Here is a 72,079-nt window from a genome sequence, read left to right as displayed (position 1 = left end):
TATGGAAAGATCGGGTTCCAAAGGCCGGATCCCTTGTGAATCAAGTCACGAAAAATTCAAGAATCGTCAACAGGCCATGGGCCTATTTCTTCAGTTCCGACACTTCTATTCTATTCTGTGTGAAAGCTGCTTCAGACAGGATGCGCTCCATCCGGCTCCAGCTCAATGAATCAAAAACCGACTTTATTTGGTTTGCGACTGCTCGGCGCCAGCATCATTTTCTGGCCAACCCTGTTCGCGTGGGCAACGAGTTCGTCATGCTTGCGTATACAGTTCGCAACCTGGGCTTTCTGCTGGACTCGGAACTTTCAATGAACAGTCACATTGCCAGAGTCACCACCGCTTGCTTTGACGCTCTGTGACGAATACGTTAGCCGCTGTCTCTCGAGGCCGGTCCTTGTTGCTCTTATATGGTTGCGCTCGTTCTGACCAGATAGGACCATGATGATGCCGCACTTTACGGACTTCCGACAACGGCCCATAATAAACTGCAATCCGTAATAAACGCTGCTGCTCGACTCGTGTGCAAAAAGCGAAAATACGACCATTTGACGCCAATATTGCGCGATCTTCTCTTGGTGCGCATTCAGCAGTGCACGCATTTCAAGGTCGCTCTTCAAACGTTCCGATGCCTTAACGGTCTGGCACCTCCTTATCTCACGGAAGTGTCGGATCTGCCTTCTAGAAGACGATTACGCTCGCCATCAACAGCGGACCTCGTCGTACCACATGGTTGAACCATATAAGGTTGACTAGCGAGAAGTTCCGTCTTACAGTTCAGCTTTCTTGTAACGTCACGTAGATCGAGAAACGTAAGCAAATCCGTCATTCTCATGACGGATTGGTTGACTGGTTTGATCGCATTTCGGTGATTGGGGTCAACCTTATACTAGTTCAACCATGGTCGTACCACCTACACGTCTGTCTACCGTCGGCCACAGCGTTCCCGCCGGAACCTGGAACAGTCTGCCGGCTTCCGTAACTTCGGCTCCTTCGTTGCAGGTGTTACGTCGAGTCGTCGACGCCTAAGCCCATGAATGTAGTGCTTAGTTATTTTACCCGTTCCCATCCTTTCTCGTGTTTATTTATTTTTTCGCTTGCTATTAATCTTATGTGTGACGTGCCCTCGAAGTTCGTTTGAACCAGACGCCACTATGAATGCTTCGTAGAATAATTATACTCCCATCAATTTGAACGTCCACTAAGACCTAAGTTAATTCAGCTAAGAAACTAAGCAATATACTACATAGGAGAATAGACCAAAGAAACTAAGTATTCGCATGGTTTCTTCTAAGGACAATGTTAAAAATGTTTATTTTTACATTACTAATTATGCTTTAGATTGGGATTTTAATATACAGACTTTTACAAATTTACAGTAATCGTGAACAAACACTTGACACTATTCACACTAAGACTGTTTTCGATACCGATCAGCGTCTGACACAAAAGAAGCACCAATCAAATGGCTTGTAGTTCAAAGCACCCTAAAATTTGTCCAATTATACCTACATGATTAATGCAGGGTGACAATATTCATCAATCTCAAAAACTATTAACTATATTCTATAAGTATAACTATATTAAACTATATAACTATAAACTATTAGATATGAAATTTTAGCATCCTGTTGTATCTGTCGATTGTTGAAACTACTATCTATCTAATCATTTAACTTCATCATAATAAACAATGAATATGCTATTATCATTTCAGGGATGTTGCCAAATGCCGATTGATTTGAAAAATTATTTTCACAGATATCTTTGTGGAAAATTGTGGCTCAAACACGCAATTAGCTGGTGCAATTTTAGGTTTCAACCATTTTGTTGCACTTGCCCCCACCACTTCTGTTCAGAATTTCTACAGCCAGGAGCAAGTTTTGAACCCACACTTAAGAATGAAGAGCAAAGAGCTGCAATAATAGGGCTGACCCGGCTGAGACCACCATTGATGGTCTGATTGGTCTCATCTCAAGCTTGCCCTCTGCGCTTTGCCTTCCTCAGACCTCAATGAGGACAGAGGACTTGCCACCAGCCTTCCCTCCCATGGTCCCAGCCTCCCAGGGTGCAGAGGGTGTAAGCAGCATTGCCAACATATGGATTTTGAGCCCAAAGCATTGCCAGCCATTTTCAAGATCTGTTGCTGGGTAGTTTCTAATGAGAAAATGCTGCCACTGTGCTATCAGCTACCTATCTGTTATGTGACTTTCAATGTTTAGATTAGAAGATCTGCATTCCTTAAGTGTTTTTCTATATTGAAGCCAGTTAAATGGTCAATATTTAGCTCATTAGGTACCTTGCCCCATACAAACTTTACAAAGCTAACGAATAGACTTATCAATAATTGTTTACCCAAAAATCCCTAAGTGGTAAACACCACCTTGGCCTGTTTGCCCTGTTGGCCATTATTGAAGGCAATAAGTGCCCTTCTTAGCCATCCATTATGATCCATATACTGTTATTGTTAGTAGGCTAATTGCAACATAAAAAAATAACACTTCAAAAAAGACAAAAAAGCTGAAAAAATAAAAAATCAAATAAATAAAAAAAAATTGTGAAAAAGTAAAAAAAAAATATTTATTTTTGATTTTTCTGATTTAAAAAAAAAAATAAAAAAAATCACTCACCCTGCTGCTAACAACTTTGATAGTATATCCCTTACTCTCCACGCACTGCAACATTGCAACTGATTTCAGGACAAGCTTCACTCTCACTGCATCCTGATCAATCCGACATACCGGAAACCTTACTGTGTGCGCTTGCAGTCTTCAGGATTTGTAATAAATTCAAAGTAATTTCTAAAATGCAATATTTTCAATCCGAAGGTGTCTGCAAGATTTGGGCGTAACACAAGGCGTAAATTTTGCTGCTGATGCATAGCCAATAATATTTCAATATTCACCCCCTTTCTGCGCCCTGGCTATGGTCCGCCCTCCTCACAAGATCTTGCCATCACTAGCAAACATCTGCTGCTTAACACATCATGGGCTCCTAAAGTTTCCCTGAACTCTGATCATTTACCCATTCTGATCCATCTACCTCCCTTTACTAATTCTCTGGCTCCCTGGTTTGCCCCCTCTTATATCAACTTTAAGGAAGCTGACTGGCCTGCCTTTATGGCATTGGTCAAGGCAGCGCATGAGGTGGTCTCTCCCCCCACCTTGTGTGGAGGTGAGTTGTAACAGAGAGGCATCCTGGCTATTGCTGCCAAGCTGCACTTACCTGCCTGCTTTTGGCAGGAATTCTCCTACTCAGTTAACCCTGGCAACTGGTTGCTTATAGATCAACAGGATTACATCATGATCAGGATGTGCCACCCAAATAACCCCCAGATCCCAGAACTCGACCAGGAAATTTCTACTTCTATACAGGCCCATGCCAGGAACACCTAGCGGTCACTTTTCACATTGTGAAATGTCAGTCAAAGTGCTGGAATCTCCTTTGCTCCCTAGCCAGTAAGCCCAATCACCCTCCCCCACCATCAGCCAATCCATTTCAGACCTCCCTCTTCTCCCAGCGCAAGATTTACACCCCCTTCTGCAAACTTTTCTCTTCCATCACCCATTACTTTTAAAGCTCCTTCACCCAAAGCCTTGTGCATCAAATCGGCTGAACATCCCTTTGATAGGGACTTCTCCCCCTTCACTCCCGACATGGTGAAGCTCACCATGGGAGCTGACAACAATTCCTTCACTTGGAGTCCAGAGGGCCTCACGGTCCTTCACCGCAAGCATCTTGGCCCACATGGCCTCCAGTTCCTTACCATCCATCTTTAATATCTCTGTTTCCACAGCCTCTATACCATCAATATGGAAAAACTTAATAATTATTCTTATCCTCAAGCCTGATAAACAGGCTTCTTCCTACTGCCCCATCTCCCTCCTTTGTCCAGTAGTCAACATTCTGGAAAGATTTTTTTTCACTCAGATCTTTTTTTTAGCCTCCCCTGGGTTTACGTCTTGGACAAATTAACGGCCAGACTTGCGGCCGGTCTCACGGCCAATTTCCAAAATCAATGAACGATCAAGGAATATCTCTCAAACTAATGAACGTAACTCGATGAAACTTGGTACACGTATTCATTAGGACCTAATGGTAATGTGTAGCGCGTGAAATTATTTTCAATTTTGAGTTCATTTGTGATGGCGATACGAGTCGAAATTCACAGCGATCAAGGAGTTTCTTCTAAACTACTGAACAGATTCGAAAGAAATTTTAAATTTACAGTCCTAACTACCGAACAGTAATGTTTAGCTCCTGAAAACTTTTTTCGATTATGCCTTCGTTTGCAAGTTTTTTTCAATTTCACCTATATTCGTGATTTAAACAGCAATACGTGCTTAAATTCGCAGTAATCAAGAAATTTATTCCAAACTACTGAACAGATTTGAACGAAACTTAGTATTTAAATACCTAACCTCAGCAACGGTGATGTTTAGCTCGTTACAATTTTTTCGATTATGCCTTCGTTTGCAAGTTTTTTTCAATTTCACCTATATTCGTATTTAAACAGCAATACGTGCTTAAATTCGCAGTAATCAAGAAATTTATTCCAAACTACTGAACAGATTTGAACGAAACTTAGTATTTCAAAACCTAATATTTAGCTTGTTAAAATTTTTTCCGATTTTGTCTCCGTTTGCGAGTTATATGGCTATACGTATACGGCTATTTACGCAAACGGCTCTTGGTTAAACCGGCCGGTAGAAAAGCCGGTCATTTCTCCTATATCTGTATAACTCGAAAACGAAAGCAAATTATAAAAATTGTCATGAGCTAAACATCACCGTTGGGAAGTAAGGTATTGTTAGGCTTAATACAAAAGGCAATTCACACGAACGATTTTATTTCGAAAACGTCGCTGCTCGAAGCAGTTTGGCACTGGTCACAGACGACATTCTCATAGGAAACAACAGCTTGAGCTTTAGAAACATCTGTCCCAACGGACGAAAACGAAGCCCAACATAACTGTGAAAGAAATGAACGAAACAGTAGAACGCAAGCTATGTAACAGTGATTAATATTCGAATAAAGGTTTAATCAATGTCGCAAAGGTAAAATAAGAATGCTTCAAATAGAATCAAACACACCTTAATAAACAGGTAAATGAATAAATATAGATGAGATTCCCCAGTGTAGCAGAAGTCGGACCGGCCCCTCGGGAGTTGCAGTTATTCTAAAAAATAGAATGCTACCGCTTTAAATCCAGTAAATATGAAATTTTATAATTAGAGCTCAATCATTCCTCAATATTACATTTATATCAATCCCCAAACCCACCTTAAAATCTTTGGCTTCAAGCTGAAATTTTAAGAGGCATTTTAAATGGCCATATAAAGGGAAATTCATTAGTAGTAGGAGAAAGGCAGACTCCGACGCAAACGCAATTACAGTAAAGATTAAGGAAGAACTTCGCCCTTCCTCTCAGTTAAGGAATATTTATTNCATGATGTTGGCGCAACACAAGCATGATGTTGGCGCAAGAAAAAAACAAAATTTGTGGCAACCAGAGCTTTCATGCCATTTTTAGAGCTGCAAGATTTCTGCTTTGCTAAATTATTATGTCACTAAGTAATTATAATGGTGTTTGGTTCAGGCAAAATTTAAGGGCATGTTATAAATAAGTTTGTAAGCAAAAAATGAAAAGGCACAAGAGAAGATGATAATGGATTAAAATGACTGAGCACAAGATTCATAGGCTCTACAAAATAGTTCTGTCTTAAGGCCTTAACTAAACACTGACAAGGACATAGCAGATGTTGCAGAAGCCAGCAGACTGTTCCAGATTCTGGCAACATAAACCAGGCATAGTGACAAATCAGAGACAGAACCCCAACCACTACCCAACATCAAAATCATCTATGCCAACAATTTCACAATCTACAGTACTGGTTCTGATGCCAACCTTCTCGCCCAAGAACTCAACACACCACCCTCAACTCTGCCACTTTTTCACTCACTGAAACTTGAAAATCTCTGCTTTCAAATCACCAGTCACCCTCATTACACCGCACATGGCCCTGTACAACCACCACTCACAAGTCAAGATCAACAATCAACTCCTCCCATTAGAACACAACCCAAAAATCCTTGGCTTAACCTTTGATACCATGCTCAACTTAACCACCCACCACATAACAATAGTAGCAAAAGCCTCAAAAAGCAACAACATACTGAAAGAACATTCAGGCATCTCCTTTGGACAAGATAAGGAAACTACTGCAAACATACAAAAGCATCGGTTGCCCAATAATTGAGTACCCCAGCCCAGCCTGGTCTACTGTTACCTCTTCCACCAACTTCACCTGCCTCCAAACAGTTCAAAACTCAGCTCCTATAACCAGTTGCCACAACACAACTGCCAAACAACATCTCCACTCTGAATGTCAGATGCTCACTGTTCAGCAACAAAAGGGCCTCCTTTCAGCCCAGTACCTTCTGCAGAGCCACCTCCCACAACAAGCCTCTTGCCAAATCACAAGACCGCACCCCAACCCTGCTACATTAGAGATGCTCATTTCACCAAATACATCAATGCCATTCAACCTTCACTCCCAACCAATATTAACACTGCCACTCTTAAAGCAGCTAGCAGCACTCTCCACTCCAACGCTGACTGAGCTGCCACGACTCGTACCACCTACCAGTGCTGCTCAGCGGCTGGCCTCCTCAGCTCCCAGCTATGGATAAATCTGAACAAACACTCCAAAGATTTTCAAAATGAACACTGGCACAACTTTGCTCCAGCCACTGTATACTCCTGAAGGGCTACAAAAGCAGAATCTATAGTAACACCAATAACCTGTGAAACTAGTACTGCCATCTCTTGTTGGATGATGTGCCACACCTCTTTGACTGCCCTAACAACCCATAACCCCTCAGCACCATAGACCTTTGGAGGGACCCAGCTGCAGTTGTTTTTTGGCTCCAGCCATGGCTGGACCAGTGACACCAGGATCGAATGCGGGGTAACAACAACAAACCAGAAATTTTTGTATTCATTTCATTTTTAATTTATTTAAGATTTAAACAAATATCTTATGTGTTGCAATGCTGAAACTTGAGAGGAGTCTAAAAACCTCAGGTTTGCCACCATACAACCAGGAATGTTCTGGTGCCCATGGCTGTAAAGCAAGGCTTTTTAGATCAAGATATTCCAGGCTGTTAAGCATGCACAACATTGGTCAAAGATGCTGATTCTATTGCACAAGAGGTACCAATGTATAAAAGAGGTGGATGCCACTGGACGTTATTGTCAATTATGCTTCTCCATAAATTGCAATCATCATGACCAATGTGCCATAATGATCTACATGCTATGTTTGTAACTACATGACATAGCACATAGTTCCAATGGTTCTGGGTTGAGATGGGGGTTCAGAGCCAGACAGACTAAATCATTAGTCTATAAACCTGAATTATGTGCTGTAGCAAGTACCCAACCCCAACCCAATTAACACGTTGACTCCAAAGTGGTACATATGCGTACCACAAAATGTATTTCTCCAGGAGGTAGTGGTACATGATTCAGGATGGCTAAAATCGGCCAAATCCGAGAACAAAAAAGGCTGATAACTCAATATATCTAGTTTATTTGTAGATTCGGCTATAAAAATTTCATTTATTTTCTTTTTGCAGTATTTAAAATTTAATTAGGAAGTACTCCTATCATAAATTTTAGCTGGCCAACGCAATTGAGAAAAACTCAATCACGGAATTTGTCCGGAAAAAGTGACCGTGTGGCAACCCTGCTTAAAAAAGTACAAAAAATGAAATAATAGTATACAAGATGAAGCAATCGTAGTCAGCGTGTTAAACCAAACCCAGCCCAGTGCAATCACTGTCCAACCCAAACAAGCCAACCCAACCCAGTTCAACTCAAATGAATTCAACTCAACCCAAAATCAGCCAAACCCAACCTGATTCAACCCAACCCAATTCAACCAAATCTAACTCAATTTAATAATACCAACTCAATTCAAACCAACCTGATTCAACCAAATTCAATTCATCCAAATCCAATTCAATTCAATCCAACCAGATTCAATGCAACAAAATTCAACTCAATCCAGTCCAGTTCAAGCCAACCTAATTTAGTAAAATTAAATACCTAGATTGCATTAGAATGTATTAAATTGCATTGAAACTCCTTAGAATGAATAAGATTGCATTAGAACACCTCAGAATATACTACATTGCATAGAATGCACGATAGAGTATTAAAATGCATTAGATCACAGTAAAATGCATTTTATCGCATTGGAATGCATTAGATTGCATTAAAATGCAATAAATAACATTAGAATGCATGAGATTGCATTAGAATGCAATAAATAACACTAGAATGCATAAGATTGCAATATTAGAATTTAGAATGCACTATAATGCATTAGAATCTAGTAGAACCATCATTTGCTTTCACAAGATTATGGTTTGAGCTAAAACAAATATTAGCAGTGGGTGCCCCAGACTTCTGCGCATTACTATCTGGTGACAGATACAAGCAATCATACAAGCTGAAGATACGCACAATGACGGCATGGCAGTGCTGATCAATGGATCCTTAGTTTATGCTCAATCATAGGCAATCAATCCATAGTTTATGATCAGTCATGGACAACACATTAAGGTCCAGGTGACTGATAGAGAGCTTGAAAAGACACCAATATATTGAGCTAAGAAATCCTACCCTTGAAGCCTGGGATAGTGGTGTCTTTTCAAGCTCTCCATCAGCCATCTCAACTCTAATCCATGATCAATCACAACTGTAACTGAAGCAATCAACAATGCTGCCATCACAATGTTGATTTCTTGTATGTTGCTTGCAATTGGGTCACCTCTGCCAAATGATTGTAATGCCCGTATGTTCATGCCAATCATCACACATTGGCTGCAATGATCACAATGTGCTTTTGTCCCCGCTAGTCATCATTCTTCAGCTGTAATAATTATAATGCCTTTATGTGTCCATGTCAATTTTTGTGCATTGGCTGTAATGATCATAATAAGTGTTTGTTTTTGCCAAACATGGGCATATATGCCAAATTAGTCATAAAACCTGAACCATGGAGAAGCATAATTGGCAACCACCATCCGCCTCAATCATACCTCGCAATCTTTGGGGCAATGGAGTTGGGGATACTTGACCTATGTTGTGCCATACTTAGTCAGGCTGTCATCAATGGTAGATGGATGTGTAGATGGTACAACAAAGTCTGCTGTTGATGACAATGCAGTTGGCTGAATGATGATGAATTACCTCATATCAGATTGTTAACAGACGTGCTTGATCAGGCCACAAGGTTCCAAATGCATCAATAATTTGTCACATTGGAGCCACAAGATTTTATTCATAAGTGGAAAAATTCCAATCCTGTTTGTAATCTTTTAGCATGATCATGCACTTTGATTAACAGTCAGACAGGAAGTAATTCATTTAGCAGCATTGCATAGCTCCAAAAATGGCACTAAAATTAAGTAAAAATATATTTATTCTCAAGATATAGTTTAAACATTTGATATCTATGCCTAATAATATTTGTAGGTACCTCGGATGTTTCACTGGTCAATCCATAAGATTCTGAAAGAAATATTCTAATAAATTTTTTTTGCTACAAATTTTGGAATATAAGTTAGAATTTCGAAAAAATTGCAGGTGCAAATGATTGTTTGCTAAGCAATTTTAAAAAATTTCAGGATGTAATGTATCATAATTTTTAACCCTCTACGCCCTGGCGCAGGGTTGGCAATGATTAAATCAAAATGATTAAATCATGTGATTAAATCACTTGATTTTTTTTATAAAAAAATCATGATTTTTTTTATTTTTTCTGTCGTGAACGCATAAATCAACGTACAGAGATGGTTTTGGTACCGTTGGATAGATCAGAATGTCAGCTTTAAGATGAGACTAAAAACCGGAAAAGCTGAAATCCAAAATTTTACCCTAGACGCTTCCCTTAAGCATGCACAACATAGGTCAAGGATGCTGATTCTATTGCACAAGAGATACCAAGGTATGATAGAGGTGGATGCCACTGGACGTTGGAATTCAATTTTGCTTCTCCATAAATTGCAATCATCATGACCAATGTGCCATAATGATCTACATGCTATGATCGTAACTACATGACATAGCACATAGTTCCAATGGTTCTGGGTTGAGATGGGGATTCAGAGCCAGACAGACTACATCATTAGTCTATACACCTGAATTATGTGCTGTAGCTAGTACCCAACCCCAACCCAATTAAACCAAACCCAGCCCAGTGCAATCACTGTCCAACCCAAACAAGCCAATCTATGATTTTTGAGCTACAACATCGAGACGCATATCATTCGATGCGTAAGGAGCATATCTATCGATTGGTCCTTGCTGTTTTTCAAAATTCTGCTTTTTGTGGGTGTGGTGGGCATTTTTTGAAAAAATTGGTTTCTCCCCCCCCCTTTTGAATTTCCCCTCCTTTTTTTTCCAAATTTTTTCAAAACTATAACAAAAATGAAAAAAAGCTTCAACCAATCTCTAGATCTTTTATTTGCAAATCGAACGGTATGTTACTCATTGCTGTAGCTTAAAAACTCTGGGAGGAGATAGGTTTGCAGTGACAATAAGTGTGAATGTTCAGTAGGGTGCGACAAAGTCCCGAGCCCCTCAAAATAGGCATTCAAGGTGACATAGATGCAAGACTAGACATTACTGGAGCCTAAATTCAGTCAAGGATGGTGGGAACGACTGCATGAGCACCATCCCACAAGACAGCAGCCGGGTAACTAAAGAGCAGTGTCTTCAGGTTGTCTATTTATGTGCCCGACCAGTAATTTTTGCTCATATTAAATGTTAAAGAACTCCCCCACCCCTAACCCTTTCACGAACTGTCGTCAAGGCATAAATCAACGTACAGAGACGATTTTGGTACCGTTGGATAGGTCAGAATGTCAGCTTTGAAGTGAGACTTAAAACCGAAAAAGTGAATTTTACAATTTTCATCCCAGAAATTCAGGGCGTAAAGGGTTAAATAAGTTCATTCAGACTTTAAATTTATTTTATTTTTATATTCCTAAATTATTCATATTTTATCTTTATTCTAGCATTTATTTATATGTGATTGTTTTTTGTAGTATGTTTCCCTTTTTTGGTTTTAATTTGATACACTTCTAATTGCAGGGTTTAACTCTAACCTCAACCTCAATTGACAGTGGGTTAGAACAGAAGAAATGGCATCAAATTCCAACCACAGACATACATTGCTATCATTGATTGGATCTATTTAAATAAATAATTGTTAATAACTGCTTATTAATTGATACATAGCTCAAAAGTTGCCTCTTCTATAACCTATATCTTATCTCTTGAATTATTTTCCAGAAATACTGTCTACCAATTTTTTAACAAGTCTTTAATTTATGCCCTGAGCAAAAAGTATCACAGATATTGCATAGAAATAGTTTAATTTCTCAAGAAAATCATCAACTAGGTTTGAACTCATGGCAAACCGTAAAAGAGGCCAAAAAGGCCAACCTAGCAGAAGGAGAGGATCAAGAGGTAGGCGTGGAAGGTCTCCTGCAAAAGCTTGCACATCAAATACCGAAGACCTTGATCCCCCATCATCACCATCCAACAATGAGGCAGCTACTGATGCTTTCTCTCTTTCTGAGGTATTAGTGCTAATAAATTTAAGGAGCTTTTGTAGTATCAAATTATATGCTTAGGATTTTCATTGTTTTTCTCAACTAAACTTGATAGTAGTACAGTCTAAAATGATGTGATATACAAATGATTATTGTTGGTCAGAGAAATTGTGCATCCATTGTTCTTAACAGTTCTGCAGGTACACTGAAACAAATAGTTCAATTTTATAAACACCATTTGTATGATATGGCCTAGCAACGATATTTACCTTCATGACACAAAGGTTGAAGAAGAGGATACATATATTTGTTAGAATTGTGTGTTATGATGTTGAGGTATTTATTTATTATGGCCTAGTAGGTATCACTTCTAATTCCTGTAATTTTAAGTCTAATTAGTTTGTGTAATAGTTTTTTTTTTTTTTTAAATTCTGTTCATAAGCTGTTAACCCATTTGCAGGCAAGCATATATGTAAATATAGAGAAATTTAAATTTGGCTCCAATAAGTATGAAACATTTAAAGCACATTTACTTCTGGATATTCTCTAAAAATTTTGGTATTGAAGGTAAAATTTGCAGGTTAATAATAAACATAGTTGTGGTGCTAAAACTTTTTTTATACAATTCACATTTTATTATTCAAATATAAAAGAAAATTATTTATCTTTAATTTAATTGCATCAAGTTGCTTACCTTAATTGAGTAGATATTGCTACTTATCTTTTAAAAAGTGTGCAGCAAGAGTATAAATTTCATTGTCTGACTAAAAACATTGATTTAAATGATAATATCTAATTATTGGGCATGTTAGGAGGTAATGCAATGTACAGAACTATGAAAAAATCTGATGATAATGCAGCCTCAGCCTTCAAACAAACCAGGGTCTTCTGGGTCTTTTTGGAAGGAGATTTGTGAAGTGTCCATAAATGGTCACTTACTATTAAATTGAAAGGGTTAGGCAAGACTATGAAAAATGCATTTATTGTGAATTTTATTGCACATTATGCAAACAAAGCCAAGAACATCAGCACAATTAGTCTTATTGCTACTAAATTGCATTGCTAACTTGATGTATGAGTGGAGAAATCAGGAACTGCTTGTCTTGTACTGAATACCGTACTCATTATGTTTCTTCTCCACAAATGCATCTCATGCATCAATCCCATAATATTTTGTATTTTTTTTTAATTTTGTAGATATCAGTTGAGTGAGTTCATCAGCAAAGCCTGAACTAAGTAACCCTATGAGCAGGAGCTGCAAGACATCTCTCTAAAATGAGGCTCAGTGTGGATATTTGTCCTTATCCTATAATACAACAAACACATTTCAGTTGCTGTGGCGGATTAATGAAAGGAGAGATCTCCAGGTGGCTGAAATATACCATGTACTGAAATACCATGTATACCATAAATATATCATGTACTGAAGATAAAAGAAGAATAATGTCCAGCAGTCAGATTGAGCTTTTGGCTCTGGCCAACCATCAGTCCTATATTGCTTTCCACTAGCTTCTCTGTAAGCTTTGATTCACTTCATGAATCAGTCTATGGTCAACAGTGTAGTGTTCTAGAATGGTCTTCTACACATGCCTTGATAGCAGGCCTTTCAAAGAACAACAATCTCACAAGTCTTTCACCTATCCCCACAAGTCAGATTCAGACATGCACACTATTCTGAGCAGTGAAGAAGTACTAAAGCATGTGCACATCTTTAAATACCCCATAAAAGTTATATGCTTTATGAACATTAGTGAGCTAAATTTTTTCCCACTGGAACTGTGTCAGGGCAGGCCCTCCAAGACTGTTGCAGGAAGGAAGGATAAGGCTAACAAGCTTCAATAATTTACTAAGTAAAGGAATGAATTCCTAAAGAACTGAAAGTTGCAGGTACAGAGAATGGCACAGTACATGCTTACCCATCACATTACTTTAAACTAAATCCACACTCAGACAGGTACAGAATTAATGGAACTAAGTTAGGACTTCAAGTCGGCTCATTCTCAGGTCATCCACAGACTGAATGCACACACGCAGCGCCCCACTCAACTTGAGGTTTGCCAGCTCAACAGAGTGTCCACAGATGCTGATGTGACGAAGCTGGCCTGCATAGAACTAGATAGCTCTAGGGGACCCCAAGAGAAATAACAAGGGTTCTGGAGGTAATGTTATCAGTGCCACCAAGCAGGCCCACCGGCATACCTCAAACAAAAGGGACATGGTCGATGTCAGGCTGGAGGTGCTGCAGCGCCAGGGCATGTAAGCAAGCAGACCGTTGGGGCATGGACATAATTAGCAAAAAAAAAAAAACATGAAACATGGCAACTAGCAATCAACATATTGCTCCCGCAAATACATTTCATAAACTGTAATATAATGAAGCTTACATATTTATTTGGTATCAACAGTCAGGAAATAAATGTCTGAATTAACTTATAACTTTTTTACTGTTATATCATATATCAGGTGAGTTTGAACAAAAGAACTCAGTAGTCTCATAGAAAATAACTCCAAAGTTTCAAATAGTCTAAAAAATATGATTCTCTAAAACTTGTCTCAAAAAATAGTAGTCACAATAACTTTTCAATAGCTTGAAAAATTGCCAAATAATCAGAAATAAAATAGAAAAATGAAATGCTCATAGCGGTCCCATGTTGGGATGAGAACTTATGACAAAAACATCAACAAGGGAAGGAATGTGATACATAACTGGACTGACTCATAACTGGACCCATAATGAAATTGAATGGACAGAAAAATAGATGACCAGCAAGAAATACTGATTATATTGATGCATTATGAATGGACAAAAACAAATATATATATCATTAGTAATGGACAGTGATTGGCTTTAGCTTCTTCTGGCTCTAGTTTAATAAAGTAAGGCATGAAATAAGTGCAGCTGTGCAGTCAACTTGAATATCAGCATAAAAGAATGTCACCTTAGATTTGCTGCTCTGCTTGTGTGATTATACTTGAATTAATTGGTGCTAATGCCAGCAATTTGGAAACTGGACAATTCTGTAAAAATTACTCATATCATAAATAATAATTACTCATACTCATAAATATTAGTAAATTTAGACTGGTAAGTTGAAGAACCATGGCAAAAAAGCTCTGATGGTCAACAGTCAATTTGCTGGCTTCAATTTGCCCTTGCTACCAAACCACCTGCAGCAGCATATAAAGAAAAAGCACACAGGACAACAGGAAATGTGTGGAAGTGTGTATCCAAACTGATAATTTGAAGTAACTGTCATTTGAATTTTATTTAACGAGATTTTTGAGGATATTTGAAAACGATCAGGACACACAGAAAAACAAAAGGTTTTTTTCTTGTCCTATAGGTACATAGAAAGCAAAAGTGTTTCTTGAGAAAGTGTTTCTATCGTGATTAAGATGAAAACAAATCCAATTTTTGTGAATAGACTTGGCAAAAGTATCATCATCATTATGATAATTGGATAACAAGTGAGCGTATCATGCATTCAGAATTATCAAAATGAGAAATATTTATGCATCAAAAAACAACAAATAAATATGATGGAAACATTCAATTTGCACATCATTCAGTGGGTAGGCAAAACTTTATCCAGTAATAAAAAAGTTCCTCATTTTCTCAAAATAACAGTTAAATTAGCCCAATCAGAACTCAATTTTATGATTCAGTTACAATATTGTTAATTTTTCATAGCCAATTAAGTTTTCAATGTTGATATTTTTTTAGTTTTAATTAAAATATTTGAATTTTAAGAATAAATTTGTTGAGACATTGTAAAAAAAATGTCCATTTTAACACACAAGAAAGATGAACACAACTATGATTTATGGCTCTTATCTATAAACTGTGATATAGATAATTATTAATTTGTGTTTGATAACTTCATTAAATGTGAAAATTGAGGGTAATGGGTGAAATTTGCAAAAAATTTTTCAAATTAATCAGAATAATCAGTTCACAGCACCAAATAGGAATCATGGAAAAATCATTCTTAAGGTTTTTTTCACACAAAGAACATCTACAAAGCTTTGTTAATTGGTCATATGTGGTCTCTATTTTGGAGGTAAAAACTACATTACCTATTTTTACATTTGACTTGACAAGAAAAAGCTATTTCTTGGAAGCATTCACAGTTGTCTCTGCTTGACAAAAGTTGCAGCAGCTGCCATTTCACCTGGAAAATGCATCTGAGCCTGAATTCACAGACAACTTGCATTTGTGGGGAGAGCTGCTTCTCTACATCTGCTCATCAGTCTTCTCAGCAACAAAAATTTTATGATACTTGTAAATTCTCAGACTTACTCAGCAATTTAAGAAATGCTGATTTTCACATACCCAATGAAAAAAAAGGAAAGAGAGATTAATAAATAAAAGTTTTACTCTGCTTTTCTCAAATAGTTGTTAGCAAAGAGACAGGTTGAAAATTGAAAATTCCATCTCTAGGAATGATCCTTACATATAAACATGATTCCTGTCAGAAGAACATGTGAATGATGTACAAAGATTGTGTAAAGTATGACTCAACAAATAATCTTCTACATGAAAAAACATCATAAATGTATGAAGACTTGTGAGTAGTAGAATAGGTATGTAAAATTAATGAAGAACAAAGGTTTGCTTTTAATGAGTCTGTCTTTTTTAGGAGCAGACAAAATATGAAAGAGGTATCCTTGAAGCCAAGCAGGCTTCAAGCAATCACACACTCTAGAATGAAATTTTGTACTGACAACTGGTATTATTTTAGCCATGGATAATAAGCTACAAGTTCACTGAACAAGAAATCAAGAGAGATTGAAAGTCTTGCTGTTTCATAATCACTTGCATCAATAGAGAAAAGTAAAACTACAATTGTTCATTAGTGAAAGCTGTGCAAAAATTAAAGAATGTACCTATCTAAGAATAGTGGCTGTGAGTAGCAGGACCTATACTTTCAAAAAAAGTTAAGAGATCATAAGTTCATCAGCCAATCATTGATGGCCTTTCAAGCAAAATCCACAAATCATAGACAAGAAAATAGAGCGTAAGTACTTACATTCACTTAGCAAGATTTGAAAGTATGGCCTGAGAACTGCACATGGATAACTTTAAGCTGAAGTCTTGATTTTGTTATATATATATGGCATACATAAGAAGCCTATTGCACAAGAATGACGAGACATGACAATTATTGAAAAGTTTACAAACAAATCTCTGCCCAATGTGTGAAGACTCCAATTTTTCCCCAAATTAAAAAACAATTAGATGCATGAACTGTGGAAATAGACATCATCTAAATAAATACATATCCTAAAGCAAGACATAAATCAGCAGGTATTGCCAATAAAAGAAAAATAGCTATTTCTATGAACATATGCATGTCAAGATTATGTGTGCACACTATTAATGTTGAATATTGGCTCTAAGGCTTCATATATGACAAGATAATTTAATCCATCCTACATTTGGCTCTTAACTTGCAATTGATGAGTCATAATTCATGAGGTGATTAACATTGGCAACAGTAAACCCTAAAGAACTGATATTTCAGTACATTTGATTGTTTTCTCAGGTGCCTTATTAGGAACATGAGCAGAAGGAAAGCAGCAGAACCCAAAACTACAAATTTATTGAAAACAGCATGCACACTGATCTCCACATATCACATCTAGCAGTTTATTTAATTTTCTTGAATGCTAGTTGTTGTTCTTATCTTATCCATTTAGTATACAAAAATTTGAAAAGAATATATTTATACATATTTTACACTCCACTTAAGTTTCCATGCCTCACATTTAGGAAATCATTGATCTATCTGAATTTTTAGTAATCAACATCAGGGAAATCTTGATGCAAATAAATCGATCTTAATGAAAAGAAAATTAACTTATTCATGTTCTCAGAATTTGGCATTAGTGCTATTTAGAAGGAAACAAACAATCACAATTTGTATGAATCAATACTGTGCAGAATTGAGGCTGTAATTGCCACATAAGGTGGGCCTATACCATACTAAATTGTATTTTTGTTAATTTCTCAGGCATTTCCCTTATTTGTTCTATTCAGGTGTTTCCCCTCCTTAAATATATATAAATATATAATTTGTTAGTCCCTTTGGTTAACATTTGAAAAGTTTTATAAACCAAGGAAAAAAATATTCGGTCACACCTAGAGTCTAGCAGACTATCCCTAACACACAAAATTTATAAAAGCTGTCATACAATTATGTATTTTCTGAAAAAATTGAGTCCTCTAGAAAATATTTTCTCAATAGTAAACAAAAAGAAGTGTGAAAACCTATGATTCAGTAGTTTATAAGGCTTAGAGTTTGAAGAGATACTTGAAGATTTGAAAACATTTTAGCAAAGTATGAAACGTTATTAAATGAGTTATTTAGAATGTTTTAATGATGAAAATGAATTTTCCAAAATTGATATTGTGTCCATGTTGACTCAAGTATATCCCAGGCTCTATGATTATTGCAGTCGAGTATTCCTCAATAAATGAATAACATTTATTATATTAAAGCCATTAATAAATTTCTTGAAGATGTTTGAACAAGGCCTATTTTACATTCACATTATTTGATCACATAACAGCTCAGTCTATTTATGCCCTAACCACCATAAGATAAATATAAATTTAATTACATGTTTCTATTTCATTGCATCGCTGACAATCACTTGTTGGCTTGCTGAGGAAAAAATGGCAGTAATCTAGAGAATAGTTGAATTGAAGGCCATAACTTGTTCCCATTCATAGCCACTCTAATTTCCTAATAGAAAGATATAAAAAAATATTACATCCCCTTTTGGATGTTATTTCTAAGAATCTAGTACATTGCTATTCACAGACTCAATTGATGTTTTAACATTATTAACAATTTAACCAATGTTTGCTTTTTTCATGCACAGTATGGGGCCAACATTCCATCTCCAGAACCACCTCAAGACTTTATTGGCTTTCCAGCTGATTCTGATGACAGCTCATCTGGTAAGATAGACATTTCTCATGAAGAAATTTATGGTGAAGACTCCATCCAGTTGGTGTCAGAAGCAACAGATTCATTCAGCCACACAAATAAATGTGCCATGCTTCCAAATGAGAGTGACTTTGCAGTTGAGACCTGCAGTAACACTGAAAAGTTGCTGGTGCTTAGTGAAGGTGAAAATGTTCAAGGTAACTGTAGTCAAATGATTGACAAAAATGAATGCTTGGTAGAAAGTAAAGACAGCTACAATTGTTCAAATGAAATTGAAGAAAGCTCCTCTGCTAATGCTGGGAAACATGCAGACTTTGAGCAACAACTTTCATCTACTCTAAAATTTCACCAAAATGACTTGGTCCCAGCTGTTGAACAACCAATATCAGAGTCGAAAAAACATGAAGATGCCCCCCTGTCTCATGAGGATGAGGCTCATAAAATTAGTCCTGTAATGATAACAATGGTGAGTTTGAAGGATGCCCTAAACAACAAAGAAGTTGGTGACCAAGATGCCAATGAGTTATCTCAAGAATTTCTAAAAGAAAAAATTAATCACATTGAAGATAAATGTGATGAATTTAAATTGAGTAATACAGTTGAAGTCAAGAATCTGAATCAATTAGGAGAAAACATGACTGAAGAGTTACCTTCTCAATCCCTAACTAATGAGGGTCATGAGTTTAGAAATGAAGTTCACAATAAATATTTTACTGATATGGATGGAAATAATGAAGAAAGTTTTGATAATGATTGTAGTCTTAGTAAAGTTATATCATTGGAGATTAATGATGATAGTAGTGAAACTTCATCATTTAAGGATGACAACAATGCTGTTCCTGAAGTAGATGACGCTTGTTCAAGTATTTCCTCCACATTCATTGAAGCAGCAGCTCACACAGATGATAGTCAGAAAATGGATAACAAAGTATCAGACAAAGTTGAGGAGACTGCTTCTGGTTCAGGCATTCCTGAAACAAATGACCATGAAGATGGTTTGCAGCCACTAGAAACTAATTCACAGCCTGACGGCACTCAGGTATTGCCTGTTTTGCCAAGCAAAAAAATACATGCAACTACTGAGACTTCAAACACTGGTAAAGTTCCATGCACTATTGAGTCGGATAACATGTATGACCTAAATACTGCTTCACACCATGAGCATACTGTTCTGCCCAATGAATGTGTTTCAAAAAATGATATTACTGCTGGTAAATGTATGATAGAAGATGCTTGTTCAACCATTTCTGGTAAAAATGTTGCAATTTTTCTTGCCAAAAAATTTGAAACTGATGAAACTCAAATTCCATCATCTGATTCAGTTTTCCTTAATCAAACTGAGATTCCATTGGATAGTGAAATTGAACATGCAAAAAAACAACAATCACATGGAAAAGATACAGGACCATCAGTTGATGAAATTATTTCTATAAGTAACACCAGTGAGACTATCAATATACAGAAGCCAACTGTAAGCTCCAATAGTCAACTAGAAGAAAGCTCATCAAAAGAACCTCAATTGTCATCTGTCAACTCATCTGCTGTTGCAACTACCAACAAACCTAAAAAGCACCCACGCAAATATGGTAAGGACTTAGACAAATGTCGGAAAAATATTCTTCGTAATAGAATATTTTTTGTTCGTCACACTTGTGTTAAACTACCTTTTTTGTTAATGCAAAATCTTTAGAATAACTTACATATTTCTGTAGAGCCTGCAAGATCAAAATGGTGTCTGTGTAAGTTATGCACCTGAGTTGTCTCATAAAGTCAAATAAATCACGCCATGCATGAATTTCTGGAACTTTAGTTCTGTGATCAGTGTAAGTATTCTTAACTAACCAATATAACTTTTATCATATGAATCTCTTGACACATTTTTTTAAACAACGCTTTCAGATTTGAATCAATTACTCATGATCCCAAAATGATTTTTTTTAATCAAAAGCACCTGTGACAAACAACACTAAGGCTTTAATGTTAATGGAAATATAATAACTTAGCCATGCTAGCACTGCACAATGCTATTGATTAAACAACACAATACATCATCCAAGTTTTTTCATGTACCTTTTATAACATCACTGATACATCACTTTGTAAGCCTGCAACTGTCAATAATTAATGGAATGATTGAAACCATTACAGTAACATCACCCAATTGTGGTAAAGTTGATGAACAGAAATTATATTGATAGGAGCTGACCATCTTGCAAAGAATAGTTGAAACAATTTTTGACCCAATTGCAAGTGAGTGATGATATCAATAAAAAAATTTAATCATGAAAAAAATTATTGTGGCATTGTCATGTGTACGAGAAGTTCCATATTTGGGGGTCACAGTATTACACTATGTAAATTTGAATTCCACAAGAAGTATCATGTGAGTATTGCAATGGATCGGCAACCTCTGCATATGTTTCTAAATCCACCAATAACCGTATTGAAAAATGAGAATTTAAAATTTAACACATTGTTTACTTTGAAGTACAAATAAATTCTATTTACCAATTGTGACATGCACATATTACTCTGTTTCCTCTCTAAAAAAAAAAAAACAGGAATCTGACTGGTTGTACAAGACCTGGCATCTCAGGCTTATAACCAACAGTTCCACTGTATTGCTGGCTTTATTTTACAGGAGAGGAGCACTCACTGGTGATAGAGCACAACATTTCACCAGCACTTGGCTGACTCAAATGCATTATTATCAAATTAATACTCTATTGTAATGTTGCTCGCTTAATTGTGCAGGAGAGGAGCATATACTTGTGACTGTGGAGTGCAACGTGTCACCAGCACATGGCAGACATGAGTGCATTATAATCAATATTATTCTACTATTCTATTGTAATGTTGCTTGCTTTATTTTGCAGGAGAGGAGCATATACTTGTGACTGTGGAGCACAACGTGTCACCAGCACATGGCAGACATGAGTGCATTATAATCAATATTATTCTACTATTATATTGTAATGTTGCTTGCTTTATTGTGCAGGAGAGGAGCATATACTTGTGACTGTGGAGCACAACGTGTCACCAGCACATGGCAGACATGAGTGCGTTCTGTGCATGCCTGGCAAGTCATTCCACGCCAAGCAGCTGGCTCAACATATGCGGTCGCTCACGCATCTCAAGAATGTGCTTGTGAGTTGCTTGTCCAAACATGGTGTTCTTGTGCTCACTATTTTTCAGTGCTTATGTAACAATTTAATTCATTTGCTAACTTATAAAGGTATGGAATATTTTTTTCAGTGCGTTCAGACTGTGGTAAGGATTAGTTCTGCTAAATTTTCATTCAGTCCTCAATTACCAATCAACACATAAATTACAGAAATAGTTATGGCATATATGCTGCTGGAAAATTTAGCTGTTGAAATGTTAGTAAATACAATTGTATCTACCCAGTCGGATGAAGGTTGAATTATGAGTTATCTAACATACTACTTATGCATTACAGGCATTTTTAGTTATTCTAATTTTCAACTCACTGGTACAGGAATTTCTAAGGAAAAATACAATCCTTCTTTACAATCCACCTTGCAAAGATCTGCATACTTGCAAGTATGCTTGCAAGATCAGCATACTTACCAAAAATTATGTTCTTCCTTTTCTCAGTTTAAATGCCTAATTTTATTGCCTTGCAGGAGTTGGTTGACATCTTCACCTATGAAGAACTCAAAGCCACTGACGATGCCTCTATCTTTATGGATGTCCTTGCCACTGTGAGATTCTTTCTTGTATTTTTTGCTGAAATTTTCATGCAATGTTGTATCATGTTCGAAAGCTTGGTGGCTGTTAGGTGAAAGTGCTAGGCTAGCTTATGCAGAATTATATTTTCAAATAGGGTAATTAAGCTCATTTTCATTTTAGTTTCACAATTCATTAGAAAAAAATCCGAATATTTGCCATTGTCTTATGTAAGAAAACATTCTTAATTATATGACACACTTGACTCACTTTAAGAAGCATTTCTTGCTTCATTATCCATCTGTCAATATTGTTAAATTCTATAGAAAGAGAGCATTTACTGTCCTATTAGTCATGCACCATTGCTAGTAAAATGTTCTATTAAATTCCTGTCTGCAGTTGCTGCAAGGCCAGGGGCCCAAAAAGCTTCACTCTGTGCGACCTGAGTTTGAGGAAGCAACACGAGCACGGCTCCTGAGTGCTATCCGTGATCGTCGCCAGGTGGCGAGGTGTGGTGATGTTGTTGTTGTTGTAATTGCCCATCCTGGTAGTGGCGACTAGGTAAGGGAGGAGGTGATAAGGCAGTTTTTCCGGGCACCTAATGCCACTGGTAGTTCCACGACCATCACTGGTTTGCTGACCCGCCAGAACCATTATAGTGCATTACACAACACCCTGGACAAGCCAGGTACTAATTTATAAACCAGAGTTGGATGAATGGCTGAGTTGACCATGAGATGAGCCTCCCGGAAGAACTTGTCCTCAGTGGGACTTGAACCCGGGAGCTGAATGCGAGAGACAAAGTCCCTCACCCCTGCACCACCGCAGCTCAGCTGGTGATAGGCATGCAGTGTTGCTGTTCATGTTAACTACTTAATATTTGTATACTTAACATCTTTCGTTAGTTGTAGGGATAACGCTACTGCGAGGGATTAAATTTTTATTCAATATTGTATGATCATATGCTATTTTCAATGTGTAGGCCAGAACCAATATTTTCTAAGCCTATTTTTATTTTTCTGAAGAAATGAGCAGTGATTTCTTTCCTGTGGCTGTGATATAGTGCAAATTGTTGGTACTACTGTTCAACATCTGATAAATTTCCCAGAAATATTGTCTTTGGCTAATAATCTCTATTTTTTGTCTGTGCAGAGAAAAACTGGAGCTAAGTCAAAAGAGAAATACCACCAATACTTCGAAGCCTGAAGCTGCTTCTACGCTGACCGTTCCAAATGAGAAAATTTTTACTTCCTGCAGTGCTCAAAAGTTACCCGTTCTCTCAGAGACTCCAGAACAAACTTCGATACATAGTAGCGAGTCGTCAACTCGTGCTGGGGTGACTGAGCCATTGCCTAACGATGACAAGAACCCTGCAACATTCCCACAGGCTCATAGCATTTTTGGTACACGAGCCGGTGTGGAAAAACAAGGACAACCATCTACATCACCTTGCATTAAAAAAGTATCTGGTGAATTACCTCTGGTTTCCCGGGAGATATTAAAACATGCTCCTAATTTTGTTGAATCGGAAGAAGCATCCAAAACATGTCCAGAAACGGAAATATCTCGTCTTGTGAAAAGAGAAGAACTATTTTCTCCTGACGTGGCTCAAAAAGATACACCGCAAAGCTTTGAAGCAACTGAGACATTTTTGGCTGACTCAAACCGTCAGAAAGAGTCTAATACTCACATTAAAGACGAATTACCATCCCGCGATAGTGAAGGAACGTCAATGCAGCCTTCCACTGGAAATAAACTAGAGCTCCAATCCATGGTAAATAAAAAACCTAAAACTTCATCTGTTGTGCAAGAAGCGTTCAAACCTCGTAATGAAAATGAGTCGAGATTGCAGTCTAGTGTGGATGACAAAGCAGACAAGACAACGCGAGATAATTCGCTTGACATCCCTAATAATGACCGTGACGTTGATCCAACTTCACGGCGTTCTATAAGCTTGATGCTCAGTGACTTCTTAGCAGAAGAAAATAAACAGATTCCTAAGAACAAAGACGCGAGTGTTGAGTCGCAACCGCAGTGTACTCAAGATCCTAAGGAGGACACGAGTCAATCAATTTCTTCATCAACCCAAGCACTAGACGTTGTCGAAAATTCTTCCTTGAGCTTGAATAAAAATCGGGATACAAAAATCACCTCGGTATCATGTCCCAGCAACAATAAACTGGGTACAGAAAAGCTTCCAAACAGACATGAGGAAACAGAAGCCGAAATAAATCCTCTATCCAAGTCTGGAAGATTATCTACTGTAGGAATCTTATCGCGTCTTAGCCAGAGCTTCGGTGGCCAACTTGGTAAGTTGTCGACCGTTGGACCGGGCGTGAGCTCGTCAAAGCGAAAGGCAAACTCGACTAATTTGATGCTTGAGAACACAGAACTGCATCAAGGTGACGGCAGCAAAGACGATTTGACTCCTAAGGTGAGACTCAATGTAGTTTAAGAAATCCGTAAAAATTATGTAAAGGCCCAGCCTTGATATCCATTCTCAGTAGATAATTGAATTCTAATCTTGTACCGCAAATTACTACACGTTGAAGTGATATTATCACTGAGGGAACATTCGAATTACTTATACCGTATGTCAGTTCTAATTGTGGCTCAGGTGGTTAATAGTTTTTAATATGGTATTTGCATTCACCAGGAAATGGACATTGCTGAGAGCGACAACGGAGAGGATGATAACGGCCATGAAGAAGGTGAGACTGAAGGTGTTAAAAAGGCAGGTGGCGTTAAAAAGACTAACTTATCTTCTGAAAAGTTTGACAGGTTAGACCATGACCGCATTGAGGGCAACGTCTAATTTGAAAAACTCGTACTCTTGGAACTTCAGGAAAACTATTTTATTCAAGTGTTCGAATTGTCCTGAAACTTGTGATTTATTTGTGTGGTTTGAACTTTGAACTGATTCTACTGTCGATTAATCAGGATTATGTTGACTTGATTCATCATTTGTACGATGGTGTGTGGCAGACATCGGTTTACAAGTGTTTTTCGAAAAGAAAGATTTATGATATTCCATGAAAGATTCTCCCAAAAATGCCATCCCCTGCCTATGAATATTGCCACAATTTTATGCCTATTGTCAACTTTTGTGCACTAGAACACACCACGACTATAATAATGCTGGAAGCTTTTGCTGTCAGAATAAAATTCACCCATCCATAGCCTCTCGCATCCAATAATGAACCAATATTTATAACTAATGAGTTTACCAGCTACATTTTAGCGGAAAGAAGAAATTATAGCGTGCCCATGATTTTCTTTTTAGCGCATTTTCTCATTTATGGAAAAAAATGCCCTATTGTCCTCGTCATGTCCGTCCGTCTGTCCGTGACACGTTTTCGTCGACGAGAATATGCGCTCTCTGTCACTCACTGCAGTGAGTACTGAGCTATATTTTTTCTTTATATTGATTGCCTTTCCCTTACAGTGCCTGAGAACCTCACCGCTGCTGTGCCGCATGCGTCCAAGTCTTTGGAGAATCAAGGCTCAACTTCCGTTGGTTCTTCTCTCCCTTCCAAGAAAGCTCGAACTGAGACTTCTTCAAACTCCCTGTCTTCCTCCGCCTTCGAAACTGGGAGTCCTCTCTTCCCCTCTGCCGTGTCATTGCTTCAATCGGTCAAGGATAACAAATTCCCGACTGCTAATAGTGAGGCGGCTCTGGTGCAAATGTCTCTCCTCTCTGAAACTCCTCTTTCCAAGTGAGTAAATCATATTGTTTAAAGGAAACTCGTGTTTATAATTTGTTGAAAAATCGATTGTGTTGACACTTTAGTTACAAGATGTATGAAAAAGATGAATTTTATTGCGATTTTGATGAATTTTATTGCAAAAATTTATAAAAATTTGTTGAAAGATCGATTGTGTTGACACTTTAGTTACAAGATGAATGAAAAAGATGAATTTTATTGCGATTTTGATGAATTTTATTGCAAAAATTTACATTATTTCAAATCCCAGACAAATTTTCGCTGGAACCTTAGCCTATGCCAAGTTTTTATCTTATTCCTGCCACAGGAAAAAGAAGATTCAAGATGCATCAAAGTTGCCACGTGAAGACTTCCCTGTAGTGGAGGTGACTGGAGACGATGTGCCCGTGTACCTGAGCAACATCAGAGTCAGCATGGGCTTCATGCTCCTCAAACGCGTCCTAGAGGCCTGCGCCCNAGTGGGCCTCGGTGACAATCAATGGCAATCGTATACAAGGTTCACGATGTTCGTCTTGGTTCTCACAACTATCTTCTTCGTCGCAGCCACTTTACACTGGCGTCAACGATACGTCCGACTGCCTCTAACACCGCGACGGGACTAACTCGCGGTCGGCCCGCTCTCTCTCTTAAATACTCCGCCGGTCTCGCGCAAGCGCTCTAGCTAGGCGGTTCGAGCTCCTCCCTCGAAATCCCGAATTTATGTCTAATCATCAATCCCTAATTTTATGTAAAATTTATTCCTATTCCTATTCCTAATCACGCGTCTAGACATTAATTTGCATATAGAAGTATATTCACAATTGTTCATGCCCACGGCCGTTTGTGTATAATGCAACTAGGAAAGGGACTTTTTCAACATTAATTTTTAGTTTCATTAGTTGAAAATTATACTGAAGTTTAATGAGCGTGCCTTAATTATTTCTTTTCCTGTCGAGATCGTCCTTCCCGATCATTTTCCAATGTTACACTTAATTCTTCATCTTAGTTACTTTATTTACATTTGCCGTAAATTCCGTTCAAATGTTTTCATTTACATCACAATGGACAAAATCGCTCTCAACGTATTATTGTTTCTTTTGGCAAGCAGCTTTGTGGAATAATTTACTCTAGGTTTCCCTTGCCAATAAGCATTATATAAAAATGGCTGTAAGTTCTCTCTGCCCAGTAGGTTAATTGAAAAATTGCTGTGGGTTTCCATTGTCAAACAACTTTATATTAAAAAATTGGTGCTGCTCTCCTTTGCCAAACTGCTTCATTTAAAAAATTGGTGCTGCTCTCCTTTGCCAAACTGCTTCACTTAAAAAATCGCTGCTACTTTCCTTTGCCAAACAGCTTTACATAAAAAATTTCTGCTGCTTTCCTAAGCCAAACAGTTTCATATAAAAAATAGCTGCTGCTTTCCTTTGCCAAACTTCTTTATATAAAAAATAGCTGCTGGTTTTTTTTCGGCCAAACAGCTTAAAAAATCTCTGTAGGTTCCTAATAACCGCCGTTTGCTGTGCAGGCTTCGTAGCGACCGTGGTGTGGACGAACAAGGATCGCTTGCTCAGCTTCCTGAAAGTGCTGTCTTGTCTCATCATCAACGCCGCCCGCCTCTCTGTCCACTGCCCTGCACGTTCGACAAGCTTGTTATTATTATCAAATAACTTCGATCGATCAACGCAAAAAAATATTAGGTGTATATCCTAATAAAATTATTCTATTCACTTTTATAAAGTATTAAGGACAGGATATTTCTCATTTTTTCTATTTTCTCGCGCTTTATTCCGTATGCTTATTATACAATATATTTTATCAGTTATTACACAGATGTAAACTTTATTTTAGTCTTTCTTCCAGGATACCAATGGTTTGAAACTAATTTTCAATTGCGGAAAAATTATAACTAATTTTCATTTGCTGAAAAATTAATAAATTTGTTGTTTTCACTCAGGATCACCAGACTTTTTCTTCCACGAGTCGTGGGAAGATGTTTACGTCACTGGGCTGGAGAAGTCCTTCCTGTACCTCGCGGGTGCCATCAGGAACCTGTTCAGGGTGCGCGGCTACTCTAAACGTGAGTCCTGCGTATACATTTGCCTTGTGTTGTAGATATTAAATTATATAACACGTCTTATGACATGATGGTACAATAGCAATAATCTCGTGGATAGCGGCTACTCTAAACGTGAGTCCTGCGTATATATTTGCCTTGTGTTGTAGATATGAAGTTTGGTATCACGTCCGGGCAGGGTGGTCCAGTGGTTACAGTTCAGAGTCCATACTTTCAAAACTCGCTAAGTGAACGTAAGTGCTTACGCTCTATTTTCTTGTCTATGATTGATGTATTTTGCTTGAAAAGCCGTCAATGATTGGCCGATGAACTTACGATCTCTTAACTTTTTTTTGAAAGTATGGGCCCAGAGTACCAAGATTGGAGCAGAGAGGCGCGGGTTCGATCCCAGCTCTGTGCGCCAGTTTCTGGTCAGAATCGGCGAGGAGGCCGGGCGGGTAAGCACAGCAGAATTGTAGCAGTGAGTTGAGAGTTCGAGACCGCAACAAGCGGTGAATGTTCTGCGATGTTATGAATCGGCGACAGGCCTACGGCCTACTAAACGCTGAAACCGCTACCGCTATCTATAACATGACGGTACATAAGCTATAGTCTCGTCGATAAAATCACGCTGAAAGTATGGTAATCTCATTGATGACATGATGGTGAACATATGAGCTCCACATCAATAACATGACGGTGAACATGCAATTATTTTATCAATAAAACTACGCTGACAATATGATGAATTTGGCACCAACAATATGATGAATAATCTTACTATATAATCTGAATAATATAACTAATAAAAGTGTCTATGTCGTGGTCGCGGATTTATCAAAAATGCCATAGCTCTTTACGTGTTTTATGTGTTTTTTTATGCGTTTGTGATCAGTTCATGATTGCTTGTTGAGCCTTACATAGTCTTTTCTGCACAACTTTTCAGTAACATTATTTGCATTCACTAGATTTATTGAACAGAATTTCTCCAAGGCTAAAATTCAGTAATTTTGTCGATATTTAACGCTCCTAGTCCTGAAATTTGCTTCTTGTTCGTACTGAAATGACCCGACAAATGCATGGACTCCAGCATTGTAGTAAAGTTCTGTTTATTGGAATTTCGGTCATTTTATTATAATTGGCTAACGTAACGTTTTTTACTGCACATAATCAATAAGAGTGAGTTGAGATTGAGTAAAATTCTGGTACACAGGAGAGTGGCATTTTAAAAATTGATGAGTGCGAGTTTTTTGTTTAGATAAATTATTGATGACATGTTGTTTATGTTATTTAATTACTGGCGACGTGTTGTTTATGTTATTAATTATTGATGACTTATCGTTTATGAATTAAATCAATAATGGCGTGTCGTTAATCCAATTAATACTAATGACGTATTGTTAATCCAATTAATACTGATGACGTATTGTTAATCCAATTAAATCACTAATGACGTATTGTTAATCCAATTAAATTACTAATGACGTATTGTTAATCCAATTAAATTTCTGTTGCCGTATTGTTAATCCAATTAAATCACTAATGACGTTTTGTTTATGGAATTAAATTATTGATGAAGTGTCGTTTACTTAACTAAATTATTGATGACTTGTCGTTTACTTAATTAAATTACTGACGACGTATCGTTTATTGAATTAATTACTGATGACGTATCGTTTATTTAATTAAATTACTGACGACGTGCCGTTTACTGAATTAAATTACTGATAACGTTGTTTACGGAATTAAATAAGTGATGACGTGTCGTTTACTGTATTAATTTCTAATGACGTAGATTCATTACAGACTGCGGCAGCCAGCCTCGGCCACCGCGCGTCGTGTTCGTGACGCCGTCAGAGAAGGTGGCGCAGCGCGCTCGTCTGCTCGTCGTGTCCCTGGCTCTTCGTCACGAGCTGCTCGTCGCTCCTGTCAACTCTGGTGAGGACATCGTCTCTCTGTCAACGTCTCTCTGTCTTGTTAACACTCTCTGTCAACGTCTCTCTGTCTTGTTAACACTCTCTGTCAACGTCTCTACCGCTGCAAGTTCAATACAACGTCTCTCTCTTCGCTGATGAGGTCTCACAGGGTTAAATTTCTGCTATTTCTCTATTGAAAATAATGCCCAATAAACAATGTTGGTAAGAAAATTAACTCGTAATCAGCGTGGTTTCGTCTTCATTTACCGGGCATGTGTCGTTGAAGTTCAGAGCAAGGTCCGCCTCGGTCTGCTTCGGTCCGCTCCGGTTCGGTCTGGTCCGCTCTGGTCCGCTCTGGTCCGCCTCGGTTCGCTCTGGTCCGCCTCGGTTCGCTCTGGTCCGCCTCGGTCCGCTCTGGTCAGCCTCGGTCCGATCTGGTCCGCCTCGGTCCGCTCTGGTCAGCTTGCACTAGAACACACCACGACTATAATAATGCTGGAAGCTTTTGCTGTCAGAATAAAATTCACCCATCCATAGCCTCTCGCATCCAATAATGAACTACTATTCATAAATCATGAATGTACCACCTTCATTTTATCGGAAAGAAAAAATTATAGCGTGTTTAATTTTTTATATTTTTTCGTTACATTGAGTGCCTTTCCTTTACAGTGCCTGAGAACCTCACCGTTGCTGTGCCACATGCATGCAAGTCTTTGGAGATGCAAGGCTCTACTCCCGTTGGTTCTTCTCTCCCTTCCAAGAAAGCTCGAACTGAGACTTCTACAAACTCCCTGTCTTCCTCCGCCTTCGAAACTGGGAGCCCACTCTTCCCCTCTGCCGTGTCACTGCTTCAATCGGTCAAGGATAACAAATTCCCGACTGCTAATAGTGAGGCGGCTCTGGTGCAAATGTCTCTCCTCTCTGAAACTCCTCTTTCCAAGTGAGTAAATCATATTGTTTAAAGGAAACTCGTGTTTATAATTTGTTGAAAAATCGATTGTGTTGACACTTTAGTTACAAGATGTATGAAAAAGATGAATTTTATTGCGATTTTGATGAATTTTATTGCAAAAATTTATAAAAATTTGTTGAAAGATCGATTGTGTTGACACTTTAGTTACAAGATGAATGAAAAAGATGAATTTTATTGCGATTTTGATGAATTTTATTGCAAAAATTTACATTATTTCAAATCCCAGACAAATTTTCGCTGGAACCTTAGCCTATGCCAAGTTTTTTCTTATTCCTGCTTCAGGAAAAAAAAGATTCAAGATGCATCAAAGTTGCCACGTGAAGACTTCCCTGTAGTGGAGGTGACTGGAGACGATGTGCCCGTGTACCTGAGCAACATCAGGGTCAGCATGGGCTTCATGCTCCTCAAACGCGTCCTAGAGGCCTGCGCCCCTCTCAAGAACATTAAACTCGAGACCAATAAGCATGGAGAAGGTGCGCTCTTATCATTATTTAATTCTTTCTTTTGTTATTCTTTTAATTATCATTCTTTCTTTCTTTTAATTATCATGCTCCTCAAACGCGTGCTCGAGGCCTGCGCTCCTCTCAAGAGCATTAAACTCGAGACCAACAAGCATGGAGAAGGTGCACTTTTTTCATTCTTTAATGCAGGTTTCATTGAAGGCCAGAGAGTATCTTATTATTCTATCTAGAAATTAATTCGCGTATAGATATTAATTTGCATTTAGAAGTATATTCACAATTGTTCATGCCTACGGCCGTTTGTGCATAGTGCAGCTAGGAAAGTGTATTTTTCAACATTAATTTTTAGGTTCATTAGTTGATGATTAAATTGAAGTTTAATGAGGCTTACCTGAATTATTTCCTTTCCTGTCGAGATCATCTTTCCCGATCATTTTCCGTGTTACACCTATGCACTATCTTCATTGCTTTATTTGCATTTGTCGTAAATTCCGTTCAAATGTTGCCATTTACATCACAATGGACGAAATCGCTCTCGACGTATTATTGTTTCTTTTCGCAAGCAGCTTTATCAAATAATTTACTGCACGTTTCCTTTGCCAATAAGCTATATATAAAAATCTCTATAGGTTCTCTTTGCCCAGTAGGTTCATCAATGCTGCTTTCCTTTGACAAAAAGTTTTTATAAAAAATCGCTGCCGGTTTTTTCTGCCAAACTTTATATAAAAAATTGCTGTAGCTTTCTAATAACCGCCGTTTGCTGTGCAGGCTTCGTAGCGACCGTGGTGTGGACGAACAAGGATCGCCTGCTCAGCTTCCTGAAGGTGCTGTCTTGCCTCATCATCAACGCCGCCCGCCTCTCTGTCCACTGCCCCGGCTACGTCTTGCCAGGTGAGATGGACAACTTCTCGAGTCTTTTTAGCGCATTTTCTCATTTATGGAAAAAATGCACTATTCTACTCGCCATGTCCGTCCGTCCGTCTGTTTGTCTGTTCGTGACTTCACGTTTTCGTCGACGAAAAAATGCGCTCTCTGTCACTCACTGCAGTGAGTACTGAGTTATATTTTTTTCAACTTATCGTTATAACTTAAGTCTTAACTTGTCGTTATAATAAAAATTGCTACGAATTCGTAAATTTATCAGCTAATGGTCAATGGCTATACTAGCTAAACCCTCCAATCACAGACAAGAAAGCGGCCATTACGTGTACTAAACCCCCTTTATCTTTCTCTAGAGCTATCAATTATGTTGAACCAAACAACCATACGTTAGTTATGGAGCTAAACGTGTTCACACTAACCAAACTTTGATACGTTTGTCTTAAAAATGAAACTTGTCATTAAATCGATTTTGGTCAAGTCCCTATGTTGTCTTGAAATTAGTTTGAGTTAATTTTGCATCAATTTTTTTATATATTTATATGTACTATACATTTGGAACACGATAACAACAGTGGCACCATAATCGGTTTCGAATGGTAATTCCTGCCAAAAAAATGACTGTTTTAGGCTTTTAGCCATAATAATAACTTGCTATTATTGAAATTTTCTCGTTGGCTTGTTTCTGCCTTTGTCGGTCTTCCTTTATTTCAGTTATACCACTGCCTAATGATGCAAAAAATAAGAAAATTAACTTTTTATTTAATTAATAAAAAAACATGTTTATGAATTTATTGTTTACAAACCATTTATGAATGATAGATCACCTACTGTTGTGATAATAAATAAATTAACATGAAATGTTTACGTGCAGCTGTCATAGAGCTCTCAATGGAGGAGCTCGTAATCAAGTATCGTATCAACAGGATTCTCACTGACGCCAACAAAATCGTTGACTGGGGTATGTCTTTAATGAATTAATAATTAATAATAATAATTAATAATAATTTTAAAATTATTAATAATAATTTAATTAGAATCTCAGCGGCTGCCCTGAGATTCTCACGGACGCCAACAAAATCGTTGACTGGGGTATGTCTTTAATGAATTAATAATTAATAATAATAATTAATAATAATTTTAAAATTATTAATAATAATTTAATTAGAATCTCAGCGGCTGCCCTGAGATTCTCACGGACGCCAACAAAATCGTTGACTGGGGTATATCTTTTTCCATTGATTGCTCATACACTGTACGTAACGAAATTGTTTAGTTTTCTATATCTCTTCCAGTAATTGTTCCAATGCTATAAAAATTGTTGACGATATTATGTGTTTTCGTTGATTGTAGAACGTTCAGTTTCAATGTCTGCAACTGATTGCACCTATACTTTAACATGTTGTTTAGTTTGCTATATCTCTTCTAATAATTGTTCTAATGCTATAAAAATTGTTGACGATATTATGTATTTTCCGTTGATTGTAGAACGTTCAGCTTCATCGTCAGAAACTGATTGCGCCTACTCTGTAAAAAGTTGATTATTTTGCTGTAACTCTTCCATTAATTGTTAACTTGCTCTAAAAATCGTTGACGATATTATGAGTTTTCCGTTCGTCATAGACTGTTCAGCATCATCGTCAGAAAAGCTTGCTTTGAATTCTCCAGAAAGGTGGCAGCGGTGTAGATCTCTTCGTATATGTATTTAAATGATGTGACAAGTCAAGTGGCACGCTGTCCTTTATCTCTTGCAAAAATTAGAAGTTGTTTTTATCCATCCAGATTGATAATAAATGTCAATAAGAAGTATCTTTTAGGTTATTGCTGCAATTCATTCCAACTTTCATCTTTTTTTCAGTTTCCATAAAAGATTCTAAAGCCGACGAACTGAAAAAGGTATGTTCAAGTTCTATTAGAGAAATTGCTTTATTTTCAATAAGACTGTCATTTCTTGCTTATTAACTGCAATTTAGATGTTCTGGGACTGATTTCAATAATATTTTTTCTGTATTATTTCACAAAAATGGCTTTTTATAATTTATGAATTTTTTCCAGCTCCTGAACCAAGATGACAAAAGTGCGGAAGGCTCGGGTCCTAAGAAACCCAACATCGATGTCGATCAGAACAAATCTGTAGGGAATCAGCAGGATAAGTCGAGTGAGGAGGATAAGGACAAACCTGCAAAGCGGACAAGGAGCAAGTCTCCCAATACTAAAAGAGACAGGTCGCCTAAGCGAAGTCGTAATATGTCACCTGTACGACGGCGAAGCAGATCTCGAGATCGACAAGGACGCTGGTCTCGGGATCGCCGAAGGAGTAGATCTCGGGATCGGCATTCAAGAAGATCTAAAGATCGGAGAAGAAGCAGATCTAGGGATCAAAGGCGTAGCAGATCTAGGGATCAACGGAGAAGCAGGTCGCCTGATGCAGGCAGAAGCCGATCTCGCGATCTTCGTAGAAGTAGATCCCCGGTACGTGATTCATCTTCTGTTGTTAAGAGCAGCAAGTCTCCTACGAACCAAGCCCCGACCATGGCAGATGCCGTCAAGGTTATGAGTCTTGGCGACGTTGACGTGACAGGACACAACCTCATCGTGACGTGTGGAGACAAAGTTCTGACGAAGCTCTTCGTCTCAGAGCTTCACAAGGTCTTTAAAGGAACCAAAGCGCCTCAGCTGCGCACTGGGGTTGGTGAGTCATATCAAGACCGAAAAAAGTCTACGGGATTTGCAACCACACAATCAAGTATCTTTTGCACTGTGGGAGTTTCCGAGGCATTTACAACAATAATTTTCCTACTTATCTTGTGTTTACAAAAATTGATGTTTTTGTATTGATTTTTTTTTTGTGCCGTCATCTTTCTAAGATGATATATGTGATGATGTCTGATTTGTAAACTTTGTGCTTCGCAATTTCTATTCTGAGTGGAAAATTCCGTTTTTTCTTTAGACGATTAGTTTTTAACAAAATTTTATCTGCCGGACCATTATCTTTAATAACTAATTTAATTTAATTGGTGTTTTAATTGCTTGAAACGAAAATATTACAGCTTGCTTTATCAAACGTTCATTTCTTGTTTTTTCATCTATTATCATTTGAGGCTAATGAACATTTTTGGGAGGCCAAAGACTAGAACAGTTTAACTTGTACTCTAAACTTATCTCGTAATCCGTGTACAGAACGAATCATTTAGAATTAAACTCATTTTAGAAAATAAAGGGTGATTAAATATTAATAAACTATATTATTACTAATAATTAAATTAATAGTTAGTGATTAAATTAAATAATTCATGCGATTAAATATTAATTAACTATATTATTATGGTAATTAAATGAATGGTTAGTGACTAAATCAAATAATTCATGTGATTAAATATTAATGAACTATATTATTATAGTAATTAAATTAATTTGATTTTTTCGGAAAAATTGATAGAAAACGTGAAATTCATAGAAAACGGACAAAATAGGGGGTCCTGTAGAAATCTATCTCCTCCTAGGGTTTTCAAGCCACAACATAGAGACGCATATCATTCGATGCGTGAAGACCATCCCAATCGAGTAACGAAGCCCGATTTTTGATTTTTGCCTTAGTTTCTCTTTTACACGCATTTTTTCATTTTTTCTCATTTATAGTAATAGTAATTTATCTAATTTATAGTAATAGTAATTGTCTCTAATTTATAGTAATAGTAATTGTACTACTTAATTACAATTATTCATTATCAATAATTGAGTAATATTTAATGATCAGGGGGGGAAGTTGTGAAAAAAGTAATTGATAGTAATTGTCCTAATTAAGTAACAATTATTCATTATCAATAATTAAGTGATAAGTAATAAATACAGGGAGAAAGTTGTGAAAAAAGTAATAAATAGTAATTGTATTAATTAATTAACGATTATTCATTATCAATAATTAATAACGGGGGGATTTTAAAATCCAAAAGGATTTCAATAGTTTATGTGTATTGGTTGTGTAAGCCCTGGTTGGTTGTGTAAGTCGAGGTAAGGCGATTGTTGGAGCCCGATATAAGATTTCAAAATAATTGAATAGTTTATGTGTATTGATTGTATAATTGTTGGTTGCAGATTTGGCTCGCAGCAAGGTGCCGGAGCACCATCTCACCCCCTACATGCCGCAGCTCGAGACCTGCACTCACGACTACGACAACCGCGCGGCCGCCCTCATCAGCGAGACCATCAGCAAGGGTTAGTTCTATAATAAGATATTTTTGAATGATATTAGGTATTCTGCTCTAGAATAATATTGTGTTTTAACGTTCAATTATGGTTAAATTTTCTTCTTGTCTTGAGACCATCAGCAAGTGTTAGTTCTATAATATGCTATTTTTAATTGACATTATTTTGCTCTAGAATAATTATTGTGTTTTGTTTTAACGTTGATTTAGCGTTTAATTATGCTTTAATTTTCTTCTCGTCTTGGTGCAGGTTCATTTGCAAAATCTAAACTTGTGTTTCAATTCTTTCCTTCTCTTTCCCTGTTATTTCTGTTTCGTAATTCTTTGTTCTTATATACTTTAAATTTTTCAACAGATCATTTCACACTAATTAAACTTCATTGATGTGCAGGCTTGGACGTATTTTGGTACAGAACTGAGAAATGCACAGTGCGTAACTGCCCGCGCATGCGCTGTGCGAGCTACCATGACGCACAAGAGCGGCGGAGGGACATTAATGGCTTGGACGTTTTTTGGTACAGAACTGAGAAATGCACAGTGCGTAACTGCCCGCGCATGCGCTGTGCGAGCTACCATGACGCACAAGAGCGGCGCAGGGATATTAAAAAACACTTCTACCGGTATTTAAGAACTAATAACTAGTGTTTCTTGTTCTTATTTGCTTGAAATTGGTAATCGATTGCTTTTAATTGATACTTGCACTATTTATCTGGGTTTTAACCGCAACCGTATGTATTTTTGTATTTCTCTTGATTGTACTCGCATTCATTAAGCTTTGAACTGATGATGGAGCTGGTGCCCGAAATATTTTCAATTAAATTATTGTGAATTAATCTGCAATTTTCTTTGCTTTTTGATTCTAGTTTAAATACGCATAACGGTACCTATATCTAGTTCGTGATTGGTGGTTTATCTTAAAAAATGTCATCACTTATTTGTTTATCTTATAAATTCGTCACTTATTCGTTTATCTTAAAAATTCATCAGTTAATTATTCGTTTATCTTAGAAAGTTGTCAGTTATTTGTTTATCTTAAAAAGTCGTCAATTATTTGTTTATCTTAAAAAATTGTCAGTTATTCGTTTATCTTATAAAGTCATCAGTTATTCGTTTTTCTTAAAAAGGCATCAGTTATTCGTTCATCTTATAAAGGCATCAGTTATTCGTTTATCTTAAAAATTCATCAGTTAATTATTCGTTTATCTTATAAAGTCATCAGTTATTCGTTTTTCTTAAAAAGTCGTTAGTTATTTGTTTATTTTAAAAAGTCATTAGTTCTTCGTTGGTGGCTATGGAAAGCACGTACTTACATATTTTAGAACCTAGCCACTGGTTGCTGAGAACTCCTGTAAAGATGAGATGACAAATGAAACAAGAACTGAGCTTTGGTTTGACAGTCGTAGTGATGTCAAGTCCACTTACGTTGGTTTTGTTGCGGTTCGCTTCAACAATCAAAAAACTCACAAGCAATCAACACTTTATCCGTGGCCTGGATAAAGTGTTGGTGATGGATGGAACTACCCTCTGAAAAATTTAAACTTCACACAAATTTGTATGGGTTAGCCTTACCTAGTTTTGTCCCACAAATGAACGTAATCAGTGCTACATAAAGAAAGTGTCACTTAAACAATATAACCCATTGATTATTCTGCGTCTTTTCTCAGTTTGCCCTTACCCTCGTGTACGTAGATTTATGCCATGTAATGAAAACGGTCAGTTTACCGGTGACTGATGAACAGACTGTGGTCAGTCTGCCCTGCAATATTAATTGAATATTTTGTCTGCCTTGTCTAAGATGAACACATGACCTACCTACACTCATCGATGATCATCTCGTGGTCACTCCAATTTGGAGAAATGAAGTCTCCGTGTTGAATTTAACCCTTAATTCTTAATTCATTTGCGTGCAAATGAAGGAAAATGAAAGACTGCTGCCATGGATTCAGCAAATATTCCTGCATTGTTTATTTTAATGCACAGAGTCGAAATGTGCAAGACTGCCACTCTAGGGCTGCCTCGGATGTAAACTTTATTATTGCATTTATTTATGTGCCTAGAGAGGAAATGTGCTAGACTGCCTCAGATATAAACTTTCATACTGTATTCATTTATGTGCCTAGAGAGGAAATTTGCAAGACTGCCTCATATTTAAACTTTAATACTGTATTTATTTGCGTTTTCATAGAGAGGAAATGTGCAAGGCTATCTTGGATGTAAACTTTAATATTGTATTTATTTTTATGCATAGAGAGGAAATGTGCAATACTGCCAGCCTGGGGTTACCGTGTCCCCTACGCATGGCGTGCCGCTACGCACACACCCCAGACGAGGTGCAGCTTCATCCCAAAAACTTCCTACGCAACGTCTGCACCCTGCCCGCCGTGGCTGGTGTCTGCTCCAGCACTGACTTCTGTCGCAACTCTCATCCTGGTAACTTAACTTTTAACTCAACTTAACATCCTGGTAACAACTCTCATCCTGGTAACTTAACTTAACTTAACCCTCATCCTGGTAACTTAAACTTATAACTGCCCGCCGTCGCTGGCTTGTGCTCCAGCACAGACTTCTGTCGCAACTCTCATCCTGGTAACTTAACTTAACTTAACTTAACTTAACATCTTGGTAACAACTCTCATCCTGGTAACTTAACTTAACTTAACTTAACATCTTGGTAACAACTCTCATCCTGGTAACTTAACTTAACTTTTAACTTAACTTAACATCCTGGTAACAACTCTCATCCTGGTAACTTAACTTTTAACTTAACTTAACATCCTGGTAACAACTCTCATCCTGGTTAATTATAATGGCAATTTGGGTTATTGTAATATACGTAATTATAATATAATATAATTACCATGATAAGTAATTATAATGGTAATTTTATTATGGTAATCATTGTTAATGCGTTCTAGCACCGAGTTTTACTGTTATTCCCATCCAAGTTTGTTTCAGACGCCCAAATGACTCGATTTTGTGCGAACAAAATTTATTTACGGATTACCTTCAAGTGTTTATTATGGTAATTATGCTAGCCATCCATATTGCTTGGACCGCGGATTTGTTAAGATGATTTGTAGTTGCAGAGCGCCGTGTTCACGGGTTTGAACACGGCGTTCAAGACCGTTCATATATGTGACCGTTGGTCTCAGCTTCGTGGCCACTTTGTTATTGCAAGTCTTGTTATTAAAATTTTATGCATGTCTTGTTATTAAGACGTTATGCAGGTCTTGTTATTATTAAGACTTCCTTAACTTGCGCCTGCTAAAGACTTAACGTCCATGCAAGCATCTCTAGCCCGAGTGTTTTCTAGACAGTCATATCATTTTCGTCTTTCTGAGACAGGAGTGCTGTTTAAAGATCCTTAGAAGCTTCAGCACGTTCGACAAGCTTGTTATTATTATCAAATAACTTCGATCGATTTTCGTCTTTCTTAGACAGGAGTGTTGTTTAAAGATCCTTACAAGCTTCCGCACGTTCGACAAGCTTGTTATTATTATCAAATAACTTCGATCGATAAACGTAAAAAAAATTAGGTGTATATCCTAATAACATTATTCTATTCACTTTTATAAGGTATCAAGTACCGAAAATTTCTTAATTTTTCTATTTTCTCGCGATTTATTCCGTGTGCTTATTAAACAATATATTTTATAAATTATACCACAGATATAAACTTTATTTTAGTCTTTCTTCCAGGATACCAATGGTTTGATACTAATTTTCATTTGCTGAAAAATCTGTAAATTTGTTGTTTATACGCAGGATCACCAGACTTTTTCTTTCACGAGTCCTGGGAAGATGTTTACGTCACTGGTCTGGAGAAGTCCTTCCTGTACCTCGCGGGTGCCATCAGGAATCTGTTCAGGGTGCGCGGCTACTCTAAACGTGAGTCCTGCGTATATATTTGCCTTGTGTAGCAGATATGAAATTTAGTATCACGTCCGGGCAGGGTGACCCAGTGGTTACAGTTCAGAGTACCAAGATTGGAGCAGAGAGGCACGGGTTCGATCCCAGCTCTGTGCGCCAGTTTCTGGTCAGAATCGGCGAGGAGGCCGGGCGGTTAAGCACAGCAGAATTGTAGCAGTGAGTTGCTAGTTCGAGACTGCAACAAGCGGTGAATGTTCTGCGATGATGAGAATCGGCGACAGGAATACGGCCTAATAAACGCTGAAACCGCTACCGCTATTTATAACATGACGTAAATTAGCGATAACATGTAAATAGCGATATAACATGTAAATTAGCGATAATCTCGTGGATAAAATCACGCTGAAAGTATGGTAATCTCATTGATGACATGATGGTGAACATATGAGCTCCACATCAATAACATGACGGTGAACATGCAATTATTTTATCAATAAAACTACGCTGACAATATGATGAATTTTGCACCAACAATATGATGAATAATCTTACGGTATAATCTGAATAATATAAAGAATATAAGTGTCTATGTCGTGGTCGCGGACTTGTCAAAAATGTCATTACTCTCTACATGTTTTATGTGTTTTTTTATGTGTTTGTGATCAGTTCATGATTGCTTATTGAACCTTACATAGTCTTTTCTGCACAACTTTTTCAGCGACATTCTTTGCATGCCCTAAATTTATTGAGCGGAACTGATACTCTCAGAGGCTAAAATTGAGTAATTTTGTTGATATTTGACGCTCCTAGTCCTGAAATTTGCTTCTTGTTTGCACTGAAATGACCCGACAAATGCATGGACTCCGGCATTGTAGTAAAGTTCTGTTTATTGGAATTTCGGTCATCTTATTATAATTGGCTAACATAACGTTTTTTACTGCACATAATCAATAAGAGGGAGTTGAGATTGAGTAAAATTCTGGTACACAGGAGCGTGGCATTTTAAAAATTGTACGTGTACGAGTTTTTTGTTTAGATAAATACTTGATGACGTGTTGTTTATGTTATTTAATTACTGACGACGTGTTGTTTATGTTATTTAATTAATGATGACGTATTGTTTATGTTATTTAATTACTGACGACGTGTTGTTTGTTATTTAATTACTGACGACGTGTTGTTTATATTATTAATTATTGATGACTTATCGTTTATGAATTAAATCACTAATGACGTGTCGTTAATCCAATTAAATTACTGATGACATTTTGTTTATGGAATGAAATTATTGATGAAGTGTCGTTTACTTAACTAAATTATTGATGACTTGTCGTTTATTTAATTAAATTACTGACGACGTGTTGTTTATGTAATTAAATTACTGATGACGTGCCGTTTACTTAATTAACACGTAACGGTTAACGGTTAACGGGTAACGGTTAACGGTTACCAGTTAACGGTTAATGGTTAACGGTTAACACGTTGACTACGATTGCTTCATCTTGTACAATTATTTCTTTTTTTTGTACTTTTTTTAAGCAGGGTTGCTAGACGTTCATTTTTCCGGACAAATTCCGTGATTTAGTTTTTCTCAATTGCGTTGGCCGCCTAAAATTTATGATAGGGGTACTTCCTAATTAAATTTTAAATACTGCAAAAAGAAAATACATGGAATTTTTATAGTGGAATCTACAAATAGATTAGTATATCGGCCTTTTGTTATCGGATTTGGCCGATTTTATGCAACCTGAATTATGTACCACTACCTCCTGGAGAAATACATTTCGTGGTACGCATATGTACCAATACGTAGTCAACGTGTTAAATTATTAATGACTTGTCGCTTACTTAATTAAATTACAGACGACATGTCGTTTACTTAATTAAATTACTAACGACATGTCGTTTACTTAATTAAATTACTAACGACATGTCGTTTACTTAATTAAATTACTAACGACATGTCGTTTACTTAATTAATTTACTAACGACGTAGATTCATTGCAGACTGTGGCAGCCAGCCACGGCCACCGCGCGTCGTGTTCGTGACGCCGTCAGAGAAGGTGGCGCAGCGCGCTCGTCTGCTCGTCGTGTCCCTGGCTCTTCGTCACGAGCTGCTCGTCGCTCCTGTCAACTCTGGTGAGGACATCGTCTCTCTGTCAACGTCTCTCTGTCTTGTTANCAAGTATCTTTTGCACTGTGGGAGTTTCCGAGGCATTTACAAAATAATTTTCCTACTACTATTGTGTTTACAAAAAAAAATAAAATTTTTTGTATTGATTTTTTTTGTGTCGTCATCTATCTAAGATGATCTTTGCCATGATGTTTGATTTGGAAACTTTGTGCTTCAAAATTTATATTCTGAGTGAAAAATTCCCTTTTTTTCTTTAGACGATTATTTTTTAACAAAATTTTATCCGTCGAACCATTATCTTTAATTAATTAATTGATTTAATTTAATTGGTGTTTTAATTGCTTGAAACGAGAATATTACTGCTGGCTTCCTTATTCGTTCATTACCTGTATGGGCGCTTAGTCATCTAGTATCCTTCGAGTCCAATGAACATTTTTTGGGTGGCCAAAGACTAGAACAGTTTCACTCCTCCTTTTATCTTATTCTTAGCTTATCTCGTAATCCGTCTACAGAACAAATCGTTTAGAATTATTCTCATTTTAGAACATAAAGTGTGATTAAATATTAATGAACTATATTAATACTACTCATTGAATTAATAGTTTATGACTAAATTAAGTAATTCATGGCAGGTTGGTTGTTCCAAACTGGTAGTGCAGATCTGACAAGGATCTTCCTGCGGCTCGTCAACAACTTACGTCTTCTGGACGCCAGGATAACTGTGCACCTCACCTCGGCCTCTGGTGGGACCTGCAGCGTCTTACGCTTCAATTAGCAATTATTAAGTGATAAATACAGGGAAGAGGCTGTAAAAAAGTAATAAGTATTAATTGTACTAATCAATTACCAATTTTTCATTATCAATAATTAAGTAATAATAACGGGGAGAACGTTGTAAAAAAATCAATAAATAGTAATTGTATCAATTAATTAGCAATTATTCATTAGCAATAATTAAGTAATATTTAATGATCACGAGGAGGAAGTTGTGAAAAAGTAATAAATAGTAATTGTACTAATTAATTACCAATTTTTCATTATCAATAATTGATTGATAAGTAATAAATATGGGAGAAGGTTGTGAAAAAAGTAATAAATAGTAATTGTACTAATTAAGTAACAATTAATCATTATCAATAACTAAGTGATAAGTAATAATTACGGGAAGAAGGTTTTAAAAAAAAGTAATGAATACGGTATTAATTGTACTAATTTATTATTATTAATTCATTAACAATAAATAAGTAATAAATAATAATAACGGGCAGTAGTTTGTAAAAAAACAATAAGTATTCATTGTACTAATTAATTTAACAATTGTATATTATCAATAGTTAGGTAATAAGTAGGTAATAGTAAGAGGGAGAAGATTGTTGAAAAGTAACAATAAAGTATTGTAGGTACTAATCAACTACCAATTTTTCATTATCAATAATCAATGAATATTGATTACCGGTATTAAGTTTAATTTTATTCTTTGCGTCAAAGTAAGTGGTTTTCCTGTATGAATGATCAGTGTCAACTGTACTTAAGAAAATCTTACTCACTTGTCAACTTGGCTCTGTATTTAAGAAGATATTTAAAATTTTATATGTTTTGATTGTCGAAGCTCTAATGTTAAATTAAAAAAAAAAAATTGGTGTGTAAAGAGGCAAATGTCTGATATAAAAAATTATTTAATAAATCGTGTTTATTAATAGACGTTGGCAAATTTATAATTTTTAATGTTATATAATACATCGTTTGTATCGATTATTGGAGTTAGATTTAAAATTACTAAATAATTCGATAGTTTATGTGTATTGATTTTGTAATTGCTGGTTGCAGATTTGAGTCGCGGTAAGGCGATTGTTGGAATCAGATTTAAAATTGCAAAATAATTGAATAGTTTAGGTGTATTGTTTGTTTAATTCCTGGTTGTAGAGTTCATTCGAGGTAAGGCGATTGTTGGAGTCCTATTTAAGATTTGAAAATAATGGAAAAATAGTTTATGTGTATTGATTGTCTAACTCTTGGTTGCGGCGATTGTAAGGCGATTGCTGGAGTCAGATTTAAAATTTCAAAATAATTGAATAGTTTATGTGTATTGATTGTGTAATCCCTGGTTGCAGATTTGGCTCGCAGCAAGGTGCCGGAGCACCATCTCACTACCATCTTTACGCTCTTATTTTGTAATTTTTTATCTATTTTATAATTTTTTACCTATTTTATATTTTTTTTTATTTCATAATTTGTTATCTATGTACAACTTAGTTTATTATACCGCACAGTTCATTTCCATAATTATGCTGTAACTGAATTTTTTGTTTTTCAAAATGTGTTATCTTTGTATACCAATATTCGTTATAACTTTCAAATTTCTTTATATTGAGATTTGTGCTGTAATATTTCAAATTATTTGATATATCTCTGCACCTGTGTTACTTACTACACAATAATGTGCATTTATTGTGCTGATGTGCTCCAACAAATATTTTTCTCTGGTGATGGATTTAAAAATTTATTACCGTGTCGAGAAGGCCGAGATTACCCACATAAAAGTAACATTTTCTACCCAAAATTAAACGTAGATTCATTCTGTACCTTAGCTTTCCATTTTAACGTATAAAAACTATTTTTTTATTTATTACTTGAAATATTTATGTTCTGAACTTGTCACGAGGTTTTGGGTAATCAACATTTCACTACATTACAGGTCTGGTACTCAACATTTTACTACATTACAGGCCTGGTACTCAACATTTTACTACATTACAGGCTCGGTACTCAACATTTTACTACATTACAGGCCTGGTACTCAACATTTTACTACATTACAGGTCTGGTGCGCAAGACATCAGAATTCAACTTCAAGAAGTTATGTGAGCGGTTGCTGTCTGATCCTGTCGGTGAGTGCGTCGAAGTGATCCCTTTTATATTCATAATTATAGTGGATTAATAGCTCATGGTGTATTTTATAATTCGTTGAATGAAGCAGGTAACAGCTTTGGTACAGTAAAGGTATCATGAGAATATAGTATTTTTGCAAATGTGGAATACTTTCATCTTTATACAAGTCTTATAATAACCTGTTCGAAGCTCGTGCAAGTTATTATTTTATTGTATTATCTTGTCTATTTTGTTTTTTATAATGTTTAATTTTCTAAGCAGGCAAAGTGAACAAGGTGGCCGTGTGCTCAGAAATCAAAATGGGTGATCTGGAGAGAGCCCAGTCATGGCTTGCTGCATTCTTCGTATTTGGAGTTCGCAGTGAGTATTTAGTATATATACCTAATATCTTGCCGTGTTTAACTGTGCTATGGATGATAGATTTCTCTCAGAATCTTCTTTGGCTTGCAAATTTCCATCTTTTGGCTTGAACTTGATTCATTTGGTTGTTGTGAGGCTTGATACGTCAGTCGTAAAAAAAATTAAACTGTTAATTTCGGACTTGATATTTTCTACGTTTTTCTTAAAATTGTTGGTGAAATTCAATTCAGAACTGATGTACGCTAGTTGTGTAAAGACCTATGAAATTCTATCACATTTGAACGTTAATTTCAAATAAATCACCTCGATTACCATCCTTTCATGTTCTCTGTCTTCAATTCTCGAGTAATTTTTAACTGTTTATCTCAGATGCAAGTGCGGCTCAAGTTCCAGCAAAGCCAGCTGCACCTAATTTGCCTCTAGCTGCAGGCGGTCCAATAAATGCTGGCGTTGCATGTGGTGTAGAACAACGTTCTGCTCATGGCGGTCCAGAACAACATTCTGCTCATGGCGGTCTAGAACAACGTTCTGGTCGTGGCGGTCTAGAACAACGTTCTGGTCATGGCGGTCTAGAACAACGTTCTGGTCGTGGCGGTCTAGAACAACGTTTTGGTCGTGGCGGTCTAGAACGTTCTGCTCATGGCGGTCTAGAACAACGTTTTGCTCATGGCGGTCTAGAACAACGTTCTGGTCGTGGCGGTCTAGAACAACGTTCTGCTCATGGTGGTCTAGAACAACGTTCTGCTCATGGCGGTCTAGAACAACGTTCTGGTCGTGGTGGTCTAGAACAACGTTCTGCTCATGGTGGTCTAGAACAACGTTCTGCTCAGCCGAGCAGTGACCCTGAACATTTGAGGAGCGTAACTCAAGCGTCGGTATCCCAAGGCACAACTTCTGACCGCCCCAGCGATGGTAAGGCGCCGACCAAAGAATCTCTTGCTAATGATTTCTATGTTGAAAAGCAGGAGCTCATCAAGAGACTTGAAACAAGTTACGAAAAGTTTATAGACAAACCTGAATTACATCCTAAATACGCTTCAGTACTTGCGGCTTTTCAAAGCGAAGAAACGAACCTGACGTGGTTAGAGCGATGGGTTCAAGAACTCCGGACTCTGCGCATGGAAGACTACAAGGCAGAACTTGTGAAACTCGTCAAAAAATACAAAGAATTGTCGATTAAGCTTAAAAGCTCAACATCTAGCGACGCAAGGCCAGCTACTACTTCTAAAGCATCTAGTTCGCAGTCATCTGATGGATCTGTTTGGCGTAGTGGAGCTGAAACAATACAAGAGGAAGTTTTGAGAAACACTCAAAATGCTTTCAATAGGAGCAAGGATATGCAGCCTCGTGCTCAATCTCCTCAGAGCAAAGAAGTCCAGCAAGGAATAAATGTGACACGACACCAGGCATCGCAACCTTATGACAATCAGGGAGAACTTCACCAGGATCGTAAGAGCGCTGCCCCGTCACACAGAGGAAACGTTCATCAAGGAATGAACCTTGGTCGTTCATCCATGCCTTTTGACCCGCGAACTGCTGGTCAAGACTTCCAGCCTCCTCAAGACTTGCGACATCAAGATTTGCCATCCGCTCCTGGCTTCCGTCCTTCTGAACGTTTCCAATCACCCGGTGATTGGAAGTTTCAACAAGATTTTCGAACGCAACAAAATTTGAGGCCACCTCAAGGCTTCCAGGGGCCACCAAATTTCCGACCCGCGCAGGACATCCGACCTCCTCAAAATTTACAATCTAAAGACTTTCACGCACCTAGGAATTCGCGGCCATTTCCAAATGAGAGACCACCTCGAGATCCTCGACTTGCAGGCGTCAGACCTTCCACCAACCAACGCCTTCCTCACAATGAAGAACCTCAAACCTCATTGTCATCTGGTCCACCTCCACCTTCTTCAGAAGAGGGGTTCTCGGTCCCGAATGTTTCTGCCGCGACACCGGAGCAGCACTACAACGTTGAGCCCATTTATGACCTCCTACTTAAGCTTTCGCCTTGCCTGGGTGCAGTGGCGCCTGTTTTACACACCATGATTGCCGTGGCTAGGAAGCGCGGCTCGAACACCACTGAGGCCTTCGCGCTCTTCACGGACCCTGAAATTGTGAAGCTTCTCACGATGGCCATACAGAAGTTTACTGCCGAGGCTAAGAGCACCGTCGAGCCTGACATGCGAAGGGATCTGCAGTTTGGGGTCAAAGGTGCCCAGTTTCTTCTTAAGTACGCGCAGCAAATAAAAAATGGTTCTTAAGTAGATTGATTCCACAATTCGTGCAGTAGTGAACGTCAGGTCCCGTATTCTAACTGTAGTCATTTGCTTCGTAAACCCTGTCCTTTTTGAAAATGGTTTTGCTTCTGTTGCATTGACGGGAGTTCTCATATTATATTTAGAGAATGTGAGTATACATAAACATTGATGGTTACAATTTTTGTTTTAAAATTTTTTATTAGCATATTTGTCAGTGGAGTGATATCTTTCTTACGGGAAATGTAGAGATGCACTCGTTGATCGATTTATCTGAATATAAATTCATAAGTCCGTAAACTTTGTTAATGATGAAAATGAATCTCCACCTAAATATTTTAAAAATTGATTTGATCATAATTGTGAGTGTTTTATTTAGCTTAGTCATCATTTTCGGACATTAATCTTAATGCTTCAGTGAAATGTACGGAATGTAAGATATTAGTTATTTCCTCCCATTTTTAAGTAGATTGATTCCACAATTCGTGCAGTAGCGAACGCCAGGTCCCGTAGGCTAACTTGTAGTCATTTGCTTCGTAAACTCTGTCCTTTTTGAAATTGGCTTTGCTTCTGTCGCATTGACGGGAGTTCTCGTATTATATTTATAGAATGTTGAGTGTAGATACACATTCATGGTTAAAATTTTTGTTTTAAAATTTTTTACTAGCATATTTGTCAGTGGAGTGATTTCTTTTTTACGGGAAATGTAGAGATGCACACGTTGATCGATTTATCTGAATATAAATTCATGAGTCCGTAAACTTTGCTAATGATGAAAATGAATCTCCACCTAAATATTTTAAAATTTGAGTTAATCATAATTGTGAGTGTTTTATTTCGCTTAGTCATCATTTTCGGACATTAATCTCAATGCTTCAGTGAAATAAGTGTACGTAATGTAAGATATTAGTTGCTATTTCTTCGCATTGCCGTTGTATGCTGCATGTACCCGTCAACAATTAAAACTTCAAACAGGCTTGTTGTATTGATCTCCTACTCAAGATTGCATTATACAGATTTGATCATAACGATGTCAAACTTTTATTCATGTTCGCGTTTGGTTAGATAGTTTTTCAGCTTTTTAGCGCATTTTCTCATTTATGGAAAAAGGCGCTATTGTGCTCGTCATATCCGTCTGTCTGTCCATGACTTCACGTTTTCGTCGACGAGAAATTGCGCTCTCTGTCACTCACTGCAGTGAGTACTGAGTTATTATTTTTTTTTTGTTGGCTCTGGATCACTCCATGTCAGATTCGTGTGAAAGTCGCAGTCTGGTTAGTTACCCCTCAATTTTATGAATATTTCCGTCGCTCTCTTTTTCAACTCAAACGTCAGTTGATTATTTTGTTCGATCTTATAATGCCCTAAAAACACGTTTTTAAAAATAAGTTAATCAACCATGCTTTACTAAATTTTTGCGCAAGCGTTGCATGCGAATTAGATATTAATTTTAAAATATTATTATATAACTATAGGCAAGGTATTAATGAGAACACTAATTAATTTCAGAATGAATTTTGAGTAGCATGACTTCTTTTTTACAGGCGTTCAGTTTATTTGTGCAAATTCGACCTAATAAATTCATGGAAGCGAATAAGATGAGATTTCCTTAACCCTAGTCGGACCACATACAGTGGGGAAAATAAGTATTTAGTCAGTCAACAATTGTGCAAGTTCTCCCACTTAAAGTAATGAGAGAGGCCTGCAATTGACATCATAGGTAGACCTCAACTATAAAAGACAATATGTAAAAACATTTTGAGAAAATCATTTTGTTGGACTTTTAAAGATGTTATTTACAAATGATGGTGGACAATAAGTAAATGGTCAATAACAAAAGTGCATCTTATAACTTTATCGCATATCTTTCGTTGGCAATGACAGAGGTCAAACGTTTTCTGCAAGGTTGGTACACACTGTTGCTGGCCTGTTGGCCCATTCCTCCATGCAGATCTCCTCTAGAGCAATGATGTTTGGGGGCTGTCGGAGAGCAATACGGACTTGCAACTCCCTCCAAAGGTATTCAATGGGGTTGACATCGGGAGACTGGCTAGGTCACTCCAGGACTTTGAAATGTTTCTTACGAAGCCACTCCTTTGTTGCCCTGGCAGTGTGTTTGAAATAATGCAGTCTAATAAGGGCTTAAAACGTCTGAAGAAAAACTGTGCCACGATTCACTTCCAGTCTGCCGTGACCATCATCGTTTTATGATACTGGATTTGATGGCTCGCTGTCTCTGCTTAACTCCACGGTAGATGCAAGCCACGAAGATGAACGTGAATAGCTGTCAAAAACAGGAGCAAGGTTACTTATTTATTTTCGAAAATATGTCAACAGATTTCGTAGTGATTAGAGCGGCAGACTGTCTTCGAAATTCGTATTCCTATGTGAATTATTCACCATGTCATTGTTACAATAAAAAAGCCGATACTTTAATCCTTATAACTTTATTGATACATTCCATATCTGGCAATAAGACAGCCAGCAACGCATGTGCTAATAGATTTGCGAATGATAGCAACGAACAATAGATAATACAGTAAATAGATATATCTCGCAAATAGATATATTGATAATACTAATAATCTGAATGCAGTTATTCACCTGCAGAAAGCAAATGCAGAGCGTTAAGCCGCTGGTGATGCCGGTGTAGAGCTCCAGAGACCGCGACATGATCTCTGCACAACTGTTCTTGTACTGATTTCCTGTGATCTGTCCAGAGATAGTGGATTAAATTTTATGAATTTTTAAATGATTAGCTTATTATATAAGTTTATATTTAACTAAAGATGCAAATTAGTTGCTGAAATGTTGTAATAGTTGGTTGGTACTCGAAAATTCTGTAGACTACTGCTCAGTACTCAATTTTGAATGAAACCAATTATCTAACAGAAACCTGCTAAATTCAAAATGTCTACGGAGAAAAATAGTATGCATTGTAATGTCAGCTGTATGATTGAACCATCAAATGTCATCACCGTACGGTTTGCTGCCATTTCTCCGTACCATATAACGAGTGAACTATAAGACTGAATGTTTTGTTATATTATTATAAATAAAATCATTAATTTCATCCAGAGAATCAAAAGAATTGTCTAAACGAGATATGAAGACAGCTAGGGGGGCCCAGTGGTTACAGTTCAGAGTATTAGGATTAGAGCAAAGAGTTGCGGGTTCGATCCCAGCTATCTGTGTGACAGTTTCTGGTCAGAATTGGCGAGGAGGCCTGACGGTTAAGCATAGTATAATTCGAGCAGTGAGTTGCGTGTTCGAGACCGCAACAAGCTGTGAATGTTCAGCGATGTTAAGAATCTGCTACAGACCTACGGCCTAGTAAGCGCTGAAACCGCTATTATCTATTATAAATATCTATGCACATTTTACGCATATCTAGGTCATTCGGACCCAGTTTGGCCCGGCAAAGACGTTTCTGAGGTACATACATATAGTGTCACTTGTTGGACACTTTGACCCATTCCTTGCTTTGAGTGTTCGTTAAATTGAAGATATGTTTTTGTTTTGAGGTGTGCAATCTATATATACCTTAGATTAGATATATATACTTAGATTATAAACACTATAAACAGAAAGAAACTAGTGAAAAATGATGTCACTAACCTGATTCCTGCACGTGTTGGGCACGGGCATGTGAATGTCAACCCAGTCGCTGGGGAGAGCAGCTCCACAGCACCCGATCTGTGGCAAGGAATTTTCACTGTTCCCTTTATCACGTTTTACTGCTTTTCACTTTCAGAGCTGTTAGACTGTTAGGTATCAATTAAAACCAGTTCAGGCAAGGGGCTTTATGGACTAGTTTCCAGTGCTCCTATAAGAATAAATAAGAAAGAGAAAGATCTGTGACACGAGACGTTCAGCGCAAGCAAGGAAATTAGAAGACTTTACCCAAATAGCTATACACTTTTTGCTCTCTTTAGGTCATCCTGACCCAGGCAAGAGGTTGTAGCAGTATTATTCGTAGAAAGTGTGTCACTATTTGGACAATTTGACCCATTCATTTATGAGTATAGTTCCGTATATTTAGCTTCGTGTTCTATGTACATTGTAAGACTGCCGCTGATAATCTGGTTAAAGCGATCATATATAAAAATAAAAATAACTGTAAAATAAGAACAGGACAATTATTATTATGCAATTGTTATAGACACAATGCGGACTCAAAAGAAGTATGGTTCATCAAACAAAGATGCACGTATATTTACACTGCTATTTATTTGCAATTGACTGTATGGAATTGTTGGTGTGTCAGCTGTTACTCAGCGGAAAATCTTTTTTTTTTTCAACCAATATATTGTGAATCAGCGCCCATTAAACGGCTTTAAAATGCATAATTCATTCCATGCACAATAACAAATAATATATTTATATAATTGTTGATGACTCACCGTATTTAGATCGGATATAAGTATTAAAATCACTTGGCTGCTCAAGTCGCAAATTGAACTGACGATGGAGCTTCACTCCGAAACATTTTCTCCGATAAGAAATGGTGAACTTTTTGGCTATTTTCTTTACTTTTAAATTCCTTGATGACTCACGTATTCCTGTATGACATCGACACGATACTTGGCCACCATGTCGTACTGGTAGCGGTACATGTAGTCTTGGAAAGTTTCTTTAATGCTTGGGTAGGCGTGCGTGGCTTCCAAGCCTTGGCAGAGGAGGTAAACTGCACCGCCCAGGTCGATCGAAAAACTGATCACACTCAGCGCCAGGTACTGGGATATCATGGAGAATTGAATTATCATCAACTGAAATTAATAAAATAATTAACTGTGATAGTGAAAAGATATTTCGAAGTTTGGATCAGCCAGTATCATTTATCAAGCCTTGGCAGAGAAGGTAAACTGCGCCGCTCAAGTCGATCGAAAAACTTACCACGCTCAGCGCCAGGTACTGGGACATCATGGAAAATTTTAATTATCATAAATTTAAATTTATAAAATAATCAACTGTGATAAAGAAAAAATAATTCGAAGTTTGGGTCAGCAAGTATCATTTTGCATGGGACTTGCAAGGACGTATTGATTTAATTACCGTAGTAGTTTCTTGAACTGGAATAAATGAAGTCCGATTTATTTAACATTTGGTGAAGTTCAGTAAAATTCATTACTAACCAACCGACTACTATCGAAAACTAGAGAAGGTGAATGCGATAATATGATCAAGGACATGATAACTTAGATAATCTTACAACGAAAACTTTAATGATTTAGATAAGGAATTTTAGATTGGCGCCACTGACCATGAGTAACAAGAAGTAATTAGAATAACTGGTGCCGACTAATCCGGCGACTGAACCAAGCATTAGGATGGTTGAGCCGACCATGATGATGATGTTTGCTGTATAATATTCAGGGAAATCCAGGAAGCCCAAAGAGTTTTTGAGGCCTTCGTCGAATTGGACAAAGAGCCCCATGGAGAACATGCATGAGCCCGCCACCTGTCGGAGAACAAGCGTGTAGTTTGAGTTTGAAATAAGCTTTATTTGTGTTTTGAAATTCAACAGCAAAATATTCATTATCTGAAGTAAATATTTTAATATTAGTAGCAAATACTTGAAACCTCTGGTGACACTTTGCAAAGTCTACGAGCTCATGAGGTAGAATAATCGGAATACGAATTGAAGAACCATCACTAAATTATATGTAAAAATATATATGTTGATTTCTACCAACAGACTATATAATATGAAATATAATATTTAGCATCGTCAATTGTCTTTATTAATAATTAGAAAAGTTTCTGCTCTATTTGTGAAATTTCAATTTTTTATTTTTTTTGCAGTAGGAATCATTCCGCGTGTCGTAGCGATCCCTGCCCTAGCAGAACTGGGGATGCTAAATCCTATTATTGCTGTTGAACATCTTAGTTGTTATAGCTTATTTGTGTTTTGAAATTCAACAGCAAAACATTCATTATCAGAAGCAAATATTTTAATATTAGTAGCAAATACTTGAACCCTCTGATGACACTTTGCAAAGTCTACGAATTCATGAAGTAGAATAATCGGAATAAGAATTGAAGACCAGCACTAAATTATATGTATAAATATATACATGTTGATTTTTACAAACAGACTAAATAATATGAAGTATAATATTTAGCATCATCAATTGTCTTTATTAATAATTAGAAAAGTTTCTGCTCTATTTGTGAAATTTCAATTTTTTATTTTTTTTGCAGTAGGAATCATTCCGCGTGTCGAGGAATTTTGTACGCAAGGGTTTCTGTCTTTTAATATGCTGAAAAATGCATTACAAATTCAAACAATTTAATTCTAATAATCAACTTTAGCGTAGAAAAACATGACGATTTTTCCATGCGTTACCACCACCTTAATTGACGTGTTGATCAAGATCAAAAGTCTCTGGTAGCAGCAAGGCTACTTTAATTTCGCTCCATATTTATGGCCCCATAAATCATCAAATCTGAGCGTCTATTAAGGGCCTTGAGGTTTGTGATTAACCAATGCACCTTGTGAATTTGAAGATAATATTGGTTGCGGCTTCTCCATTTATCTTACCTAAAACCCAAGCTTATAGATAAGTAGTAGGTATGGATAAGTAATGAGCTCCTAACATAATTCGCTTTAATAAGAAATTTTCTTTCTATTCACAATAGTTCATAAACAAGTTGATTAAATGTACTTTGTTAAAATAGACTAGAAATCTTGTCTTTCTCTATTTAAGGTATACTTTCTTTCGAATAGCGTAATTTTCAAGGTCGTTGTCGTACATTTCATCTTCTGCCGTGTGATACATTTATGGTGGTTTTCGTATACGTTTCATATTGAATATTGTAATGGATAAGGTCGTTTTTGTACGCTTGATACTTTATAATATGAAGTTTGGGGTCTTTTCGTACGTTGTTTCGTGCACAATAGTGTTATGTTTGAGATTGTTCTCCCACGTATCATATTAAATAGTGCAATTTTTGAGGTCGGTTTAGTACGTTTCAAATAAAAAAGTTTAAAGTTTGAAGTCGTTTTCTTGCGTTTCATAACTAATAGTGTGATGTTTTAGGTAGAACGCATCTCCTACGCATCAGATTAAATATTGTAATATTTGAAGTCCTTTTTCGCACTTCAGTAGTATGGGGTCAATGGTCCTCTCACAATGCCATTGAGAGCACGCAAATGCGAGTAACCTTTGTGCATATAATGTAAGACATTCATGGAAAAAATATAACTCAGTGCTCACTGCAGTGAGTGACAGAGAGCGCATTTCCTCGTCGACGAAAACTTGAGGTCACGGACAGACGGACGGACAGACAGACAATAATACGGACAGACAGACGGACAGACAGACAGACGGACATGGTGAGCACAATAGTGCATTTTTCCATAAATGAGAAAATGCGCAAAAAATTGTCATATTAAACAAACAGTGACACACTTTCTTACCCATATCACAAAATGAGAACGGACCTTGAAACGATATGCCTTAATACCGGGCCAAAGTGGATCAAGATTACCCACACAAGTGCAAAGAGAGCAGCATTGATATTTGTACAAAATCCCATTCATACATCTGAATGAACTTTAAATCATTGCAGAGCGTTTAATTTTGTATAATAGTGACTTGGTTATCACGAAATCTTTCCTTTGAATTTGTTGCTAATCGTCCAAGCAACGGATACAACGTGCAATAAATTTTGCAGTTGTTAAATTCTACAAAGAAAAACAAAAGGCAAAGCAAAAATGAGCATTGTAAATATAAAAGACAATGGTACTAATTTACAACAATTGTTTACTGTTGACAGTAGAGACCCGCATGAACTAGAGTTTAAAAGCTGTACATTGTACAATATCAAATGTTTAAATAATGCCATGGATCGAAATGCTCCGAATAACTACATGAAAACAGTTTACTAAGTAGCCTATAAAATTATTGTAATTATACACGCCGGAAAAATGTGTGAGAAAAGTTTAATAAGTACCACTGCAAATTAAAGCAATAATACACGTAAGAGAAATGAATGAAATCCGTTTATTCGCAGGTGAAATAAATGAAAGCCGCTTATTGAAAAACTGATACAAAATTACAGGCAAGATGCGTGTGTGTGTGAAGTGTTGAATCAGTTTAATATAGGCACCAATAAATAACTACTAAGTATATACTCACAAAGAACAGAGTATTAAACGAGTACATGAAGGTACGTCCAGCTCTCTCCGCCGTACCCATGTGGTACAGTGAGTACTCATCCTCATCATCGTAATCCATGATCCTGATGATGAATATTCAATCCTGCTGAACTAAAAAATGTGAACAAGAAAATCGCTCAAATATGGCTTAAGGAAGGATAAAGGATAAATATTAGTTGCATTGATCAATTGATAAATTGCGCTATAATTCACTATTATATAATAATAATAATAATAATAATAATATTAATAATAATAATAATAATTTGATAATTTGACAAAAACTCGTGAAGGGGTTCCGTCGAACTTTTCAACGTAACGCTTCTCCATTCATTGGAATTATTCAGATGCATAAAAAAGTTAATAACCAAGGCATTTAAGAATTACAGACATTTGATAAAATTGTGATGTTTCAAGACAGACAGACCACGCAAGTAATTAGTTCATGACCAAGTATTTGTCGCTGGCCATAAATTCTTATTAGCGCTTAATCATTTCTTCCGGTCACGTATGCAAGCAATGCGTATCAAGTCTTTGCTTACGTCATGCTTATCTATGAGTTCTCTCAAAATGAAATCTTTTTAATCTAGTGCTTAACTATGCTTCAATATTTAATTAAGATCACTTGGTCTTCTCAATTCATTGATGATGACCTTGCCCCCAAAGATAAAGCTGTCTACATTAATGTGGTCGAGCTAATATATAGACAGCACTTCTTGACCATTCGGCACCAGTCGTGTGTTGCACGTGACGTGTAATCTTCACATCTTTCCCACTTAAAAAGCTAAATTAGATGTATTCATAATTTACATTTTTTTATTATTAACATTGTATTTTCTCTATTAACATTATATTTTCATTATTAACATTATTAAATCCATGATCACGCTCTTAACAAGCCCACAGAACCTTCAACTGTAAGCTACTCCTTCTCCAGATGCTGTCTCAAACTTCAGGAAAAACATCGAATATGAACGAGTAATTTCGAAATTAACTCAATCTAAGAATTATCAAAAAATATTCAGGAATTAATTTCAGTATTTAGGATAAGCCATCAAAATTCTTAATAAAAAATTCAAATATGACAGATTAACCCACAAGTTATGTTATGATTAACAAGTTATGATTAACCCACAAGTTCTATGATTAAAAGCGAAAATCGTGTTGCGACATTTCGCCCAAAGGTGATACAGCCTCACGAAAAATTGGTGGGAGAGCAAAATTATTCATATATTAAAAAATCGATATTAGTGATGACAAAATTAAATTACAAGAATTTTATGCATTTAAATTTTTTATTATTCTGCAATTTTCGGCCATGTTTAAAAAGTCATGTATAGTCAATATTCAATTGAGTTGTAGCGGAATTAGTTCATATTGTTCACCCAAACAGAAATTTCGTCACAAACACCAAATCCATACACCATTCACAATGTATCCACTGAAATTATACCATCTAACTAATAACTAATTGAAAAAAGTAATGAGAATTCTTGCAACATTTTAAGAAAAGCCAAACCCATTTTGCTTTCACAAAACCATACCCTAAGTTTTTATGAAAACTCGAGTCGAATCTTGATCCAAGGAACGACTGCCAACGCTCCAGAGTGGCATCTGGTGACGCCTGCTTCTTGTGCCGGGAGGACAGCGCCAATACGTCGGTAATAATCAGCGATAAAAAAGTCACACTTATGGGTGTTAGATCTCCTACTGCACTTTATAGGCACTGTTTTACGGCTGCAACTGCTCACTCTTGGGCACCGTTGTACAGCTACAACTGCTATTTTAGGGCACTGTTATCCGGCTACAACTGCTCTCTATTGGGTACCGTTGTACAGCTACAACTGCTCTTTTAGGGCACTGTTTTACGGCTGCAACTGCTCTCTCCTGGGCACAGTTGTACAGCTACAACTGCTCTTTTAGGGCACTGTTTGTCGGCTGCAACTGCTCTCTCTTGGCACCGTTGTACAGCTACAACTGCTCTTTTAGGGCACTGTTTTACGGCTGCAACTGCTCTCTCTTGGGCACCGTTGTACAGCTACAACTGCTCTTTTAGGGCACTGTTTTACGGCTGCAACTGCTCTCTTGGGCACTGTTATCCAGTTTCATCTGCTCTTTATGGGTCATGTTACACGCGTGCAACAGCTCTTTTTAGGGCTATCTTCCACGGCGGCAACTGATTTTTAAAGTCATGTTTAAGGACTACACCTGCTTTTTTTGAGCAATATTCTAGGGCGGCAACTTCTTTTTCAAGAGACGTTTTTGGGTCTGCAACTGCTATTTGAGGGTCATGTTTTAAGTCTACTTCTTTTAAAGCCATAATGCAATTCAAGAAGGAGCAAAATTAACACAAACAACGTCAGAGCAAAATAGAACGTCTGCATCTAAGAAAATTCACAGTAAAGTGGAATGACCGTTCCTGTTAAAAATCTGGGGATTACCTATCAGTGAGAAAATGGTCGATAAATATAATTTTTAAATTTTAGTTTGCAGATGCCCTTATTTTTCAGATCGAAAAAATACTAAATACATTCCGTCCCTTGTTCATTTTCTTTCCATGGCGTGGAATTATGGAATATATTAAGGGAAACTAGAGCCCAATGAAAAGAAAATCTAGAAATTGGAATCATCATTCGATAACACAGTTCATTCCATTTAATTTGAATAAAAAATTGCTGCTCTGTTAAATTTGTTTTCTACTACTCTAGTGCTAAAAACTATCCCTGAGCATATCGTTATACTCTTAGACGATTTTCTTTATTGTAATTTTGTACCCTACATTAACGGCCACAAACACTTAATGTAACCACGAAACTTCAAATTAATAAGCAAGGAGCCTCAATAAAACCTAATGATCTAGATTACGTGAGCTTTTCGAAGCGATAAGTCGGCGATCGCTTTACGATACCGCAACATCAAAACACGTGCGTTTAATCGAGTGCCTTGTGATCATCACTTCACACGTTGGCGGGACTTTCTTCAACGTTGAATGACGTCTTTGGATACTTTGTAGCTATAGTTTTTCAATGATAAACGGTGGCTCACAAATTCAAATGATAAGAAATTATTTTCTTCAATATTGCACTGCGACCTCGGGCATCTTTAGGCTTCTCTCTTTCAATGATAAACGTGGCTCACATACTCAAATTTTAATGAGAAATTATTTCTATTCAACAGCGCATGGCAACTGTGTGTTTTATATGTTTTTTTACATATAAGTTGAATTGCAATTGGATTAATAAGAAATTATTATTATTATTATTGTTATTATTATTATTATTATTATTATTAGTATTATTATTATTATTATTATTAACTGTTGCTCTCAAATACGAATTAATCGGAAATGTTCTTCAATATCTCAGGATGTCTCTCACACTTTAAATGATTTATTTTTCCGTCAATTATTTTAAGATCGAAACGTGCTTAAAAAACAATTTACTCTGAAATATTTCGTGCCTATTTAATTCATGGAAAAGATTCGAGCTTCTGCGCATATTTTCTTAATTTAGATTATCACAATAAAGAAAAACTTTGGAAATAGTTTGTCAATTTTTAAAATAATTCTTCTTATTCAATCTTGACTGTCTGTATATGATTCAAATTCGAATAATAAACCGACTTCTACGCCCGAAATCTCGATACGAAAATTTTCCACAAAAGATGATTAAAAAAATTGCTACAAAGCTTTTTGAAATGGAATTGCATATTTTAATGTCAATTTGCTCTAATTTAAGAGATCACGGCAGGAAAAATAGAGCAGAAGGAAGTTATCATTAAGTTATGAAGCTTACATTTGTTTATCAGTGTATCAGCAGCGCTATAGTTTATCAGGGTCGTCTGATATGATAAAGGAAATTAAACTTATACTCAAACGCAAAAAGAAACTGAAGCCATGCGTAATAATGCATATAATTGATGTTAATTTGTTTTTTCGCGCTCCAAACTATACTTAATGAATAATTGTGATGCACTTAATAAATTATACAGAGAAGTACAAATTCCAGAGACGATTTTAAAACATTTGCTTTTTATAATCGTATGCTGAGTCTACTTGTATTATCTTAATTGTAAGATATGCCACGGCAATGCAGCTTCTAAAACAATTGTGCCACTAATACGAAAAACTCATGACAAAATTTGCTAAATTCACAATAAGAGGATAAACATGCACAAATTCAGCGGAGCAGTGACATTTCATGTGACATTAAATTGCATTAAGCTCAATCCTCGATTATGAGCTAGGCCTAATGTGTATGAGACACGAATATCCTTCCTACAGCCTCGCTTGCCCCTTATGTGTCGAAAACTGAGTTAATTTTCTTATTAGTTTGATGTTTATAGTTCATGATTTCCGTTTTGCACCAAAGATCCACGTAGTTTAAGTTTGAGAGCTTGAGTGCTCCAGCGTTACTGCCAGAGAAAAATTTCATTATTGAAAATAATTCTAATCTAATTATTACTTTATACTCGAATTATATGAATACTAGTATCGAAACCAATCCATTATCACAAGCATAAAGACAGACAGAGAATCTATACTAACTATAATCATTGGAATGGACGCCACACCATATACATATCTACATCCCAAATTATTCCTACGAAACACCAACCCCTGCAGCTCCATTTTCCTATAAACCTATTTCATAAATATTTCAAATTGTTCCATAACACGATCGGTTTCTGGCAATACAAGTGTTTCTTTAATACGTAGCCGAACAACTAAAGGAACAGGTTATGGAAGAAGTCGGGTAATTAAGCATGCACTCGTTGAACATGACAAATCTCGAAATTTGTTCGTATAATTTAATCGCCATTGGTGTGGGTATTTTAAGCTATGAGAAATCGATACTGACAATAATTTTAATCTTAAAATGAAAATATAGCTGTTATAGCTACGCGACATTCCCAATATAAAACGACATCACATATGTCAATCTTTAGGGAGCAAGGTCTTGCAACAAAGTGCACAATTCCGAGACTGTATTTCATACAGTACCTTGAGCGATGTCTATGTACTCTTTTGTTTGCTCGTAATTTTTTCAAATTTCTCGTTATTATTTCCAATTTCTAATTATTTAATTTATTAATTTCATCGAAACCCCCATTAAAGCCTTCATATTCTTCTGCACTGCAATAAATATTTGCGGTGATCACTGATTCGGCGATAATTTTTCTCCTTCACATGTAACATGCAATTAGGTCGTTTTCATCTGTGCGTTAAATTATTGGCTGAGTTACCCCTTTCATCATGAAATAACCATATTAAAGTGACCGTTTTAGTTTTATGGCTACGTTTAAAAAATCTATCACACGTGTGGTCATCTATGTTTCTTTTTTACAAATATGTTATTGTATCTTGGAAATTCAGCGACGCTCACTGCTCAATTGTTTTGTTAACGAAATGGAATGTTTAGATTTTTCAAAGGGTCATTAAAATTATTTTTGTAACAATAATTAACGGATTATCATTGTTCATTCTTTGGTAGTTTCAGGGTAATTGCCACTCCAAGTGTCACCTGGCAATCTTATCTCCAGACTACCGGTCTTTAAGGCAGTGATTCTTTTAAGCCTCAAAACTCGAGGCGAGTCGTATATAATTATCAGCAGACTGATTAAACTTACAGTACAATAATAGCTTCAGCTGGGATAAGTCACAGCTTACCCTAGAGAAAGTTTAGAAATAACATCAACGTCCGATTATGAGAATTTAATTTATGAGTATATTATCAAGTTGTGCCATGGCTGCATGTGTATTTGAATACATTCCCCGAGATGTATATAGAATGTTAATTAATTTCTAATTAATTACATCGATATAAATAATAATAATGTTATCAAGAAATGAATGATCACTAAGAATTGTTTTTCGTATCTAATTTTAATACATTATTATGTTACATATCGACTCGTACACAAAAGGGCGAGAAGATAATTTTAAAAGCTTTTCAACAGCTGGTAGAGGTATTTTACTTAAATTGTGTAGTTCAGTGAGTGACAGAATTTTTTACAGGGATTAATTGTTTCTCTTAACAATTGGTGAAGAGTGAAGCGTTCGGGGAAAAAGAATAAAGCTCTGCGTTTGTTTGATCAGCTGTAAGAATATACTATAGAAAAGTAAACTTTTAGCTGGTTTGGAAAATATTTACTAGCTTAAATAGATGTAAGCGTGCCCTTGAAATTTCTGATTATATTTGGTGCTTGTTGAGTCATCTGAAATCCTGAAAGTCAATTAATGAACATCTATTGGATCCAGCAATAGAAAAAACATAGTTTTGTTTTTAATTTTATCTTGTATTAAAAATTCCTGCCAGTACTGCAAGCTAATATTCGCACCTGAAACAGACTTCCTTCCTTCCCTTGAATGTAATAAAAAAATCTAATAAAACCATTTTAATGAGGCAACAAATTTTTTCATTTGATACATGAAGAGTTCTGCAAAACTGAAAGTTTGAATCTATATTTCTGCTACCTAGTTTTCTCAGTACCATAAACGGAGCCTGATTTGTTATTGGAATGCGAATATTCTATAATTAAGACACTACCCACACCAGCATATTTGAAGGGATGATATGTCAGGAAAATGCCCGTATGGTGTTAAATGGAGTAGCCTTAAAATGGGTAGAGAAGTGAAAATAATAGTAATAATTGAATAAACTGTCTTTTTCGTCTCGAGCGCAGAGATGAGTGTAAAATTCTTCGAAAATGCTTAAATAAAACAAAATAAAATTTCATTATTGCGAATTATCTTTTACTTAAAACCTTGATAAAATGCTAACGTGAATAGAATGTGAATAATTTATAAGAAAAAAAATCGACTGGAAAAATCAGTGTTAAAATCCATATATTTTCGAATAAATTTAAGCAATACAAATAAATAAAATGGATTTCTACGAAGAACCATACTTTGGGTTCGGCACAAAGATGTCCAAATACCTGATGTACATCTTCAACGTCATTTTCTTCGTAAGTATTGCACAGANAGTTTAGCCATTAGTAGAAACGCAAATTTCTGTATGATTTTCTCTGGTAGTAAAGGGATGTATAATAACAAGTTTCAGGAGCTTCTCTGTCTTCGTCTGTGTGAGTTGAGCCATTAGTAGTAACGCAAATTTCTATATGTTTATCTTTGTTAGTAAAGGCATGTATAATAACAAGTTTAAACAAGTTTTTTTAGTGATCGTGTTATCTTGGAGTGGCGAATACTTGTTAGAAAATGTTAGCTCGATAAATTCGGATACAGTTATATGTTTGTAATTTCTTATTTCTGCAGTAACGCAAAAATTATCAGTACATAAACGTATAATAATCATCATTGATAAGTTAAGTTCAAGTAATTATCATAAGTTACCGAGTAAATCGTGCTCATTAATGGATTACTGTCATTAGTAATTAACTAATAACCAGGATTACGTTCATAAATGCCTTCATACATATTAAATCTTATCGCACACTCGTGTGTCTACCAACTTATAAGAAACAACCCTTCTCACTAACTCAATAAATCATATTAAGTTAGTAATGCCATGGGCCTATTTCTTCAACGCCGACACTTCTATTCTATTCTATATTCTCTACAGTTCGTTGTGCTGAGCGTGGTGAGCTTTTTCCTGAACCTCGGAGGCTCGGTTTACTTGCTGCAGTCCGGACTAGAACAGACCGCAGCCAAGCCTCTGATCAGTGAACTGTTCTATGGCTACCTCATCGTTTACTACTCAGACATGCCATCCAAATACATGGCTGATCACATACAGGAGCAAGTGAGTGGCTTAATTACTATGTATTCATTTGCGTGCTGGACATCCTTATTTGACAGAATTGTAATTCATAGAACTCTCAGAATGCAAAAAATGCCGGAAATTACTTCCGCTTCCTAAAAATTATTGCCAATTTATTTCAAATAAATTATCCCGGAATATCTTTATTTTCAATCAGAGACTAAAGTCTCTTCTAGTATAACCGGGTTTTTCTCCCGATTTCGTGCAAAATCTCACAAAATCATTTTACCTTTAATTTAATTTACGCTCCTGAAATTATATTTTCCATACTAAGTAACCGTATCAAAACAATAATCTTGCGTCTTTGATTATTGCGTCAGCCTAATAACGAGGGTAGCAATTAATGATAAGTCTTCGTTATCAGTGTTTACTTCTTTAAAGTTGAGCTCTAAATTTGAATCTTATTAATTTAAATGCAAATATATGAAAGCCAAATGAGTATCTCCAATTACACTGCTGCAAAACAAGGGAACGAAGACTTATTGCATTTGAGTGGGGGCTTGGAATTCGCGCTGACGTAAAATTAGTTTATGCATTGGATATGAGAGTCATAAGGAATATGTAATAAGAATGTATAATATATATAATAGAAATAATACTATAGATTACCAGATAAAAACTTATGAAACGTTGCTCGTCAATCTTATTCTTTGGTTCGCCTCGTTTCTTCAAATAAACAGTAGTCTCGCGTAAACGTCTTTCGCGCGCTTCTGAATTTAAACAAACGAAATCTCAATTACAAGACAATGGTCACCTGCAATTGCTAGATCGAAAGCGATCTGAAAAGCTACCATTTGATCTCGTAATTTACAGATTAAGTTTGTTAAGTTTTATTACGCAGAAAATAAAAACATACTAAAGCTTTAAATTGCGCTTGAACAAATGGATATACAGGCCTTTTAAGTATTACATTTACGAAACGCAAAGTCCAAAGTCCATGCAAAGTCCATGAAAAGTGGCTTGGCAACTTAAAAGCTAATTATTTGACTGGCGTACATGCTATAATTGGTATTAATTTGTATTCATGTTCTCGCTTGATTGTCGTGCTAGAATAACTGAGGGAATTTCATGTTGCAGTACGAATGTTGCGGCGCATACAGCCCCATGGACTGGAAGAACGTACGCCTGCCAGTGCCGAACACGTGTCGTAATCAGGTCAGTATCGCAGATTGATATTAACAATCTTTCTAGGAGAACGTCATCCTTCTAGTGGCAACATTAAACATGTCGTAATAAGATCAGTGTGATAAACTTACATTAAAATGTAGTTTCATCATGGGTGCACATTTTTATTACGCAATTTTTGGGTTATGTGACATTTTATTTGGTTATAGTATAGCATAGTATATATAGTATAGTATAGTATAGTATAGTATAGTATAGTATAGTATAGTATAGTATAGTATAGTATAGTATAGTATAGTATAGTATAGTATAGTATTGATGTACAGGCAGTCGCCTTGATGCAGAGCTACGGAATCGATTTGTAATTGTTTAAAATTGTATAAAATTTGCTTGGTTGAGATGGCACAATTAAGAGTTTGGCTTATGGTGAACAATGAGTAAATGCAGATTAACAAGAGACCTCTCAGGGGCTGAGTTTTCAAACATTCCTACTGTGATGGTGAATGCTAGGAGTAACCGGGATTTTGAAACGGATTGACCCCAGATATTTTTCCTAAGCGGAATTAAAGAAAGCTCATTATATATTTGCAAATGTGTTTATTATTATCCAGATCACAGGCAATCAGTTCCATCTGAGCTGCGGGGAGGCGGTATCTCGCTACCTCGAGCTCTTCACTGGCCTCAGCAGCGGCATGGCGCTCATAGTCTGCTTCTTACAGGTTTGTTTATACTCTGCAGGTTTGTTTATACTCTGCAGGTTTGTCCTGTTCATACTAATTGTATCTATTTTCCCATAGCACCATCAAGTGTTCCTTGCAGAGCAGCATTTATCGCTGTTTCATGCTCTCACATACGTTTACATTATTTAATGTTTACATGAGTTCTCTTAAATTGTTGAAATTTCTTCTGATGTTCTTTCAATTTTCAGTGTTTTTCTAGGATTTCAAACTTTTCGATTCTAGATCATTCATTTGCTAATTGTTTATCAGTTTTTGATTAAGACAAGTTTTTGAAAGCTTTCAACATTTAGTTGACTCAAAATACAAGCAGCTAAGTGACAATGGGACACGAGTTTATTGTACATTTCTATGTCTGTTACGACCTATGTTTTCTTACTTAATGGATAAAATTTAAATGTAGAAATGGAATTCATTAGACGCAATCATGCTTGTCTTTGAAGTTGATATTTCCTTTTTATTTCCTTCCATTTATCGATTGATATTTCCTGCAATTAATAGATGATTTATTTTAACTTCAACAGTTGTGGACCTTCCTGTTCGTTGTGTTGATACGCAGAGGACATTTCCGGAAAAGTCAATCTGTTGAAAATAACCAAGACTTTGTGTTTACATTCAGGTTTTTTACTCTGCAGGTTTGTTCATACTCTGCAGGTGTGTTTACATTCAGGTTTTTTACTCTGCAGGTTTGTTCATACTTTGCCGGTGTTTTTACATTCAGGTTTTTTATTATCTGCAAGTTTTTTATAGTCTGCAGGTGTATATACATTCAGAATTATTATACTAGGCAGACCTGCTTATACTCTGTAAGCTTATTTATACGCTGCAGTCGTGTTTTTAGTCTGTAGGATTGTGTTTATTCTGCAGGTTTGTTTATACTCAGCAGGTTTGTCTATACTCTGTTAATAATTATCCTATCTATTTTGCTAGGCACCATCACGTGTTCCCTGCAGAGCAGCATTTATCACTGTTTCATGTTCTCACTACGTTTACATTATCTTGTGTTTACATATGTTCTCTTAAATCGTTAAAATTTCATCAGATAATTTTTTTAGTTTTCAGTTTTTTTGGGGGGATTCTATCTCATTCAATTGCTATTTGTTGATCAGGTTTCGTGTAAAATAAGTTTTTGAAAGCTTCCAACATTCAGTTGACTCGAAATACAAGCAGCTCGTGAGAATCGAACATGAGTTTATTGCACATTTCTATGCCTAAGTCTACGACCTATTTTTCTTACTTAATGGATAAAATTTAAATGTAGAAATGGAATTCATTAGACGCAATCATGCTTGTCTTTGAAGTTGAAAAATTTTAATTTCCTTAAAGTTATCGATTCATGTTTCCTGCAATTAAAAAGTTGATTAATTTTAACTTCAACAGCTGTGGACCTTCCTGTTCGTTGTGTTGATACGCAGAGGACATTTCCGGAAAAGTCAATCTGTTGAAAATAACCAAGACTACAACGAAGACTAGAAACAAATAAATTAGTTTCATCCTCAACCTACATCGGACTCTTCTATCTATAGGAATAACCACACTTGTGTAGTATGTGTACTGGTTTTTAATACACGAAGTATTCTTCTTCATCATGTGTCGGTGTGGATGAGGCTTGGAAAATTTCTCCACATGCTCTGCAAGGATCGATCTCGAAGCATTGATTCGTTATACTAATTTAGGTGGTTATATCAGCATGTAGATTGCTCCTTCTTGATTTTCAACTTGTGTGTTACTTGATTTTTGTTCTAAAAACTACGAAATTATTATCACGTCACATTGTGGTGTTGTATTAATTTAATGTATAAAATTTTACGATGGTTTAAGCTCCTTGAACTATAGTTGCTCATTCGACATTGGTCTCGGTGTAAAGGAATAAGGACCACAACTATGCCAGTAATCCAAGTAGCATAGGCCTCTTCACGAGATGCAAATCGAAACACGAGTAACCAACTCAACATTTAATTAAATAAAGAACGAAATGAAGGAAAACTAGAAAGGAGCCAGCCGAGTTGAAGGTGCCATGGATCAGCAGGTGTCGTGGGGTCTCCGAAACGCAATGATCCACCAGGAAACAAGGATCCACAAGGAAGCATGGTTCCACCAGGATGCAAGGTTCCACCTGGATGCAAGGTTCTACTAGTACGCTAGGATACACCAGGACGCAAGGTTCCACCAGGATGCAAAGTTCCACCAGGATGCAAGGTTCCACCAGGATGCAAGGTTCCACCAGGACGTAAGGTTCCACCAAGACGCATGGTTCCATCAGGACGCAAGGTTCCACCAGGACGCAAGGTTCCACCAGGGCGCAAGGTTCCACCAAGACGCAAGGTTCCATCAGGACGCAAGGTTCCACCAGGACGCAAGGTTCCACCAGGACACAAGGTTCCACCAAGACGCAAGGTTCCATCAGGACGCAAGGTTCCACCAGGACGCAAGGTTCCGCCAGGACGCAAGGTTCCGCCAGGACGCAAGGTTCCACCAGAACGCAAGGTTCCACCAGGACGCAAGGTTCCACCAAAACGCTAGGTTCCGCCAGGACGAAAGGTTCCATCTGCAGGAAATACGATCGGAGAGTTTAGGGCGTCAGGTAGGAGGGTGAGAAGCCAGTACGTGTTACTCGTGGTTGAGGAGCCCCTTAATTGATAATCAGTTATGGGTTCTATCTGTAGCAAAAAGCGCGGGGGTTAGCAATCACCGGTCTATAGAAAATTATAAAGTTACCCCACAGCCATTGAAGAGAACGAGTTTATGGGGCAGATCTGTGATACTGCTATGAAACACTTCTCGTTCCAGAGAACTTTCCTTTAGCGGCTAGTTTATAGAGCAATTCTAAAGCCTCCGATTTTCTGGATACAAACTCTTCTGAATTCAAAGATCTTCACATGAAAAGTATGTTAACGTCAGTCAACAATGTTTACATGTAAACAACACTGAACTAAAAAAGTTTCTTTCATTCTAAAGTTGATTTGTAAAATTGTGTGGACTTCTAGTGAATTACATTCATCCATAACTAAGGATGAAATAAGTTGGGAAATAAATATTAAATTCTTCATTATTATACAATTGAAGAAGACTAATTAACCAAATTTTTGGTTTAATCGTTGTTTTAGGAGAATTTAATATCATTTACTCGGGTTTATTCTGATTCTTGTATTTTTATTCTTACTTTTATGTTATCTATATGGTTGTTAGGAACATGAAATAACATGTAAACACGTGTTCGTTTTGTAAAAATTTTCTATCTGTAGCGTATAAGTCCTGGATCTCTTAGTAATAAAGCTTCGTTTAGAAATATATAGTTCATAGTTGTCGGATAACATTCATAATTAATTGGTTACCATTTATAGTTGATTAGATTAAACGATTTATAAATATATAACCTGAATTTACTTTAAAATTAATTCGATGACCTTGATTGAGGAAATAGCGATAATATCTTCCTGTTTATATGATTTATAAACATGCTCTTCAGACCCGAAAACGGCTTAAATTACGATAGAAATATGACCAATTCATTCACTCCATTGTTTCATTGCCTTGATTCTTCTTTATCTTATAAAATTAAAAAATAACACATTAGTTCAATGCGTACACGAATGTTATTTAAAGTACAGGATGATATTCAGTGTTTGTTGTAATCCAACGCGTGAAAGGCGGGATCGACATGTTCATTCAAAATTATTTGAAATGCCAATCATAAAGCTCTTATTAACAATTTCCTCCTATTAACAATAGAGTTTTGGATGCAACTCTGGCAGTAGAGCTGAAAATTACTCATGAAGTCCTGAAGGATCTGGTTATTTGGGGAATAATAACTAATTTAAGACAAGAGACTAATTACTAACGACAAGGTCTCCAACTATCGCTAGTCTGATGCTTAGGGGCATCAAGTTCAGTTTCAAAATTGCATTAGAAAATTAAAAGAGGATTTCTTTATTTATAAACAATACTAACTCTTATTCAGAGTCCCTGAGAATTTTAAATATCCGCATTTTATATTAAAAATTTGATTCGAGGCGTAAAACTCTAAAACGTTTTATGATAATTAGTCCTTATTATATTAGATAACCAGCTTTATCAGAAGAATTTTCCGTGCCATGAAATAAAATGATCCACACTCTGAAACATTAATATAAATTTTGGCTTTTTTATATTTGTTTTTAAACTCTTCAGATCTCCCAAATATTTCACTAGATAGGCTAAGGTGCTTCGGCTCGAAAGATGCTCAGTGAAAATAATATTCCTAGAAAAATGGCGTTGAACGACAAGATAAAAGTGGCAGGTGATTAAAGGGAGCATGTGATGCCTTCAAGTTTTTTTGAGGAATACAGGATAATATTTTAGGTAACTGAATCTTTGTACTTGTTTTCTCACCAAAGTGCCGAAAAATTCTCGAAATTTTTTTCTTAGTCGATTGAACAGGGCAGTGACTACTGGGTAAAAAATCCTTGTGATAACATGGTTGAAGAAACCTGATAATTTTGTTACTAAGTTTAAAAATTTTGTTTTCCGGAGTGATTGACGTCCAAAATTTAAGCATAAACGAAAATTTGATTACGTATTTTAATTTCTTTCGTGAAGTTTGAATAAAAATCTCATGTATTCGATAAAATATAGTACCTAATTTTCTGCAAATAAACTAATGTTAGATCATGCATCTGTTTTATATACCTGCATCACACAAATGAAGAAAAAGGAAATTTCAGAAATTGTAGTTTAAAAAATGTATTAAAAATTATTTAAGCTTGAGCACCATAACGATGTTGAACGTATTTCGGTAGCTCATTCATGGGTTTTAAGGACCCATTACGACAGTCCATCAAACTCATTCATGTTCTTGTTAACAATGGGGAATCCAAAGGCGAATTAAGACAACATTCGCACTTGAGAACTCTGAACTTTTACGCCTATATCCAATATTTCTATTAGAGTTCTTAGCTGTGAACTTTTCTGTCGATAAAATTAAAATGAATCAAAAGGGTGCTAAATATAACTGCTGAATAGCATACATGAATACGGAAAGTATAAAGAATTCATATTAAAACAGTATGCGAATTATATCTATTGACGATAATATCTAGACGTGACAAAGCCTAAATTACAGCGCGGACGTGAATGACATAAATTTTTTTCTAATGTTGAAATAAGAGAATTGAAACGCCTCGAAAAAACATAACATTGGTTTTTCAATATAGTAAACTAATATTGTTCTTTGGGCGAAGTGTTTTATTAATTGAAGCCAAAATAATTAATGAACAATTGGGGTAACTTTGAAGCCCAAGGCAAAAGCAAAATTAAATTATAATTTTTTAACTACATTTACATAAACTATGTTTTTGAGACTATAACAACTTTTTAATGTTATTGTTCGAGTAAACTAATTCTAAAGTCCATAAAATGAGTTCGAAAATATTTGGCCTTACTAAAAAACACCGCTTAGTCTATACTGTAATACGAGTGGTGCGAGGCAATGAAATGAATGGAGCAAAGACACTAGACTTTTTTCTTGTAGCCGTTTGATATATCAGCTCCCGGGGCCATACTTTCAAAACTCGCTAACTTAGCGTAAGTACTTACGCTCTATTTTCTTATCTATGATTGGCGAATTTTGCTTGAAAGGCCGTCAATGATTGGCTGATGAACTTACGATCTCTTAACTTTTTTTTGAAAGTATATGCCCTGGAACACACTGAGATCTCAGATCGCAACATTCCCAACGAAAGGTAGCAAATAAAAAAATTGATCAAATCTTCAAGGCGTGTATTATTTCTGAACATATCATGCACTGATGAAATCTCTTTGCATTTCCTTTTTTTCTGTACAGCGCTGGGTTGTTTCGAGGAAAACGTAAGTTTTCAAATTTATTTTTTTTTCCTGGCAACCTGTTGATATATTAGCTGCTGAAACACACTGATATCAAAACATATACTAGCCTAGTTCGTTTTGTCATTAATGCCATTTTGTCTAAATTTTTGTGGGTGTTGTTTGTCATTTATGTCACATCATTGCGGGATATATAAATTTCAGGGTTTTTTATATTTTTATTTATCTCTGACCTACCTAAACTTTCTTTTTACCAACATTTTCAACTTTGGTGTCAATCTAATATGCATCTTATCGTTTTTAAAAATGGAATACAAAAGAAATATATTGCCCCTAAAATGTATAGGATTTATACTTAATTTATCAAAAAATTTATACATTATTTTATTTAATAAAGTTTCTTGCATTGATGACGCCGTCCAATCCCCTGACGAACAATATTAAGGCTTCGGATGACCAACCATTTTCAGGACGAATTC

General features: G+C 36.5%; 3 protein-coding genes across 3 annotated transcripts; 2 read left to right on the top strand and 1 right to left on the bottom strand.

Annotated features, from left to right (window-relative positions):
* The first annotated feature begins 11,373 nt into the window (after positions 1-11,373).
* On the top strand, positions 11,374-48,949 carry LOC108674601. Its single transcript, XM_047880547.1, has 20 exons — positions 11,374-11,658; positions 18,520-20,173; positions 21,464-21,520; positions 21,643-21,734; positions 22,235-22,312; positions 22,677-22,786; positions 23,430-24,711; positions 24,934-24,988; positions 30,620-30,890; positions 31,206-31,396; positions 32,153-32,275; positions 33,138-33,224; positions 34,122-34,159; positions 34,319-34,955; positions 43,105-43,215; positions 44,584-44,643; positions 45,199-45,360; positions 45,623-45,721; positions 46,091-47,983; positions 48,443-48,949. The coding sequence occupies exons 1-19, from the start codon at positions 11,488-11,490 to the stop codon at positions 47,977-47,979; spliced, it is 7,167 nt and encodes a 2,388-aa protein (XP_047736503.1). The 5' UTR covers positions 11,374-11,487; the 3' UTR covers positions 47,980-47,983; positions 48,443-48,949.
* Positions 48,950-50,095: 1,146 nt separating this feature from the next.
* LOC108674607 (tetraspanin-2A) lies at positions 50,096-56,279 on the bottom strand. Its single transcript, XM_018162571.1, has 6 exons — positions 56,118-56,279; positions 53,237-53,434; positions 52,530-52,709; positions 51,592-51,669; positions 50,578-50,685; positions 50,096-50,257 (listed from the first exon to the last, which is right to left on the bottom strand). The coding sequence occupies exons 1-6, from the start codon at positions 56,214-56,216 to the stop codon at positions 50,171-50,173; spliced, it is 750 nt and encodes a 249-aa protein (XP_018018060.1). The 5' UTR covers positions 56,217-56,279; the 3' UTR covers positions 50,096-50,170.
* Positions 56,280-63,022: 6,743 nt separating this feature from the next.
* Positions 63,023-69,338, top strand: LOC108674599 (tetraspanin-2A). The gene is made up of 6 exons (XM_018162563.2): positions 63,023-63,081; positions 63,202-63,223; positions 63,721-63,900; positions 64,996-65,073; positions 65,655-65,762; positions 67,161-69,338. The coding sequence occupies exons 1-6, from the start codon at positions 63,023-63,025 to the stop codon at positions 67,251-67,253; spliced, it is 540 nt and encodes a 179-aa protein (XP_018018052.1). The 3' UTR covers positions 67,254-69,338.
* Positions 69,339-72,079: the final 2,741 nt, after the last annotated feature.

The sequence above is a fragment of the Hyalella azteca genome, unplaced genomic scaffold (assembly GCF_000764305.2).
Source record: "Hyalella azteca isolate HAZT.00-mixed unplaced genomic scaffold, Hazt_2.0.2 contig654, whole genome shotgun sequence".
NCBI lineage: Eukaryota > Metazoa > Arthropoda > Malacostraca > Amphipoda > Hyalellidae > Hyalella > Hyalella azteca.
Note: the sequence above shows the minus strand (reverse complement) of the source record. Positions and strands in the feature narration are given on the sequence as shown.

Coding starts and splice junctions, on each gene's coding strand:
- LOC108674601 (XM_047880547.1), top strand. CDS start 11,488: ATGGCAAACCGTAAAAGAGGCCAAAAAGGCCAACCTAGCAGAAGGAGA. Junction 21,521..21,642: donor GTCACCAGCACATGGCAGAC/ATGAGTGCATTA, acceptor CACATGGCAGAC/ATGAGTGCGTTCTGTGCATG. Junction 33,225..34,121: donor CAACAAAATCGTTGACTGGG/GTATGTCTTTAA, acceptor TCTTTTTTTCAG/TTTCCATAAAAGATTCTAAA.
- LOC108674607 (XM_018162571.1), bottom strand. CDS start 56,216: ATGGATTACGATGATGAGGATGAGTACTCACTGTACCACATGGGTACG. Junction 53,435..56,117: donor CGTTTAATACTCTGTTCTTT/GTGAGTATATAC, acceptor GTTCTCCGACAG/GTGGCGGGCTCATGCATGTT. Junction 50,686..51,591: donor CCAACACGTGCAGGAATCAG/GTTAGTGACATC, acceptor ATCTCTGGACAG/ATCACAGGAAATCAGTACAA.
- LOC108674599 (XM_018162563.2), top strand. CDS start 63,023: ATGGATTTCTACGAAGAACCATACTTTGGGTTCGGCACAAAGATGTCC. Junction 63,224..63,720: donor GCTTCTCTGTCTTCGTCTGT/GTGAGTTGAGCC, acceptor TATTCTCTACAG/TTCGTTGTGCTGAGCGTGGT. Junction 65,074..65,654: donor CGAACACGTGTCGTAATCAG/GTCAGTATCGCA, acceptor ATTATTATCCAG/ATCACAGGCAATCAGTTCCA.